This window comes from Amphibalanus amphitrite, unplaced genomic scaffold, assembly GCF_019059575.1.
Source record: "Amphibalanus amphitrite isolate SeventyFive unplaced genomic scaffold, NRLGWU_Aamphi_draft 000033F_arrow, whole genome shotgun sequence".
Classification (NCBI taxonomy): domain Eukaryota; kingdom Metazoa; phylum Arthropoda; class Thecostraca; order Balanomorpha; family Balanidae; genus Amphibalanus; species Amphibalanus amphitrite.
The window spans coordinates 56,821-127,356 of NW_024881529.1; the positions used below are offsets into that span (position 1 = coordinate 56,821).

Sequence of the window (70,536 nt, forward strand, 5' to 3'; positions counted from 1 at the left end):
ATTCTGATCTCGTGAAACTGATTAGTTTTCCTGCTTGGCAGTTGCTAACCGAGAATGAGTGACAAAATGAAATGGAACAAACAATATAAAGAAATTGACTGGTGTTTTAGCCCTCGCCCGTATTCGTGTTTTGCCAGCGTTTAACGTATAGGGGGGGGCCGTTGGAATCCCATCGTCGTTTGGCCCCTGGTGGAGCTAGAGCTTCGAGGAAAAAACGAGCGTGTTGCCCGAGACGCGAGGAAGCCGATGATAACCAACTTTAAGGTCCTAGGTCATTGGTTAACCTTCCAGGCCAGGTCAATTACCCAGAAGTCGGGAAAATAAGGGGTTATTTGAAGTTCGTAAAGCGAGGTTATTATTTTTTGGCTGTTGCTGATCACGAATGTCATGTTTGTTTTGATCACATGTGTCTTTGTACATTTAGGCCAGGTCAGGTCAGGTCAGGTCAACCAGTAGGTGTCCTGCCGGCTATCCATAGGGAGTGTCAAGTGTCAACTACCACTGACGGTGTCGTAACATGTTACGAAGGCACTAAAACTACTTCGTAAATGATCAAATGCATGTTAAATTCGACATCGGCCCGAAAAAACTACCCTAGAAACATGTAAAACTCCAAAGGTGAGCCGAGGTCACCAAAGGTCAATGACCTGACCTGACCTTCAGGTGACCTTGATATACTGCATATACTGCACAATACTGCATGGGACCAACATCATTTACATGTTTGGACGTTACAATCACAAAAAGACTGGAAATGCGCGGATAATGTGAGTCGACTACGCCAAATCGCGATTCCGGCCAAGCATGGTCTCGAGAATCAGGTCACAAGTCAAAAACCATTTGAGTCAGGGTCATGAAATCTTAAGAACATGTGTAAAATTGATAAACTCGAGAGGCACTGAAAGTTTCGTCGCGATCGGCCGCTTTTTGCGCGAGTTATGTGCGAAAAGCCGAGGTGGTCCGTTCGCCCGCCTATAAGTGCGAGGGTTAATTTTGGCTTTTGATGCCGAATTCTGTTTTATGTCGCTTATTTCAACTGACAGAATACAGTCCGAATTAGATTCGCTTCACTTCACTTCATAAATATTTTGTTGACTACCAGTCCACAAAAGCTCAGAAGTATATGTATTCTTTCATTTCAATCCATTATTTCTGTCAGAGGCATATCAACCTTGACCCGCAACTGACAATGTGTTGTAATTACAAGAAAATACACTTGTAATTCCAAAAAATATTGCCAGTTTTGATACCGTTGGCTTGAGGACACGTGACTAGCCATGTTCAGAATGTTCTAAGTAAAACTAAGCATCATAAAGCGAAAAAATGATGCTGCTAAAATCAAGCAATTTTGATAGCGCTCTGTTGGACATGATTGCGTTTTCATGAATGCGAGGTCTGCTGCCAAACTACTATCATTTTTCTAATGGTTTCATTCAGGATGTGTTCTCTCATCCTTTTTTTAAACACTGGCATTTTATCAACTCACCTCTGAGCTTCTTTAGCCGATAAATTTTGAAAAATCCAAAATCATATCAACTCACCCCCTGGGGGGTGGTGAGTTGATATGAACTTTGGCGTTTTAAAAAAGGGGCTTAATATATACATTTTTTATTCATTTTTGCTGATTGCCTTCCCAAGGCATGTGCCATGAAACTGGCACAAAAATAATTCCGTAAATAAATGTCGCTTTTAAAGAAATCTAGAATAACCTCAAAATCCATATCAACTCACCCCGGTTTACGGTAATTAATGTTACGGAAGAAACAAATCGAATGCGATACACATATCACGATAAATTCAAACTTTTAACATGCATCCGATAAGGCACATTCCATGCGATCAGCTTCCTCGTTCCCGTGAAACTCATGTCACGATGTAATACAACCCAGGCAAACACTATCTGAGAGAGCGGGCTGTCGTGTAAGCAATATTTTCCTACACAGTGCGGCTGACATGTGGGCCAGAGGTCGTTCAGGCTTAGTTGCCAAAGCTACTCCTTACGCCCAGCAGCGAAATCCGCCGCTGCAAATAGCTAGCTCCTAGATTCTCACATGAGAACTGCGCAGCTGAGTTGTTCCTACCTAAGTCAGCAAAATTTACTACGTAGGTGAGGAATGTTCGAGATAGAAAATGCCGTTTGTTTCTTTGATCTGCATTTCGATATCTCAGGAGGTTTGGCAACCGAAGTGAACCTTATCTCAGACAGGCAAGCATTTGTGCTAATCTGTTATTATAAATACCGGTGTCGCAATGCCCCATGCACGCGGCGAAGGAATTTGGCCCGCCGGCGGCCGCCGGTGTGAAATCGCGATAAGTCTCACGGCCGCCCCCCGCCGTCGGTTCCATATGACCGGCTGCCAAGGTGGCTCGTGACGGCGCCGGCCGACCACGCCCTGCGGTGAGCGCCGAGCCCGGTCACGACAGGACCATTAGCCGCCGCCGCTGCCGCCGCCAGGACGCCTAGATCAAAGCCGTGGAGTCCCGAGATTCTCCGATGTTTGGACGATCGGGGGCGGGGGAGGAAGGGGCGGGGTCAGGTCGGCAGCCCCCAGAGCTGGGTCAGAATCCGACAGAGCCAGCCCAGAGACTCGGAGCTGACAGGAGTTTGGCGGCAGTCGCAGCGCCGCCGCGGATTCTGCACAAACAAACCCACCCGCCGGCCGGTGCAGCTGATCTCAGAGCCGGAAACCGTGGCGGCGACGGCGCCGACTGACGCGATCTCATACAGGAAGCGGGTTAGTGACTGCGCATCCTGCCAGATCAACATAGCTGGTCACAGGCCATGTAGCAGGCCACAGGCCACATAGCCAGTCACAGGCCACGTAGCCAGTCATAGGCCATATAGCAGGCCACAGGCCACGTACCCAGTCACAATAGACCGCGGACGGCAGACCTATGACGTTCACAAAATTAAGCAAGCACGCTTGCACTCGAAAATGTAACTTTTGTATGGGTCAGTGAACACGAGGCGGGGATACCACCAACCAGCGACGTGGGTTGCAGACTGCAGAGTTCCAAATCCAATGCACCTGGCGCTGTTTCACTCTTACATCAGTTTGCATCGGACGCTCTTAGAAATTAATGCAGTCGTGACTCGTGATGCAAGCTACCGACAAATGAAAGGTTAACCTCTATGCTGATATCTATCTGCTTTCACCAACCGTAACCATGAAACGGTGCGCGATCTCACTGGCCAACTGCCTGCATTGATTTCTTTCACGATAACGCGGGCGGTGTTGCCGCATTTTACAGCACTGGTGGGTGCCAACTGGGCCCACCGCCGCGCTCATAACCCATGGCACCGGTTCAAGGGCGTCGGCTGTTTGGTCGCGGAGGCTGCCGCGCTGCTGAAGCTCTACCGGCCCGTCCCCGTGTCCGCCTGTCACCCACACCCGACAGTCGGCCGGCCGGACGGCGGAACACCCGGTCCGGTCACGTATCGACTGACATCACCGCACTCGCAGCGCTGCTGTGCTGGCCGCTCCGCGTTCCGCGCTCCACAGCTCCGCTGGCGGCGCCCCTGTCGGCGAGCGACCTTCGGTCCGCCCTCGTAACGGCCTGGCGCCGCCCCTGCCACCGGCGGCCCACGCGTCAGTGACTGCGACGCAGCAGCGGCCGCCCGGCGAGCGACACACAACACAGACACACGCGCCGCCAAGTCCAGCGGCCAACCATCTGCGGTGGCAACAGTCCCCGTCCCTGTATCATATCACCACCAGATGCCAGCGCTGGGACACACGCCACCGCAAAGGTAAAAATATTTATTACAAAACTACCTCTACGACCCAGGGGCGAGAGGGAGTGTGAAACGGGTACACGGCGCCGCTCTCGGCGCCGAGCAACAAAGGCGGCTCCTATCAGATCCACGGGCAGATCAGTGTTCATTCGGAACGATGGACGGCACGATCGGTTTGCGACGGCGGCGCTAAGAGGCTCCTCGGATAACGGCTGTCTCCACTAACGACGCAACAAAGCACAACACTCGCTGGTAAAATGCATATCAATAGTAAGTACCGTCATTTGTGAAAAGATGTAAAGTGTAAGTATCACATCGGGAGGGGACGAAATGCGGGTATATAAGTACTTCTCATAGGCAACAAGATCTCATATAATATCCACACGGGCGCTGGAGCCCACGCGGTTGAAATACACTGTCACTGGGTAACGTTCCACTGACAGGAACTCACTCAACACTGACCTAGCCCGCCTCTACAGCGCTCAGACCTATGAACACTTGTACTGTCTTCACGAGACACTGAACATTCACTCGGTCCCGTTCATAAATACGTCACCACAGCAGGGCTGGCCGCCGCACGCCACCGCGCTGTGAAAGCCACGCACCTGGGAAGGCCCGGCCGCGACGGGCGCACTTTCCCCACCATTGGTCCCAAAACACTGGCGATCAGCCGTCTCGTCACCACCACTCGCCGGAGTCGCTTCTCTTCGCGTTCACCCACTTACTGACGTCACGGGGTCACCACTCACATCCCCGACTCGGCGATCCCCTCGTCATCATCATAGGCCATGTTCGTATGCGTCTCACGCATCGACAAATCATCGTTCTCCTTGCCCTCGAGCACCACCTTGAGACAGGTGTGGATGCAGATGTACTGCACCTCCGTCTGCACCATCAGCACTCGCTCCTTGCGCATGTCGTACACCATGCCGAAGATGTCGATGTAGTCGTACTTGCGGATGTGCTGGATGGCCCGGTCCAGGGCGATGAAGGTGCCCGACCGGCCCACACCCGCGCTGCAGTGCGTGATGATGGGCTTCTGGTCGTAGGGCACGCGCTCACGGAATGCGCGCACGAACCGCACCAGAACCTGGAGACAGACGGGCGGGGAGGGGTCAGAGAGGGAGGGATAATCGACACCTTTGGGGAGGGCCAACAGTGGGGACAGTACGGTGGACACAGAGACAGACAAGGTATGACAGCACATGCTCCCATGTTTGATTCGTTATGATGGTAATATGTGGGTTTCCGAGGCGCATGGATTCCGGAAGTCATCGCAGCCCATATTTTATAGCTGATTTATTAGCCACCGACAAGGTCGGAACAATACAGAATACCCACAGCTACAACAACAAAACGCACTGAGGCTAGCTGTTCTATACCCATGCGCAGAAAGAATAAACAAAAGGGCCTGCTGTCAGACCAGCCTGTCGACGCACCGATTCAACAATCGTGCACAGTGCACACGGAAGGTGCTGTCACCCCGGGCAGTAGGATTATGTCATCATAATCATATTCATGACTGCATACTGCACGCCCGCTAGGATACGGAGCGCCGAACAGGGGACTGCAACGGACCCCATCCACCGCCGCGTTACCACACAATACCAGTCGCCCGTTCAGTGTTCAGTGTTCATTGCCAACTAACAGTGGGCGAGGGAGGACCGTGACCGGCCAGCGCAACAATGAACGCGAGCGGCGCACGAAACCCACAGCACGCGCCGCAGTCGGCGGCGGGTCGGCCCGACAGGGCAGGTGCGCGTCACAGGCCTGTGCCACCGGCGGAGCGGGTGGTGACGCGCTCGTCAGCCTCCCTCGCCGCCTCCAGCCGCAGGTGACCGGTACGCGAGCTAACGGGCTGTCTCGATCCGTCACGCGCATGCGCCGGCAGCCGCGGACCGGGCCGGCGGACCGGTTTTTCGCCAGTCGCCGCGGCCGCCATTGCGGCAGCCGCTAATGACGGGGTGGCCGCGGCCGGCGGCCGGAGAGCCGGCGCGGGCGAGCCGGGGGAGAGCCGGCACGGGCGAGCCGCCGGCTGAGGAGGGCGAGTGGTGTGGCCACCTGTAAACAGCGCCCCTGCGGCCGAGGAGCCAGGGGAGAACAGCAGCGAGGGAATGGGAGGTGGAAGGGTGCGCACGAGGGAAGAACGTTGAAATACAGGCGCAAATATAACGGGTGGTTGAGCAGTTTGATTTTAGCACAGTTGCGTATTGCCAAGTCACATACTAAAGCAACTGCCGCAACTCAATCAACGTTCGATAGCGGTGGACGAATGTGTGGCCGCAATGGCTATTCGTAAAACTACTGCATATGGAAGAGAGCTTGTCAAAACAGCGAGAGCTCCATCCAGTGCAACAAATATTAACGAATCTACCACGAATTCGAAACTGGCGTTCACATGCAGCGACAACAAACAAGTTTAACGTATGACAAACTTCGACTGATAAAGATTCGAGGACGCATTCAAATGCCACTATCTTTGTTTTTAATACTGAAGGAAAATCCAGGCGACAGTAAATACAACAGCGGCAGGCCAGCTTCCGTCATTGAATACCTACGCGATAAAACAGATTACCCGGACACGGGTTGAGGCAAAAAAAAAAAAAACAGACCGAATGTTTGTAGTTAATGCCAAAACCGAAGTTTATGTCAATCGATCGTCCTGACGATAAACTCCAGAGACAGAGGAAGTTGGCGGTGGCGCCGAACGGTTGCACGCTGCAACCACATTTCTGACCGGGAGGAAATCCTCCAGTCACGCGCTGCTCGCTGTCTCCGGTAGCGCACCACCGGCATCTGACTCAGACAGAACAGCGGCGTTACGAGAACAAAAACCGGGACCAGTCACCCCCGATCGACCGCGCCGGCTGGCCGCCGCACAAGGAGAGCCGGAGCTGAGCAGAGACACAGAGACCGAGCAGCTCACGTGAGCGGGCGCTGCCAGTAGCCGGATGTGATCGATCGGTTCTGAGCCACGCACCTCGGTGAACCGGTCTGCTGGTTCCGCCGCCCTCGCCCGCCGTTCGGGGTTCGAGTGGCTCTGTATGGGCAGAGGCAGGCTGAACTCGACGGAACGTGCCACCCGGTCGTGGGCAGGTGATAGTGACGGGGAATAGGGATAATTTGATATTTCAATGTGTGAACAGTTTTCATTGATTCAATTCTCGTCGAACAAAGAATAAGAGCGACATTGACACTGGAAGGCCGTCCGGATCGAAACAAAAGGTAGTAGTCGGAGACATGTCGAGCAACGGATTCGGTTTTACTTTTCAGCGGCAAAAAATGGACTCCCATGCGATCGAAGTTGAGGCCTCAAGCCAGTCTACAAACTCTATTCCGAGCCCTTCTGTCCCTCCCCGTACCAAGCAGGATTGATGGGGAACTACCACCGGAGAGGCCCGTATCATCCGCCCACCATCCTGACATGAGCGGAGCCCCTCTCGTGACCGGCCTCGACAGGTTCACTGTGACGTCACAGGGCGAGGGCCTCACCGTGTCGGGGCCGGCCCTCGGTCAGGGTCACGGCGGCACACTGGTCGGCGGTCGGCCACTCTCAGCGGACCCGGCAGGTGGTACACGGACAGAGGTCGACAAAACAAAACGAAAGAACACAGTCATATCTAAGTCCTGTTTACAGCCTGTAGCAGACACTCCTTACCGTAATTATGAACTGGACTAGGAGGATCCGAGCTGTCTACAAAGCTCGGATGTGCCGGTCATTGTACTCAGACTCGAGAGCGGTGTGGCGACATTAGACGAACAATGCTCCTTATCGCCGTCATCATCCAGGACACCGGGCTGATCTCTCGGGGCCACAATGGCCCAATTGGAGCCCCGCAGGAGGGACGGGACGGCGGTCTTTGGGAGTGAGGTCCGACGCCCTCGCCACGGCCGACAGAACCAAGGTCGAGGCGGGCACCTCAGAGTTTTTGTGATGGATCTCGCGAGAGATGCCGGACGCCAAAGTGCGCAGGGCGTGGTCGGTATGCGTGTTTGGCTCAAGTGATAAGCGCGCACAGAATGTCAGGCGAATTAGAGATCATCAGTCACGCATCACACATCGTCTGGTAGCGCAAAATGCGGTTAATTGCGGTTGTTTCACTGTTTCTGATCGCTTCTGACCGTCCAACCCGTTCATTAACTCATAATCAGGTCATGGAAGCGAAATCACGCAATCGCCAGTCGCCTGAGGACAGATATGTTCACGGCGAAGTAGCCGGCCAGGACCAGCCTGTCGCACCCGGGCCTGAAGCTGGCGTCAGAGTCCGGAATCTGACGATGACTCGTCTCTCCACCCTCATCGGCTCGCATCTGTCACCAACATCAGCGGATGATCCGGGGGCATCGGCGGGCCATCCAGCGGCGGCGTCGGCGTCAGCCGGATGGCGGATGCAGCTCCGGCCGCCGAGGTCACGCCTGTCCAGTGTCCACTGTCCAGGCGGGCTGCGCGCCGCTCCGCCGAGGTCACCGGACTCGCCCCCACTCTGGGACACCACACCCTCACCCTCAGCTGTCCCGTGCGGCGCGGCGCGCCCATTCCACGGCCGCGGCGAGCGGGACCGCTCTAGACACCCGTTGGGAGGTGCTGTAGTCTCAGCTATTGACCAGTCACTAAGTAAACAATCACGCTAAGCACACAGCAACAGCCCTGCATTCAGCCTTCACCGAACAAACAGGCGTGAATGTTTCACCCAGGGCTGCGGAGTCGGAGTCGGAGTCGGTCGGAGTCGACAGTTGTGACCGGAGTCGGAGTCGGAGTCGGAGTGGATATTGGAAACCCCAGCCGGAGTCGGAGTCGGAGTCACCGAAAATCTGTCGACTCCGCAGCCCTGCCAGGTGTGCGGAGTCGGAGTCGGGAGTTGGAGTCGATCGGAGTCGACATTTCTGCCCGGAGTCGGAGTCGGAGTCAGAGTTGGTTTTTGAAAGCCGGAGTCGGAGTCGGAGTCGGAGTCGCCGTAAATCCATCGACTCCGCAGCCACCTTACGTGCGACTCCCAAATCCATCCTCTCGCTATTCTGTTCACCTTCGTCGCGGCATGACAAATCGAGCGTAATCACAGCCGACAGCCCTGAACTGGTTTCATTTCCGGAAAGCACTCCACGTCAGACTCTCTCCTGTCGTTTGGCGGTGCCGAGACCGCGGAGTCTCGCGGCTGAGCGCTGGCGGCGCACCCATGGGAGCGGGGCCGAGGTCGGCCCGCCGGCGGCGCCGCGCCGCTCCATTGCAAACGGCGCCCGGCCGCGCGCGCTGCCGCCGCGCCGGTCCACTGACCCGCTGAAACAGGGCGAGCGGACGGAGCGGGCTGGGGCGGATAGCTGAGAGAAATTGTACGACACGGCGCTGCGGCCAGATTCACACAGATTGGCCGCGAGATCCGGCCAGCCCGGGCACTTTTGGGCTAATCTGCAGCAATCTGCACTCGCGGGCCTAGCGACGAGTCCTTCCGCTCAGCTCTTGGAACCGCGGCCGTGCCAGGTCTGTGGCAGCGGGTCATGTGCTCGATGACTCACACCTATGGCCGCCGGCACTCGGCCGCCGGCCGCTGATTTCACAGCCACCCTCGGGCGAAAGGCACGGGCCGCTGTGGTAACGACCGAACGGCTGACAGCTGGCGGCTGGCGCTGAACGGCCGAAGCCAAGCAAACGGTCTACCCCGTCAGCCCGGTCTGTGCAGATGAGGACATCACCGACAGGACACACATCACAGATGAACTAGTGAAGACTTTGACGATTGGTGAATCTCGGCCCAATTACAGTAAACGGCGTGCCATTTTGTAACATGCATGGTAAATGTACGGCTTAAGTGTATTTGAGTCAATACATTCAATTACCTCACTGATATCTATTTGAGATGTAATGAGCATTTCAACGCAAATACGTGCCATACATTTATCTTGCCGGTTAATGGAAACCAAACTACAGCAAAAGCGAACAAATCCAACTCAGCTAGCCCGTGAGATAAGGCAATGGTCACGGACAAACACTGCTGTGAAACGGAGCCCGGGAATGGAAAAGATATGCTAAACACACGCTTCTCACGAGGCCAATCAAGCGTGAACTAGTGGAAGGCCAATGAAAGGTGGTCGGGTGAAATGATACAAATGAGTTGGTCATTTTAGATACACTGAGCAACTTTCACAGTCATGGTCTTATTTGAGGCTTTTTAGTAGAAACGACGGCTTGAGAGCAGAAAACCATCAAGTATTGACCACCAAGAAAGCGATCCTGTCGAGGTATGGCATGGTATGAAATGACTATAGGGGCATTCCACGTCAAATCGAACAAAAATCGGCTGTTTTGCACCTTACCATCAGCGATTTCATTATAAATTTGTGAGCGAGTTCCTGTGTCGCCCTGGACATTACATTGATGTTTTTTGCACATTCTGACCACAGGTCTTCTAAATATAGGGCATCCAATTTTTACAAAATGTTGCATCTTTATATTTTTGAACGACCATAACTTTGGTTGTACTTGTTTGATTTGAATGAAATAAACCTTACTGTTTAGGTATTTTTTAAGCATTTGTTTAGAATTGCACCTACTTAAATATATGACCTTGAAACTTGCTTAACTCTGTTCTTAAGCACAAAAATTGAAATAGCAAAAAACACGCCACCTTCGATTTGGCTCATTTTTATATATTTTATTGCCTACCATATTCTTAACAACCTGTGAAAAAATTAGAGTGGGCCATTCATAAGTTTTGAAGAAAATGGCACATATGCAAACGTATGTTAGCACGCGCAGTGGAGGGGGAAGAGCGAATTTCGCCCCACCCCTCCTGTTTTTCGCCAATATCTCATAATATTATTACGAAATTAATTATGGCTACCTGTCCAGAATTGAATTGCACATCTCATCGTACAAGCAATAAGAAAATCGGTTCACAACTGTTCTAGTAATAGCGGTGTAAAGTGAACATCCTGTCGCCGCGGCGTCGCGGCAACTCGGCAGCCGGCGCTGACCGCTACGCGCCGCCTGAATTGTAGACTGTGCCGGGACGGAACGGAACGGTTCCGTCTTTACATCGCGCTCCTTACCGCTGAATACGTTCGATTCGCGTCAAATTTTGTGAGAAGACTGAAAAATGTACAGGCAATCTTATGGTGAAAGAAGTTTGAAAATCGGTTGGTAAACAGTTGAAATATGAACGTGTAAACACAAAATTGTGATTGTTGCGTTTCCCGCGTCGGCCGATCCCGCCTCAGCCGGCGACATGTTACTCTTAGCAGGCTTCTAACTGCCATATTTATTATTGGATTAACTAGAAATTCCCCATACATACTCAAAAATGTATGTTCTTTCGTATAGTGAAGATAAAAAGACGTAAAGATATCGTTGCGTGATAATGTTTTCGTTGAATTTACTTCATGATGCATTTCCACACGGCTCAAAATTCACCGCAAAATGCCGTTTGCCTGAGACACTTTTACTATGGAACGTGAATGCTTGACTACGATGACTATGCATTTCCATTCTCGCAGAGTTTGGGATATCACTAATCAGCAATCATTCATTTCAGAAAGTGTACACAAGCAAGCATGTCTTGATTCTCACAGAGAGTAGAAGAGTCATTAGTTCTGCTCATCGTCGTGATGCAAGTCTTTTCCGTAAGTTCGTTCTTACTCACTGTGACTTCAGTGCACCATTCTGTCGTCAATGTTTAAGGGATAAGGAACTCTGATGATGCCGCAAGGCGAAATATCAGTATTATTTTAATATTATATCCAATTTTGTGCATTATTTGAACATTAATATGAGCAAAGGCTACTACTTCTCGTATTACATGATAAGGAATCAGGTTCGATGATATAATTCAAGCTGAAATTTATGTCATCTATGCTCTGTAGCCTTCACAATGAATTGGAAGGGCCAGACACTCGGCAGTTTCGCCCCACACAGGGATTTTTTTCACACACCAACACGGACTGTCTTTCAAGGTCACGCGCGGTTGCGTGATGTTGATGCATGAAAACGGCGTTTGCCGCAAAAGTTATGAATGGCCCACTCCAATTTTTTCACAGATGGTTAGGAACATTGTGACGGACATAATATGTAAAAATTACCCAAATCGAAGGTGGCGTGTTTTTTGCTATTTGAATTTTTCTGTTTTAATTCAAGGTCAAATGCATTTCAGGGTCACTTCAATTTAATTTCATAATTAAGAATCAAAGCCTTATCAATTGCCTACAAGACCCTGTTAATATCATTTTGATACCGGAACAGGAACCAGAGTTATAGACATTTAAAAAATTGATGTTTGGCATTTTTGGCTATATTCGATGACCTATATCTCAGCGATACGTTACCAAATTTCGAAAATATTATACGTAACTCAGTTTTGAACCATGCCCAGTCTGCCTACAAATTTTTAGAAAAATCGAAGGGGATGACGGATTTCGGTGTTTGATTTGACGTGGAATGCCCCTATAGCCGATCTAGTGAAACCTCGAATCGAGAGGCAGTGCCTGCAATCATTACAATCTCCAGTGATTTGACGTGCTCACTTATTAGGTATCCTAATTAAGCAGTGAAGCCAGCCCAGCCGTGTGCCACAGATTGACTGAGCTACAGATGTGGTGATGTAGTGATGTAATACATATAGTTAGAGCAACGGAGAAGTGACCTCAGCAGCACTGAGCAGTGCAGGGGGAGACAAAGGGACTGACGCGGAACTGAGAAAGTGAGCACATATGTAATAGTGGAAGTTCGTGGCTCGAGGCTGGCTTGAGGTTCCGCTGTCCTGAGTTTCTCTGAATGCGGGAAACGACACAGCCACATCGGACAAGTACCGAGCCTGGCTCTGAGTCGCCGGACGAACATCTGGCGAGTGACGCGTAGGGGAGAGTGGGGTAAGATGCCCAGGGTGGGAAAGACGCCCCACCCCCTCTAGCGGCGAAACAAAGAATCGGACCTGGAAATTAATGTTCTTAGCGTAAAGCGGAAGCCTGCCTTGTTAACTGCACAAAAAATTGCGAAGCTCAGTTGGGCAATGGCTGGCTGATGATTGCATGTTTTTTATTTGCTGCTTTCAAAAAATATTTTGAGGTCAGAACATTGTAAATATCAAAGAAGGTAAATAATTTTTGCGTCCCTCGCTATAGTCGTGATACATTAGCTTCCGTGTACTGTGTCCCAAACAGTTTGTTTCAGGGTGTAGTTTTATGGCTAACAAATTGTACTGATTTAATGTTACTTCGGTACCTTGGGGTAAGATGCCCCCTGTCCTGATGGGGAAAGACGCCCCCCTAAATCCGTAGGCTGTCCTTCAAACAGCCCGTCAAATCATTTATTACATACTTGTGATGTAGACAAAATCCGATCTGGGACTATTGAGAGTCCAGTACGGTCGGGTGCTCCCCATGCCGGTCTCTCGGCCCACATAGCGACTTTTTGGGCGGCATCTGACTCTGAGAGCCCTCACGACGGCCTCTGTGGGCCCCATTATTGGCTCCAGGGCCCCTCAAGACATCCTTTGAGGGCTCCCACGTTGGCCCCACGGGCCGCGCTGGCATCGGAGGTCCCCACGATGGGCTCGAGGGCCCTCAAACATCATGAAGACCTATAAGAGCCCCACAGTGGTCTCCGAACGCCACCATGACCCATGGAGGCTTGTTTGGCCGCGCTGGACTATGATGGCCCTAACGATGACCTCTGAAGCCCTTACGACTACTTTTGAGGGCCCTTATGATGACGTTTGGTGTCTACTGCAGGCTCGAAGGGACTACTGATTCGTTCAGGCGATTCACGTGCCCATTTATGTCACTTATAGTACAGGGGGCATCTTTCCCAACGTCAGGGGGCGTCTTTCCCACCCTGTGGGGTAAGATGCCCCCTTTCACTTCTTCAGGAAAATGCTTAATAGCAAAAAAAGTTATGATATTTCAGGCACGAAAGTGTGATATTTTTGGAGAAAAATGATGTTGGCTTCCGTTGAAACTCCAAGTTTTTGCTTTCCCACCGTCATTTTCGAATAATATATGACATAGCAAAACCCTGGGCATCTTTCCCCACTCTCCCCTACTTTCAGTCGGACCACAACGACAACAGTAGACAACGCTATGGATTCCGACCGCGCTGGGTTCTAGCGACAAGGGAGAAGGACTTCCGAGTGCGACCCTAAACAGGGGAATGGAAACCTCAGTCAATACTCAACGTGAAGCCAAGCGAAGGCCCGAAACAGAGGTTCAAAGAATTATGAGGTAGGTACTGCTTATTTGATGGACCCACATGATAAGCTCAATCAATTTGTCATGGGCCATGGCACACAGCTGATGATATTGTTGACGTGCTGGAATATTCAGCAGCCCCTTGAGATCGTGACAGATGCCAGAGCTCACCGTCCATATGACACAGCAAATAATATGTGACATGTTACGACCCGGAATTCCGGAAAAGTAAACAATCAGCCTCATCCTAGTTGGAATAAATATTTTTTTGACAAGTGCCGGGCACGTGACAAAGCACCACTAATGCATACCACGCCGAGGCCCCAGCAACAGATCCCCAGGATCAATGGATCCTGGTCCTGGGTGCTGCTGGTCTGCTATTACTGGAACCATACTCATCCACGTCTACTGACATCTCACCTGCCCTCATGTGATTGACGCGAGAACTCTGAAGACAAAGGAATAATCGAGGTCGCATAAAGATTAAATCAGAAGCATGCTATGGCTGCCGGCTGCAAGATGTTACATCTACTTGGAGAAGGTTGCAACATTGGAACATTGCTGTACACACCCAGTCCACTGACCACGAAGGGTTTGTTGCTCAAACTTACACGACAGTCGTACAACATTAGGAAATCGGATACGGCAATTAAGACCTCACTATCACACACACAGATACACAGTCACCATCCAGCCCTGTCCAGTCCCTCTCTCCTCCCCAGACTCCTCTCTCGAGGGACTCACCTGCGCCGGCTCCGGAACGCCGAAATCTGGCCACGTGGTGAAGTGGAAGTGCCGCACGACGCGCGAGCTGTCACCGCGCATCACCTTGAACTCTGACACAGTCCAGTCGGGGAACTGACTCTGGTTGAGCACCACCACCTGGATCTCGCCATAGTACTGCGGCTGCATGTCGTACGGCCAGTAGTGGTCGCACTTTTCACGGCCCTTCTCCACACAACGCGTCAGCATCACGATCGCGCGCGAGTTGGACTCCCACACCATGCGCCAGAAGTCGTCGCGCGTCGAGTGCAGAGGTCCCTGGGTGACGATGAATTCACGCGGAGACGTGTAGCCCGGCACGTAGTTGGCGTTGATGTAGTCGCTACCCTCCTCGTCGTCAGTGGGCTGCAGCTTGACGCGGGAGTGATCGTACGGTAGGATGTTGGTGAAGCGGTTCTTGGGCCGGTTACACGGCAGATCGGCGAAAGTGCACGGCTGGTCACGGCCCACCTGCTTCAGGTCCTCGTACTCCTCCGAGAAGCGGATGTCCGAGTCGGCCGACATGAAGCGGTAGTGCTCCAGGAAGTCCTTCAGCTTCACCGGCCGGCTAGTCTCGATGATCGAGTCGCGCAAAGACATGTCATCGTCCTTGTGTCGCATCTCCTTGGTCATGTAGAACGGCGCCATGTTGCGACGCCGCATGATGACGATGACGACAGCGATGAGCGCCAGCACGAGCAACGGCACGAAGATGGCTACCAGTACGTTCGTGTAGTTCTTCGTGTAATCAGTCTGGATCGGGTGACTGTACGCGGTGTCGGCAAACTTGTCCGGCGCAGTATACGCACGAACCTTGACCACGTAGTTTGTACCCGACTTTAGCGGACCGTTGCAGTAGCATCGCTCTCGTGGACACTTCTGTGCACAGGCCGCGTCCGTGCCGATGGTGAAGTCCTCGACGGAGCGATTGGAGAACGGATTGTAGGGCCGGTTCACCTGGTACGGAGGCCACACCGGGTACGCCTGCACATCCAACCAGTTCGGCAGCTCGAAGCCACTCGAGTCCTTGCTGTAGTCCTCGGCCACAACGATGCTGTAGCCAATGACCGGTCCGTTCTCGTCGCTGAAGTAGTTCTTGCGGAAACGCACACGGATCGTCGTGTCGTTCTTGGACACTTCTGTCGGGAATACGCGTGCGTTCGGCTCCGGCGGCGGCCAGACAGGCATCGTCGTCTCATAGTTGGTCACCGGGCCGTAGCCGGGCTTGGTACGCGCCTGGATCTGGAACGTGTAAGCCTGACCCGGCTGCAAGTCTCTGATGAGACCCTCCGTCTCATGTGGTCCAAAGTCCTGCACGAGCACACGCTTGGCATCTTTCTCACCGTAGCGGATGGTGAAGCCCTGCAGGACGCCATTCTGCGCAGTGTCCGGCAGTCTCCAGCGGAAGCGGATCTGGTTCGGGGTCAGATCGGCCGCTGTGAAGACAGCCACGCGGCCCGGCACGCTCTCATCGGTGACGAAGCTGGCCGACAACGGATCGGAGCGCTGCATCAGCCGCGTCTGGCTGCCAGACAGCGTGCGAATGGTGAACGTGTAGTTCTTGTGCGGAGTCAGGTCCTGGAAGGTGAATGGCGGGTTGACCACCATGTTCTTGACGGACGCTTCGCCTTCGCCCTGATGGTAGACGTCGAATCCATCCCATTCGCCGTTCGGCTCGTCCCAGGTGAGTGTCATCTCGGTGTCGGTGATGCGCGTGGCGTTGATCTCCGTGATGGGCGCCGGGTAGAGGCGGATGTCGCGGCTGTACGGCACACTCGTCACGCCACCAGACACGGTCCACATCGTGACGCGATACACGCGACCCGGCACCAGCTCCTTGAAGATGCAGCTGCGGTTCGGATCATCGGCCATGCGCTCCTCCTTGCGGACGATAGGCTGGCCGGGCTTGTCCGCGTCAGCCAGCACACACCGGTATCGATCGAATGTTGTGCCAGAGGGCGGCGTCGGCGTGTAGGTGATGGTGAGGGTGCTCGGCTCCGAAACACCGCTGACCAGCTGAACCGTCGACTGGAACAGCGGTAGCGTGCGCTCGTTGATGGTGATCTTCTCGCTCTCCTGTTCATGAGCCGTCGAGTAGATCTCGAATAGATACTGCTCTCCGGGCCGCAGACCGGTGACGGGCACGGCCATCTTTCCGGCTTGCAGCGTCTCGCCGACAGTGATCGTCTCCTTCTTCGCGGGGTCATCAATCGGCCACCAGGAGACGATGTAGTTGTCCACGTAGCCGTCGGGCACCTGCCAGATCAGCGTCACGTTGCTGGAGTCGATCAGCACCTGGACGTCGCCAGCGTGTGTCTTGGCTGGCGGCAGCGTCTGCTGCACGGACACGGGCTTCCACGACTCGACCTTGCTGGAGACGGCGGAGACCTGCAGCGTGTACCGGTAGCCGGGCAGCAGGCCGCGCACCATGTAGCTGGTGTTGGTGGTCAGCGGCAGCTCGGTCTTGCGTCCGTCCGCGGTGGTGTAGCGCACGATGTAGCCGTCGTAGATGGAGTCACGCGGAGGGTTCCAGTCGAGGCGCACGCTGCTTGCGGACACCACCGTGACATTCAGGTCACGCACCTCGTTGGGGAACACGGCCTGGTAGTACTTGTGCGGGTTGCTCCACAGGTTGTGACTGATGGCGAAGATGCGGATTTCGTAGACAGCACCCGGGTAGAGGTCACGTAGCTGGACACGCGGCAGCTCCGTCTGCACAGTCTTCTCCACCTCAGTGTCGTTGCGAGTGTAGATGACGGCATAGTGGTCCTGGCGTGACGTAACGTCTGATTTCCAGGAGATATTGAGACCTTCTGGTATGGGTTCAAGGTTCTCAATGATGGGCGTAGCCGGTTTGGTCGCCTGGAAGATGGCCACCTCTACACTGGGAACGGAGTTGCTGACCGCGGCCACGCTGATACTGTAGTTCCTGCCAGGCAAGAGGTTGTCGACACTGAACTTGGTATCGCCCACGACGGTGGTGCTGGAGTCGCCGTTGAACGTCTCCAGCTCCTGGTAGGTTACGCGATAGTGGTCCTGGTAGCTCTCCGGGTCCGGCTGCCACTCGACAAAGATCTCCCCCGTTTCCGGGTTGGTGGTTGAGTTCATGCCGATGACAGGCAGCGGGCTGGTGGTGACGTTACCCTCGGCAGGCCACGAGGCGACGTTCACCGACACCGCCTTCACCATGACCTTGTAGGTCACGCCGGGCTCCAGGCCCTCGGTGAACAGAGCAGAGGTCGGCTGACCCCGCTCGATAATCTGGGGCGCCTTCTTCCGGGTGTCTATGGAAACCGAGTACTTGTCGAATTCAACGAACCCTTTGGGAGGCTGCCACCGGACAACAAATGACCTCGGCTTGAGTGATCGAGGGTCGAAGGTCACATTTCTTGGAGCCAGAGGCACTGTTCTGTACTGGGCAGTGGTAGGCAGAGACACTTGGTCATTGCTGATTGTCTGTACAGAAATGTTGTATGGACGACCAGGTGTAAGTCCATAAAATGCTGCCTGGGCAGGACCAGGGGGCTCTCCATCTTTCTCAACCTCAAACACACTGTCAGGTGCATCTGGAGGATCAATGGACACCTTGTATTTTGAGTAGATGCCAGCTGGATATGGTGGCTGCCACAGGACAAGCATAGTTGTTTCATTCCTGAACCACACGATGAATCTCCCTGGAGTATTTGGGATAGTTGTGATGTTTGCTGATGCAGCTTCTGAGCTCTCTGCATCACCATATCTGGAGTACAACTCTAGGCCATATGATGCACCTGGTGTAAGTTCACGCAAGGTGAAAGGTGACTTGTCCTTGTCAATGATGATGTTGTGCACTGAATTCTGAGGCTCTGAATATGGAATGACCTTCAGCTTGTACCCAGTTGTCCCTCCAGCAGTTGGCGGTAGCCATGACACCTGGACAATCTTGCCAGAGAGCACCGCGGCAGAAAAGTTCTCTGGTGGATTTGGCTTTGTGTCAAGAGTTTCAGACCATGCAGGCCAATCAGTGTAGCTATCATTGGTAAGGTACAGTGATACTTCATACTTTGCACCAGGCAGGACATTAGTCAGGGTGACTCCTCTCCTAATTTGAGCAGGGGTGAAAGTTGCATTTGGTGCTGGATAACCCTCTGCAGGTCTGTAGTCCAGGCGGAACCGTGCAGACTGAACATCAATCTCAAACGGAGTCTGAACCACAAGATCTGTTGATTCAACAAATCCTGTCACTGTGAAGAAGACCAACAACGCAGTGGCTCCCATTTTCCAGCCCATGGTTGTTTGTAGCTTCACTCAGGTCTCGAGGAGCAGTCAAACAGTCACCACGGCCTTACACTTTGTTTCGCCAGTGCTATGACCCACAAATCATGGTCATATTCTTCTTATACCAAAGATCTTCATATCACAGCCATTTCACACACACCACAGGTGCAGCAGCACACCGCCCCGACGTTCACTCGCCGACTGCAGATGTGAAAGTTGTTTTCCTCATAGTGATGTTTAGAAAGCTTTTCTGTCTTATGTTCTAAAAACGGAATTGATGAAGAAATAATAAAAATGCCCATAATTACTTAAAAAATAAAATATTCTATTTAAATGTAAAAATTGGGGTACTTTGTACCTAAAAACAAAAATAAAATAATTTCTTTTCGCGCACTACTCATGCTAGCGAATTATTTCAAGTTCTTCAGATTTGTCGCTAGAATAAAAAATCTCCCTAGATTCACAAAGCACTGCATTGACAATGGACGCAAATTTCATTATTGTCTGGCTGGTCCATGGTTGATGGGCAAGCGAATGACCAGTTATGATTGTATTGGCACCCAGCGACATGTCTCAGATCAGTCGGTGACCTCGATGCCCAGGTCAAATGTCTGGCGCTGAGGGCGCCACGAAGTCGAGCTGTGACATTTTTGGATCACGCAGAGCCCAGAGATGGCCCAGAGGCTCATTTGTAACTTCATAGGTCAGTGACCTGGCCTGAAAATGCAGCTTGTTGCCAGATCTGGCTTGAGTCTAACGTCAGGTGCACCAACCTTCAGCCATCTTAGGCCAGCGTGTTGTGAATGATCAATCGACAAAATAGAAAGGGGTTGGCACCCGCCACCTCTCGGCCGGAGATGAAAAATACTTCTCAGAACGAGCAACAACTAGCTGCAAAGGCTAATCGCACTTGGTGTACAATGTATTTATTTCGCTCGTGATTCAATTCATACATGGATGGTGAGCGGCCAAAGCACAAGCACAATAAATGGCCAGCCACCCAAATGGTCACCCGACGCCCCACCATAGGTTAAATACGCACATTGGCGGGCAAAGTCACCGATAAAGCACAATACTGGTGAATACACAATCAGCGGCAGTCTCACCCGCACCGCAGTCGGTTAGTAAAAACGAACACTGGAAATGGCCGAGGTCAACCTCGGCGGATATTGTGCATATAGAATTCACGCGCATACGTCGCCAGTCTGACGGAATACACAGCACACGCTGTAGTCTCGGCGCAGACACCTCCAGTCTCACGGAAAGCTCTATCATACCCGAATCATTTGCACCGCGCCGCCGCTCCCTACGAGGCGGCCTCATGTGACTCCACAGACTCGGCTGACCGGAGCGACAGCCGCCGGGTGGAGGCGGACAGCTCAGAGACAGCGCTGCTGCTGCTGCCGGCACCGGCGGCGGCGGCAGTGCCCGAGGAGGCCGGCCGAGTCCACGGCTTGACTCGCACCCTGTAGAATCGCGTGCCGCGCGGCACCCGGTACCGGTTGCCCTCCTTGCGCGCCTGACAGAACTCGTGGCTGACGACCTCTGCGACTGCATACTGCCGGCGCTGCTGCTGCTGCTGCGACTGCTGCTGCAGGCCCAGCGCCTCCAAACAGTCGGCGTGCACGAAGAAGAGGAAGGAGGCCTCCTGGTAGACGCGGTAGTGCATGCGGTCGCCGTCCCAGACGATCAGCACCAGGTCTCCGTCGTTGCAGCTCATGATGGACACCTGGCCGCGCTCCAGCAGGCCGCTGGTGCTGCGCGACAGCTGCATGCGCAGCCGCTCATTGTCGCGCTGCAGCCTGCGCACGCTCTGCGCGTCCAGGCCGGGCTCGGAGCCGCCGGCCGGCTCCGCCAGCGCGGCCGTCTCGGCCTGCAGTAGGCGCGTCTCGCCGTCCGCCAGTCGCTCGGCGGCGCGCTGCAGCTCGGCCGAGGGGTGCGCGCGCGCTGCGCTCAGCACGTCCCTGCGCGCGCCGCGCAGCTGCTCCAGCAGCGAGTCGCGCTCGGCCAGCGTCGGCAGCCGGCGGCCCGAGTCGGTGCGCTGCCGAGCGCCGCCCTCTGATGGCGGGGAGCCCACCGGCAGGTTCTCCGAGCTGCCGTCCGACGGGGAGCCCAGGTTGGATGTCATCATACGGAACCTGCCGAGGCGCAGCCGTACAACACCGGTCAGAACGGACACTACGGCATCAGGCAGGGACCATCGTAACAGGAGGGGAAGGAATGGAGGACAGCACAAAGGAGGAATGATGACCAGCAACAGCATACCAGCCGCGGAAATTTTGCGACCAATAACAATATGTTTTACCACATACACACCACTAAACGAATAGAATCAACACCAAAGGCAAAAAGGGCACAACAAGTACGAAATTAAACATGAAGAGCAATCAAATCAGAGAATAACTACATAGTAAAGGCACGCCATATCCTAATACGTTGAAGTGATATACTGAAAATCGCAACATTCTCACGCCCATCAGACAATCATACGTGCGTCTCCAACCCCTTCCTCACCTCCACCGCTGCACTCACCGGGATCGGAGCGCCTGCACCTCGGCCCTGTGCTCGGCCCTCAGTCGCTCGGTGACCGCCTGCACGGCCGCCTGTTTCTCAGCGACCGCCTGCGCTGCCTGCCGCTCGGCCTGGCGCGCCTGCTCCGCCTGCAGGTCGGCCACGTGGCGCGCCGCCCGCTCCTCGATCTCGCGCTTCTGCTTCTCGCTTACCTGTGGGGCGAGGGATGGGGATGATGGCGGCATGGATGAGGTGGGGAACAGCAGAGCGGCACACGCAATGTACGATAACGGCTGGACACGGGACATGCGATTAATCGAATGCTTGCTTACCTGACAGAAATGGAAATGGATAAAGAGAGTTGAAATTTCGAAGGTAAGGTTGGTAAATAAGCAAAGCAGCCAAGATTTCGTGATTTTACGTGTTCAATTTCCTTAAATGCAATGCGAAAACTCGAAAAGCCAAGCATATAATTGTTGCTGTAAGAACCATGCCACCAACATTGCTTTGCTCACGTATCTCTACAATGCATATACATGTATACTGCGATACTGCATTTATCTACCGTATCGTTACACCCAACACACCGCCCGGACCGCGTCCGCCCGGCCACCCACCTCCTTCCACTCGAGTATGAGTTTGGTGCGCTGCTCGTCCGTGTGCCTCTGCAGCTGAGCGTCGTGCGCCTCCTTGGCGGCTCGCCGCTCGGCCTCCTGTTCGGCCCGCAGCCGGTCGGCACACGCTTCCACCGCCTTCCGCTCGCGCTCCTGGAAGCTCGCCTCCAGGATGGCCACGATACGCTCTCGGTCGGACCCGGCATCCAGCTGGGCGCGCAGCCGGCCGGCCGTCACCCGCTGCTCCTCGAGCTCCTGCTCCAGGCGGGAGACGCGCTCCTCGGCGCGCTCCAGCTCGACGGTTTGCTCCAGGGTGAGCTGGCGCACTGTCTGTTCGTGCGCCGCGCCGGCCGCCGCCTGTTCTGCCTCCCGCTCGGATATCTGCGCCGCCAGCTGCTCCTCCAGGGACTGGGGGACGGTGAAGAATTAGACGGTATGTAACGCTATGGAGTTATTAGCACGGATGTCTCATGTACAGCTACCATAGTCCAAATGGCAATGACATGCAGTGCTTCGGTAGACAGTTCGTAACCAAAACATTACATCATAAAATTATAAAACCCGTCTCCTTATTCGATATCAACCGGCGATGAACAAGAGATGACGGAGCCCCTCAGATTCTACACCGACGCAGCCTCCGGTCTCGGAAATCCCACCACTGCTCCCTCCCTCTCCCGTCTCACCTGTACCCTCTGCCTCAGCTCCTCAGCTCTCTGTCTCTCCGCCGCCGTCACCGCCGCCACTGCGCGCGCCAGCCGGTTCCCCGCGTCACCCAGCGCGTCCCCGAACTGCACCACCTCCTCATTCACAGCCTTGGCCACGGCGCGCAGGCCGTCCCTGAGTTCCTGCACGGCGGGCCCGTGGTGCGGCGGCGCGCTGCCAGCCGCTCCGGGCAGCGGCAGCGGCGGCCGCTCCTCCGGCACGTCCAGCAGGTGCGCCAGCTCCGGCACCGCCTCCCGGAGCCGCTGAACATGTTGATCACCCAGTACCGGCAGCCGGGCGTCGTAGTCGGCCGGACAGACGGCAGCGAACGGCGGCGGCACCTGCTCCAGGCCCGGGAATACCGAGCGGAAAAAGTGCGACCGGAATGTGGCGGTGAAGCGGGCGCGCGCGGCGGTCTCTGCCGTGTGCACGGCGGCCGCGTGACCGGCGATGGTGCCGGCCCACTCCAGGAACCGGCCCGTGAACTGGCGCCGGCGCACCACCTGACGGATAGGGAGAGGAGTTAGACTGACGACGGGGCGGAACACAGCGGCACGGGGGAGGAGCGAAAATAGGAACATTTCACTCGAACTAGACGGAACGTTGTTGGTAGCGTTAGTGACCCAAAGTAAACAAAATAAATGTTTTCACTTGGCGTCCCACAGAAGAACGTAATGTGACATGGTCTGAGTCTTTTGAAAACTCACAAAACCCACCATGTCACATTACGTTCTTCTGTGGGAACGTAATGTGAGTCAGTAATGTAACATGGTCTGAGTCTTTTGAAAACTCACAAAACCCACCAGACACCCCTCCACCCACATAGCCTCCCATCACCTCCCCACACCACCCTTCCCCAGAGTCCTCGGCTAGCGGTTCCTTACCTCAGCCACGGCCGTCAGGTACAAGGTGGGCGCCTGGTGCAGCGTCGCCAGGATAGCCAGCTGTTCTCTGAGCTTTTTGAGCCGCTCCGAGTTGAGCAGAAGGGTGCCGGTCAGCTCGTTCATGCGCCGCTGCACGCTGATGACCCAGGCCAGCCGGGCGTGGATGTTGCTCGAGAGCTCCTCCTTCGCCTTGGCGCAGCGACGCCGCGCGTCCACCAGCACCTTGTGTTTTTCCAGCATTACCTGTGAACGGCGGGGAGGGAGGAGGTGACGGCGCGCGGACGGGACGGGACGGCCCACAGCCATGCTGTACTGCTCGTTGACATAAGACGTGTCCGTGCGAACGGGCGACGAGGAACGAGGAGTTACATCCGATACCGATCAACTGTACGTAACTAATACATGAAACTTTAAAGTCGCATTATTCACTAAACCAAAGGTCCTTTGATAATCTCCCAAGTCCCAGCCCCAACAGGAGCTAAGTACGGTGGAAGACACACACCTATCTAAACCACTCCATACCCACCTGCAGCTGCGTGCAGTGCGAGGCGCACAGGTCGGGCAGCACGGACGGGTCGTTGACGCAGCTGGCGCGCGCCTGGTTCTGGATGAACGCCTTGGCCAGCTCCTTCTGTTCGGAGACGGTGGTCTGGGCGCGGTGGCGCAGCTCGTCGAGCCGCATCAGGCGCTCCTCGAGGCCGCGGATCTCTGTCATCTCGGCGTTGACGGCCGGGTCGAGCAGCTGGCGCAGCTCGGTAGTCATCTTCTGCAGCAGGTCCGGGTTCAGCTGCTCCAGACCCGTCTCGGCGCCCTCGCACACCTGTACGCAGAGGACGGACAAGGTCAGAGGCACAACACAGAAAATACTGACGAGAGCAGCTGTGTACCCGTGGGTTGTCCGACGAGCGCACAAGCTCACATGTACGGACCGCGAGAGCACGTCAGATTGACTACAAATACCTCTCAAAGTCCTACCGGTCTTCTCTAAAACTTTCCCCACCCTCTCTTCGCTCCCACAATCCATCCTCTCCTCTCCCCGTCATTCCGTTACGCTTCATTCTCCCCTCCCCCCGGTCCTCTCTCCCTCTCCTCCCGTCTGCCCATCACCCTCCCCTAGGCCCTCACACTGTCCCCCTCCTCTCTCCCCCCGCTCACATCCTCTAGCCGCCCGGTATCGTGAGTGCTGATCCAGTCCAGCAGTGACGTTCCCTCGGGGATCGGACCGCTGCTCAGCGAGCCACCCAGCTCTGCCAGCATAGGGATGCGCGCCAGCAGCTGGAGGTCTGACTCAAACGCCGCCACCAGCTCGTAGTGCGCCGGCCGCTCGGTGAGGTACTTCTCGAACTGGGACGTGAACGACACGCCCGTGTTCTCCAGTTGCTGCCGGGGGGGGGGGGGGGGGCTGTTACAAGGGGCCACAATTAAGAAACTTGGGGAAGGTTCACACAGCTAGACAACATTCAGAATCGCAAGTGTATACCAAGAAGAAGCTATGCCAGAAACCATAGAAGTCGCAAAATACCCGGCATTTCCCCATTTCGACCAGCGATCACTCCCTAGAAAGCCGCCTGTACTGCCCACGCTCGTCAGCCCTCCCAGCCAGTAGCCACCAGTACCTATCCTATACGGGTCACCGTCAGCCGGTCCTACCTGTGAGGTATCATCCGTGTTGGCCACCACAGCCGACCAGCCCTGCTGCTGCATGTGCTGCTCATGGATCAGCTGGTCACACTGCCGCACCTGTGGGTCAGGGAACGGGAACATAGTTAGGAACAGCGACTCACGTCACAGACACGGCTGGTCACGCTGCCGCACCTGCAGTTCAGGGGACAGAGATGAGGAAATCAGCCACAAAAAAGGGAAATGGAGGACACGACCAATGCTAGGCGGATGTATATACCAAATGACCGCGAAATAGAACTCATCCGTCCCTCGCTCCGCCAGGCTGGTCTCACCTGTTCTTTTCCCTGTTCGAAGATCTGCTGGGCCAGCTGTGAGCGTGATACGACGGTGGAGTAGCTGGGAGGCAGCGTCAGAGACCCGGCCACCTGCGGGGTCAAACAGACGGGACAGGACGGTCAAATGGGACGTGACCGGTCAGATGGGACGATAGTGATCAGAACAGGCGGCATTGGTCACATGAGACGATACTGGTCACATGGAACGATACTGGTTAGATAGGACGATACTGGTCAGATGGGACGATACTGGTCAGAACGGATGGCTAAGATCAGATCGACAACACTGTCAGACCGGACAGGACAGCACTGCTCACATGGAACGTGATTGGTCAGTCGGGTCAAAACACATGTACGAAAGCGACCCATGCAGGACACTTATGTAATAGAGTCCGCTGCAGAACCTACGCACACTCAACCTCTGTAGCCTGGCCACGCCTGGCAGCTGCTTCGGTCGTAGAGAGGTCGGCCGGGCTAGGCCTGCTTCGCAATAAGCACTGAGCATGGCTCTCGTGGCTCTCGTGAGCATGGCGCGAGGAGGCTGCCAATCCCAGAAAGACACGAATAGTGACAAAAATAATCACAAAAATAAGAGCTAAGTGCACGAAGCAGCGTATTAAGTTAAGTACGTCTGTGATGCTAAAATGTGCTCAGACGTGAACGAACATGATTTACGTATACTGGGCACATTTCGCTAGCAACCGGGACCAGCGATAATAATTTCCACTCAAACATCTGTATTTCGGTTCGGTTCTTCGGAATTCGCATGCCTCTTCTCGCATCACATTACTCTCATCGCGTGCTTCTTCTTATCGCACACACTACTCTTATCGCATGCTTTTTATCGTATTAAATATAAAGGAAAGACATGCCAGCTTCATTTAACTCCTATCACTGATACAGAGCGCTAAGCGCTTTAACAAAATGGTAGCATCTGCATGGTAGCGTCTGCATCGGAAAAAGGCAGGAGTGTAGTAGAATACATGATTAATCAGAAAATGATTTTTTTAAGATAAGCCAAAATACCACGTTCGAAATGGCGGAACAAACTAACATCAGCTCCTTCGAGTACGCTTCCATTCTTTTTGTGTGGCTATGAACGATAGGTCATCAGGAGAGCCACATCATCAGAAATTCAGGTTAATTGTTCTCTTTTAACACCCTAGCATCGTACCGTTTACAAACGGAATTCGTACGCAGAAAAGTGAGAACCATATCGTGAAGTCGCTTCTCGCATGGCTGATAAATCACTGAAGCAAGTGACGCACCACACAACTGAGTGATGATCCCCTATAGGAGCATCCAACCAAGCACCATAGCAGGTACGACTGCCAAAAGAGGCATCACAGCTGAGGACAGCACCACGGGACACCCACCACCCTTATATGACAGAACCACTGACGACACTCTGGCGGAGACTTGACTGACGCCGCGTCATGTCCCCATCATCTGAGCCTCAGACAAACTGACAGGAGTGATCTGACTGTCTTTGTAGTGAGAAACTTAAGATTCTGCTTTATAATATACTGGCAGTGCTATAGTAAAAAAGGAAGGGAGACTGAGTGAGTGAGTGAGTGAGTGAGTGAGTGAGTGAGTGGGTGGGTGAGTGAGTGAGTGAGTGAGTGAGTGAGTGAGTGAGTGAGTGAAAGAGAGAGAGTGAGTGAGTGAGTGAGTGAGTGAGTGAGTGAGTGAGTGAGTGTGAGAGAGAGAGAGAGAGAGAGAGAGAGAGAGAGAGAGAGAGAGAGAGAGAGAGAGAGAGAGAGAGAGAGAGAGAGAGAGAGAGAGAGAGAGAGAGAGAGAGAGAGAGGGATATATAAAAGAGGATAGGAGAAAAGAGAGGTGAAAGGTGCAGAAGATATCATACGATAGAATAGAAGAGGAGAGAAGATGAAAGGAGAGAAGTGGGGAGAGGGGAAAATAGAGGATGAGAGAAAGATGTGAGGAGGGAAGGAGGAAAGGAGAGAAGAGCAGAGGAAAAGGGGCAGAGGAGAGTGGGAAGGACATGAGAGGATAGGATAACAGAAAAGAAGACGAGAAGAGAAGGAGAAGAAGAGCAGATGAGAGATACAGGAGAATACAAAGAGGAAGAAAGAATTACATAAATATTACCTATATATTTCATTCATTAGAACCCTGACAAGCATAAGTCTTTCAAGATTGTCAGTAATTTTCTTCTAATTGGAAAGTGTGGTCCAAGGCACTAAATGCAAAAGAAGTACCTACTGTAATACTGTGTCCAAAGAATTTCAACACCTTCATGCCATTCACCACCCATTGGCCATCCCCTCTCACCTGGTCCTCAATCTCATCGCTGGTCTGCATCGTGTCAGTGGGAGGCATCAGTTGTGGCGGCTCGCCCTGCTTGGAGAACAGGAAGATGGGGCTGGTGTCTGTGCCCGCAGAGTAGCTGCCGACACGTGCTTCGCTGTCCAGCCACTCTCCTCCACTAATCAGCAGCACCTGTTTGAAAGGGAATAGGACAGGTAAGTTCCCCAGCCATCCCTCAATGATAATGGAGTGAAATACTAAAAGGCCACCAAGAAAAGACTCAAATGGATAAAAACAGCACCATGAGCCTGTGCCTAGGTTGGAACCTATGTTCAAGGTCATGAGCAGAGCAAAATAGGTACCATGCTTATAGACAAGCAAGCTTCCCATGCCTGACATAAGCACTTTGTAACCTCATCACCCAAAATCTACCTGTTTATCTGGAGGGATCCTGCTGCTTTCAGCAATTTTGCTCTTGAGCACAGCCACAGTTTGCATGGCCAGCTGCATATCAAATGTCAGCGTATGACCTGTGTTTACCAGGAAAACATACAACATCACGTCTGATGAGAAAGTGTCTTCTGGAAAAATTGCCCTCCTGGTGACACCTGAAAAATGAAAAGATGATGCTTTGGTAATCAAAGTGCCGTGGACATTCACATTGGAATACAGGACAGATATTTTCAGCATCAATGATTCTGATTCAGCTCAAGGCTGTATATTAGGTTCAGCCTTCAGGGTAACCAAAAGTTAAGCTGCACTTCACTCCATCCTCGAAGTTAAACCACTTGCGATTTCCAAGTCAAAGTAAAGAAATCCTGACCATGCAACCACAAAGAAAATGCCCACAAAAATGCTCCTGTGCTTCTCCGTTGCTTCTCCGTGTCGATTTGCCTCGAAAACAAAAACAAAGGCTGAACAGCTGATGGCTGATATCCTTTATATTAAAACGCAGTTCACACTTGCCCGTAAGGTCTGCCGGTGACGGGCCCGACACCGTCAAAACGGCCGAAACCGACGGAGTGACGGCCGTCAGGTCGACGGGCATGTGTGAACCGGCAGCGTTTGACGGCCGGCAACAGCTGACTGCGCCGGCGCCGGACCTGACGGCCGTCGCTTTGGAAAGTTCAGCAATGTTCAACTTTTGACGGTGACGGGCCCGTCGGTTTGAATGTCTGCGTGTTGGAGGAAGAGGAAAAGGAACCTTCTCATGCAGCATGAAGCTTATATGCATTTTTAAGATCATTTGTACCATTTTCCATCCATTTGTTGAGATGAAAGTGTTTATTACGGCACGATATCTTGAGATTCGATCCCTGATTTAAATCAGCGAACCGATGTGTCTTTCATTTAAATTAAATTGCAGCATTATTTGACATAAAAATGTAATTTTATTTCTGTAATTCAAAGAATATTTTTAACCTCTCGGCCTCTACCGTCTCCCCATCCCCTTCCCCCATCTGCGTCAATCTCGAAAATGGTGCGCCATTTCTGTCACAACATATGGCAGCCAACGGGAGCTACCAAATCTCAACTTTCGTTTGACGGGCTGCAGGCCGTCAGGTCGACGGTGACGGGCCCGACACCGACAGACTGACGGTCATGTGTGAACTGCGTTTTAAAGTCGAGTCAAGAGAGAAAACAACCACCTATAAATATCAAACCTGAAAACATCGATTTTCAGTCAACAAATCCACCAGCACAAAACACTATGTATTGTGGTTTTGTAATTTTCATTTTCTCAAAAATGCATTTAGGTTTTCTGGGTACGATACATAAAATACGCAGTACAGAAATTTGATTTCCTGTTTAATAGACGAGTAGCTTCCATAATAGTGCTTTTCTATATCCCAATCGACGAATCATAAGTCGGCATTAGCTGTTATTGCTATCGTAAGCAGCATTAACAGCAAAAGTATACAGAGGTGAAATTTTGCAATACAATTTTTCAATACAATGGAGCAAAAAGATAGCTAACATGTGTTAATAAAAAATTGGAAGGCCAAGCCGCTAAGGAGGTAGGCATACCTAGTTGCACGGAGACACAAGTAAAATCGTTTTTAAATGATTCTAAATAGTCTGCAGACTATTGATATCTAATATGAATCAATTAACCTGAATACGTTGCCAAGTTCAAGTTAATAGACATATTCGTCCAAGGAGACTGCGAATTCGGGGTTAGTATCCGTGCGAGAGGGGCCTATCATCCAGACGGAAGATTAAGTTGGATATTGACTTGGTTGCTTTAAGGTTTGCCGGTCCCGTAGCTCAGTTGGTAGAGCGTTGGACTCCGCGTGGTGAGAGCACGCGTTCCCGGTTACAACAGTCCGGGTTCGAAGTGCGACGGGCGCTTGACATTTATGGGCCTCCTGACAGGTATGGTTGCGGTTGGTGGCAGGCCGTAGCCTGGCGAAGTCAGTGAGGGGACCGGCCGTGCGCGGCTATGTGCGCACGTTAAACTTTGGACTCTAAATTCTGCCATAAAACTGGGATTGCGCGATCGGAGGGTAGAGGGCAGGCAGTGCTGGAAATGAGGCCGCTTTCTGGTCCCGGCGTTTTATTCTCCGGGTGGGTTAGTGTTGCGGCGTTCTACGTGTCGTTAACCCATGCCTTTTCCCCTGGCAGGGTCCCCCGCATGTGAATGCTGCATGTGACCCGAACTGCTAACGCGTCTGGAGAAAGTTGGACATTGTGTTGCTCGGCGTACCTACCTGGAAAGAGTACGTTCCTATTTTTCTAGTCATGTGCGCTGATTAAGTTTGTGTATAATCTAATCGCCCTTGGTTAATGGAAAACTGATTTAATCCTGGCATTATGCGTACGTATTTGTATTTGTTTCAGACATCATGTTGAGTTGACTAAGATTTATTCATATTGCTTGCACTTGGTGTGAACAAGTATGTGTGCATTTATGCAGTCAGAGTGGCGCAATCTCGCTCAGGCAACATTTTACATTGTTTTCTGTCTGGTGTGATTGACAGGTTTTTTACGGTCAGTTGGTCGTTACCAACTTCTCTGCTGCCACACACGCACTGCTGACAATAGATGTAGAAAGAAACGACCCAGTTGTTTATTCCCAATGTGTCAGTAGTGACGAGACATTGCTAGTGGTGGCGGAGGCCACATCAGTAAAAAACTCTTCCTCTTGCCAGTAGCTTAGACCATTAACTAACCCATTAACAAACGTTGACTTCCAGTCTCCAGACCCATGTGCGTTGTCATATCATCCTTCTTGACATCAGTAGTTCGAAACTGTCTCTGTCATCCACTAACTCCCACTGATTGAAAGCAAGGTCACCAAAATGGCAGAAGGTGGCGAACCTGCTGATGGAGTTGACCGTCTCACATCCCGTAGTGGGAGGCACGTCACACTCACCGAAGAAGGGAGGCAGTTCCAGATCGACACGAAGGAAAAGAAGTACCAGAGATGTGTGAAGGAGTTGAAGAGAACCGGTGTCGATATCATCAAGAGTCTGAAGAGCTCTGACGAAGGCGAAGAAGATGAGACGCTCAAGGAAGCGTACATCCAATGGAAGAGAGCCTACATCAGTCTCGTTCAAACAAACAGTGAGCTGCTAGTACTCCTTTCAGAAGGCGAACGACAAGAGCGTACAATGAGGCACCAAGATGTCATGAATGACATGAACACGATGAAGGAAGAGATGGAAGGGAGATTGGAGCCAACCCACAAGACACAAGACGCACAACCATCGATCTCTCTCAAATCTTCAGGAAGTTCCGTTCGGGCGAAGATAAGTCTAATGCACCTTGAAGATGCCCAGAAGCGAGCAGAGCTGGAGGCCAGGACTGCTGCAGCAAAGAAGCGACTGGCGATCGAGCGTCAGCGACAGGAGCTGGAGTGGAAAATGCGAGAGCTGGAATTGGAGACCGAACATGACATACTTACAGCAAAGAAGGAAGCTCTGCTTAAGTTCGAAAGGGAAGAAGGAATGAGCGAGTCGGAGCACCCTATTACGAAGGGCGAGACAAGAAGAGAGACCCCTAGTGAGGAAGAAGCGTCTCATGCTGCAAGAACCAAGGAAGAACCAGAGGTACAAAAGGAGGTCAGCGAATCAACCGCCACTGAAGTGCTAGCGAGTCTGGTGAACGTCCTCAAAGACCAGGGCAAGCAAGGCCGCCTGCCCATGATCGAACCTGGTGTGTTTACCGGAAGTGTTGACAAGTTCCCGATCTGGCTGAGAGCGTTCGAAACGTACGTGGAGCATCGGACCTCAAGTACAGTGGAACGCTTACACTTCCTCAGCAGGTACACCGATGGTGAAGCCCACAGTGCTATCGCCGGGTTCCTACATCTACGGACAGCTGATGCCTATATCAAGGCCAAAGAGAAGCTCGTCTCACGGTACGGCAACGACTTCCTCGTGGCTAGCAGCTACTTGAATCGACTGAGGGAATGGCCCATAGTAAGATCGGGGGACAGCAAAGGACTCCAGCGACTCGCAGACTTATTGGAGCACTGTTTGATGGCCTCCGCTGCCCTCCCAGGCATGCGAGCTCTGGACGACCCGCACACCATTCACCTGGTGCTCAAGAAGCTCCCTGCCTACGTCACTGACAGATGGAAGCGGCTTGTGGACACCCGTGTCTACGGCGCTACCCCGAGCTACCCGACTTTTACAGACTTCGTGGAGCTGGTGGCCACGGAAGCACGCATCGCCTGCGGACCTGTGAGTGTGCAAATGGAAGAGAGTCTGCACACAAGAGACCCGAAGCAGGCGAGAGGAAAGGTGCATACTTTCACGTCAAGCACCGACAACCCCTGTGGAGCGTGCGGCCATAAAACCGAGGAGCGTTCAGTTTCTAAAGAAACCACGACAAGAAGCAGACGTCCTTGCATCATCTGCGGTGAAGATCACACTGTACATGCCTGCAAGAAGTTCATGGCCATGAGCCTCGAAGACCGCAAGGTGCAGGTGTTGAAGAAGAGACTCTGCAGAGGATGTTTGAAACCAGGCCATATGTGGCGCGATTGCCGGAGAAGAGACAAGTGCGATAAGTGCTCCAAGGCGCACCCAACGCTCCTCCATGACGAAGCGCTCGCCAAAACCGCTAACGCTCGCGGTCACAGTGAGACTGAGAACAGCAAGCCCACAAGAGGCGAAATGCAAGCAAAGGCGTCTTCACTGCGATCCACGGTCCAGAACGTCGAAGACTGCAGTACCTCTCACTGTCACACAATGATTGTTCCAGTAAAGCTGTACCGCCAGGATCAGCCCGAGCGTAAGGTCGTCACGTATGCACTGCTCGACCCGCAGTCGGATGCGAGTTTTGTGACTGACGCTCTCTGTGACGCCCTTCATCCAGAAGCCACCGAAGTCGAGCTGGAGCTGAGCACCATGAATGGTCGCAAGATACTGAAGTGCATGTCGACGTCAGGACTCGTCGTCGAAAGCCTGGAGAACGGTGAGAAGGTAGACCTTCCCACTCTGTATTCACGCCAGGAGATCCCAGCAGATCACACACTGATACCCAGACCTGAAACATGCCTCAAGTGGACGCACCTTCACCAAGTGGCAGACAAGATTCCCGTGCCACAATCTGACGCGGACATCGGACTCCTTCTGGGCGTCAACTGTCCGCGCATCATCAAGCCCAGGGAAGTCATCCCAGGAGAAGAAGACGATCCTTGGGCTGTGCGTACTCTTCTGGGCTGGGGTATAGTAGGACTCATCAGCAAGAGCGAACCGAAGGGATGCTTCTACGTCGGCTCGGGTGATGAGCGCAAGAAGTTGTGTCACTTTGCCTACCGGACCAGAGTCAAGGATGTCAGCTTGCGAGAGGTTCAACAGGTCTTCGACAGTGGCTTCTTTGATCAGAGACAAGAAAAGGCGATGTCCCAAGAAGACATACAGTTTGTCAAGGTCATGACAGAGGGCATGCACAAAGAAGAAGGAGGCCACTTCGAAGCTCCCCTTCCGCTGAAAGAAGGCCAGTCAATGCCAAACAACAGAGATCTCGCAGAAGCCAGACTAGCCCAACTGAAAAGAAGACTCCTTCGAGACGACAAGCTGAGAACTGACTACGCGGCCTTCATGAGTGATCTCTTCCTGAAAGGATACGCTGAACCGGTTCCGGACGAGGAGAGAGACCGTGACGGCATGGTCAACTACGTACCACACCACGGTGTGTACCATGAGAAGAAAGGAAAACTGAGGGTCGTGTTCGACTGCAGCGCACTCTGCAAGGATGACTGCCTGAACGCTCGTCTTCTCCAGGGACCAGATGTAAACAACAGCCTCATTGGCATTCTCGTGCGTTTCAGGGAAGCCCCTGTGGCGTTCAGTGGAGATATCGAAGGCATGTTCAACCAAGTGCGCGTCAACCCTGAACACAGAGACCTGCTCCGGTTCCTCTGGTGGAGCGACGGAGATCTCGACGAGCAGCCGCGAGAGTACCGAATGTGCACTCACCTTTTCGGGGCTACGAGCTCTCCAGCAGTTGCACTCTTTGCTCTTAAGAAGACAGCTCAGATGTACGGAGAGGAGTACTCACCCGAAGCTGCGTCCTTTGTGGAGAGGAACTTCTACATCGACGATGGAGTGGCTTCGACCAAAACATCGGAGGACGCGGTCCGACTGATACGGGACGCGGTGAGTCTGTGTTCGAAGGGAGGATTCAACCTCCACAAGTTCATCTCCAACGACAGAGACGTTTTGAAAGCACTGCCGGTGTACAGTTTGTCGAAGAGCTGTCAGCTGGCACTGGACGGAGAGACGCCTCTCCCTCTTGAACGCGTGTTGGGCCTGAAGTGGGAGACCGAGGAAGACTCGCTGTGTATCGACGTCAGTTTTCCCAGCAAGCCAGCGACGAGAAGGGGTATTCTGTCATCAGTGAGCGCGATTTATGATCCCCTTGGATTTATCAGCCCATGCACTCTCGTGGCGAAGAACATTCTCAAACGCCTGTGCGTGGACAAGTACAGCTGGGACGACACAATTCCCGAGGACATGGAGGAAGAGTGGCGTTGTTGGAAGGAAGACGTTGAGCTGCTGTCCATGCTCAAGGTTCCCCGCTGCTTCGTCTCAGAGGAGCTCAGTGAAGTGAAGAAGTACGAAGTGCATCACTTCTCGGACGCGAGCTACGATGGATGCGGCCAGTGCTCGTACCTCAGGACCGTCTTCAAGGACGACAGGATCGCCAGCTCGCTGATAATGGCGAAGTCCAGAGTCACACCCGTGAGAGCGGTCACCATCCCGAGACTTGAGCTGGTTGGTGCCGTTATTTCTGTACAAGTAAGCTGCTTTCTCAGAAGCGAGCTGTCAATCCGGGACTATGAGGAATACTTCTGGTCTGACAGCCGCGCAGTTCTCGGCTACATTCGCAACGACGCGAAGCGATTTCACGTGTTTGTAGCCAACAGGATCCAATACATCCGACAGCACACAGAGCCTCGGCAGTGGCATTACATCGAGTCAAAGAACAACCCAGCGGATTTAGCCTCCCGAGGAGTCGGCGCGAGAGAACTGTTCACCAGCAACCTGTGGTGGCATGGTCCAGAACTGCTTACAGCAGATGTCAACATCCCCGATACAGAGCAGGAGTTCATCGTCCCAAACGACGATTCAGAAGTGAAACGTTCTTCATACCGGACCACGGTCTTGAAGTCCTGTGAAGACGACGAGGGAAGGATCTCCCAGGAGGCGAAACGAGGAGACACTGAAGGTGACGCCAAAGGAAAATGTGAGGGGGATGCAACCAAACCAAATAGCGAGCTCGACGAAGAACAGAGAGTTGTATCCGGTGAAGATGACGACGTGCCCCCGATATCCAGTGGAGACCACTCGCTCGCGAAGCGCCTCGGCTACTTCTCCAGTTGGCACCGAGCAAAGAAGTCGGTAGCCTTGTGTCGGCGTTATATGACCATCTTGGCCAGCAAACCAAGTCAGAATCGAGGCACGACGGACGTCAGATCGTACGTGCCGGTCGAACGAATGACCGTAGACGACCTGATGCGAGCAGAACAAGCGATTTTGAAATCTGTTCAGAAAGAAGCGTTCACAGAAGAGCTGAGCCTGCTGACGTCACAGCAACAAGAAGGAAACTACGAAGAATGTGGACGCGAAGAAAATGCCAAAGAGAAGGCAGCCAAGAACAGAATCACGGGCAGAGACAAGTTTATAAAACGCAAAAGCCCGATCTACAGACTGGATCCGTTCCTCCGAGAGGACGGACTGATTTGTGTCGGAGGGCGCATGAAGAACAGCACGCTGTCAAAGGAGGTTGCCCACCCGGTGATCCTCCCAAGAAAGAGTCACGTGACCGAGCTGATCGTGAAGGCGTGCCACGAAAACACGTGCCACGGTGGGCGTGGTACGACACTCAACGAGCTCCGTGCGGCCGGATATTGGGTCATTGGTGGTCGCCGCGCGGTAAGCAGCTACATTCTAGGCTGCGTCACGTGCAAGAAACTTCGCGGAAGTCCACGGATGCAGAAGATGGCGGATCTGCCACTTGAGAGGACTGAGCCGGTGGAGCCTTTCAGCCATTGCGCGGTCGATTGTTTCGGACCTTTCTATGTCAAGGAGCGGAGGAGCCAAGTGAAGCGCTGGGGTATCCTCTTCAGCTGCCTGGCATCCCGTGCCATCCACCTTGAGACCGTCTGTTCCCTCTCAGCAGATTCCTTCCTGAACGCGTTTCGGCGCCTCGTCTGTCGAAGGGGTCCCGTTCGGAAGCTGTTCTGCGACAACGGGACGAACTTCGTCGGAGGCAAGAACATGTTGGAGGAGGCGCTGAAGGAGGACGACCACATCCGAATCAGAGGAGAGCTGCTCAAGAAAGATTGTGACTGGTTCGAGTTCAAATTCAACGTGCCACAGGCAAGCGCCATGGGAGGAGTTTGGGAGCGCATGATCAGGAGCGTGAGGTCAGTTCTAACTCCCCTCATCGTGGCCCATGGCCACACGATGGACGACGAGCTACTCCGGACGTTGCTGGTGGAGTGCGAGGCGATCGTCAACAGTCGTCCGATCTCGTACTTCAGCGGAGCGTCGGACGATACGCTCCTGCCCCTCAGCCCCAATCAAATACTAACACTGAAAAGTAGAGTAGCAGTACCTTATCCCGGTAGTTTCTCCCAATCCGATCTCTACGTGCGTCAGCGCTGGAGGCGTGTCCAATTTCTGGCGGACCAATTCTGGCGGCGCTGGAGACGGGAGTTCCTGCCGACCCTGCAGGAGCGGCAGAAATGGGTTCATCGGTACCCAAATCTGCAGCCTGGAGACATCGTCGCCGTCATCGACGACGACGAGCCGCGCTCGCGGTGGCCGCTCGGCCGCATCACCAGTGTGTATCCGAGCGGAGACGGCCTGGTCCGCAAGGTGTGCGTGCGGATCGGTTCTACGAACTACGATCGACCAGTGAATCGTGTGATTCTACTGATTGGCGACCGGGATGATTCCCAGTCGGGGAGCAAGAACTCCCAGTAACTGACAAGTGCCGAATGTGTAAGTTCGGCCATGTGTGAGAAAGGCGACGGCACCGATCGAGCGGTGACCTTAGTGGTACTCGTAGCAGCGTACGGCGACCGTAATAGAACTAGTGCGGTCGATGCTCCGACATCTAGCGGTGTGACGGAGACGAGACGAGCGTGTGAAACGCCAGTGTGCCGCAGAGTGCGGACGTCGGACGATATTTGCTGTTACATTAGATCATAAGGCCAAATAAGCTTGGCATCTCGGGAAGTCCCCTATTGATTAATTTTGGTTTCTAGATTGTAAGAGTGAGATAGCACGAAATTTGTGTTACACAAATTTGGGGAGCCATGTTGCGGCGTTCTACGTGTCGTTAACCCATGCCTTTTCCCCTGGCAGGGTCCCCCGCATGTGAATGCTGCATGTGACCCGAACTGCTAACGCGTCTGGAGAAAGTTGGACATTGTGTTGCTCGGCGTACCTACCTGGAAAGAGTACGTTCCTATTTTTCTAGTCATGTGCGCTGATTAAGTTTGTGTATAATCTAATCGCCCTTGGTTAATGGAAAACTGATTTAATCCTGGCATTATGCGTACGTATTTGTATTTGTTTCAGACATCATGTTGAGTTGACTAAGATTTATTCATATTGCTTGCACTTGGTGTGAACAAGTATGTGTGCATTTATGCAGTCAGAGTGGCGCAATCTCGCTCAGGCAACATTTTACATTGTTTTCTGTCTGGTGTGATTGACAGGTTTTTTACGGTCAGTTGGTCGTTACCAACTTCTCTGCTGCCACACACGCACTGCTGACAATAGATGTAGAAAGAAACGACCCAGTTGTTTATTCCCAATGTGTCAGTAGTGACGAGACATTGCTAGTGGTGGCGGAGGCCACATCAGTTAGCCCGTCTAGCGCTTAGCCTTTCGGGACCCTCTCTGAGCCGCGGTTGTTTTCGCCGCCAGCCCCAGTCGAGATGCAAAATTAATAGTCACACGAAGTTTAACTGGGGCCTCTGAATATACGAATTCAAAATTAATCGATTCTACAAAACCTTTTTCTTTCATCTATATGCATACATTTAACAGTAACTCCAGACCAGGCTGGTTTGGCCGGTCCTAAATAAGCTTCGTGTGACTATTAACTTTGCATCTCGACTAGGGCGCGCGGCGAAAACAACCGCGACCCTGAGTGGGTCCCGAAAGGCTAAACGCTGGAAGGGATTAACCCGCCTGGAGAATAAAACGCCGGGACCAGAAAGCGGCCTCATTTCCAGCACTGGGGTCACCGCAACAAGCTTCGCTTAGCGGTGGCTCTGTCCTTGTGAATCCTTCCCATCATAAGGTTCGGACTAAATTTATAATAATAATAAAAAAATATTTAAAAAAAAGGTTGTGGTATGCAAAACATTTCACTGCGGAGCAAGAATACACGTCACGCATCTAAAAAACTCAAAACAAAAAAATTCCTCATCCTGCATAAGGGAATGATTTTGGAACAAGAAATGGAATATCTCAATCTTTCCCTATGGTGATCATTCAGCTTTAAAAGCTGATTTGTGCTAGTATCAGCTCAAGCTACAAAACTGCTATTCCATTTCAAAACCCCAAGTTAAAAGTGATATATTTCCCATAAAGAGCTAAATTATATTATTATGTTGATGAAAGAAGTGTGAAGTTGTACTAAAACAACCAATTTGTAGAACATACTAACTAAAGGTGGGCGGGCAATTTGCACCCAAATTTTGTAGTCCCAGTGATTGAGCTTCTTTTAACTGTTCATGGATGTCTTTATCAAAATGCTGGAGTTGCAAACCAGCTCCCCCCCCCCCAAAAGAAAAAAATACAGGGTGCAAAATATGTTTTGTGTCTTGATTCTAATTCTATGGTGCTGTGATGACTGATGATGTTAGATACCTTACTGCACTGGAAATTAGGTGCATGATCCAAATGTTGTGCATGAGTGTGGCTGATAGGCAGAAATGGTCAATGTTGTCTGTTGTTACTTAAACATAACTTATGAATGGTTGACTTTATTTATAAATAAATTGGGTTTTGTGATTTAATGAATTTTCACAAATATGAATAACTTTTTTGTGATCCTCATGGAATGCTTTGTAAATTGATTGTTGTTATTGGTAAGATTCAGGTTGATGCCCAGAAGATACAAAAGTTTTATCAGTGTAGGCAGTGTGAACTGTGAGCATTGATGTGCAGTGTGCAATAAACTGAACTCTAAAAACAGTCAACAGTTTCAGACATGGCTGAGCAGCCACACCAGCCAAAGGTGATGACAGATGCAGAAAGAGACAAGCTGACCAAGACTTTGGATGAGGAATTAGATCAGTTTATTGAAGGTCTCCAAAAGAGTCAATATAAAGATGGCTGGAAGGAAGAAACATGGGAAAAGGTACTGCAAGCTTGATTTCTTTTTTTTTTAGAGTTGTTTTCTTGTTTAGTCCTGTAATTGTGCATTCAATGCCAATAGTAAGTTTTAGTGATGATAACTTGCAATGATGAATGATATTGTCTCATTTTATTTCATTACAACTGACCAGTCATGCTGACATTTTAGGAAATGCAGGAGCATCCTTTCTTCAGGAGCAAGCCATTTGAAGATGGAGAGGAGCTGCCTCCCCTGATTCAAGGTCTTCAGGCGCTCAAATATGATCCCAGCCTCCACACTGAGGAAGGTAGGTCCCTGGTGGTGTTGATTCCAGGTCAACCGTCCTTCCCATTTTTTTTTTTTTGTTAAACAATGGGCATTTATTTTTGGAAACTGCAGTGTGAAGTTAAAACATAGGTTATATGCTTGTAACCATACAGGTAACCTAACCTAAGCTTGTGTCAGTAATAATGTTACTATGCAGTCCACTAAATAAAAGTAAACATTGCCCCAACTGGTTGTGAGAGCCCAGTTCGAGTCGCTTCATCGGTCGCTATTTGTTTGTGACGTGGATGGCTCGGCGCCCGCTGGCAGACGCCGCCCGGGCGAGGTGACGTCATCAAGCGGGCTGCATTAGATCGAGAGGGCGGCACCTGTTCTTTTGCCTGAGGCTCACTCTCTCCTGTTTCTGCCTTCTGGGGTTTTGTGGAGATTGTTTGGGGTTCAGTGGACATCATTAGAGGTTCAGTGACGGCAGTTGAAGTCTAAATTCTGACTGTTGAAGGTTCAATATCGCCGATGCTGGACTATTGCCGCTATGACAAGTGGTTTCAACGCACTTTGAGTCCAACGCCTACCGTAACATTTGCTGGTTCCACTATTTGTGGTAAATCTTGCGATCATTTGCAGGAATACCGTGCGATCACGATTTGTGATTGTTTATATACCTACCGAGCAGAAATAGTTGTAAAATAGTAGACACATGAGAGAGCGCACTTTTTATGATTTTCGTCGCTAAATTAACCTTTTTAGCGGCACGTTTCGGGATAAACATTTACAATTGTTAAGCCACTTCTGAATTCCTAGGTAAATATTGGAATGCGACTCGGATACGGAATTGTTTACCATCAACCAGCCACGTGCGAACAACGGCGTAGCCCATGATCCTCGGTAATTGGCCTCACAGTGCTCCAGGGGGCTCCTCAGGGGCGCAGAGAAGCGGCACAAGACCCCGGGATTACAGGTCACGGGACGGGTGGTGGCTATGGTCACTGCACAAGTGCACAAGGATCACGAAGTCACCGTGGAATATGTCACGTAGTTACAGCTTCATTGCATCAGCGCATCTCACGTTACCGGTGCTCCAAAGTTACGATCACGGTGATTATGCTCCATAGGTATCGGTACCTATTATCGAAAATGTCGTGAAAATGCCGTCACAGGGTAAAAGGTCCTCCGTATCAGGATCTAGGCACACGAGATTCAAGGGTCAGTAATATAGGAGCCACGGTGTCACCGTATCAGATCTCTGGGTCATTGTAATTCTGTCCAAGGTCACCGATAGTCTCAGGGTCACCGTAACCCAAAGGTCACAGTTTTACGTTATCGGGTATACGGTACACGATAATGTATTAACTGTATCAGGATCACAGGTCTCGGATACCAGGGCCATAGGTCACGGTATCAGGGTCACAGGGTCACGGTATCAGGGTCACGGTGTCACTCTATCAAGGTCACAGGTCACGGTGTCACTGTCTCCGTGTCTCGGGTCACGCCACGCCGGTGATCACTCACGGTGGCTGTCCGGCGCTGTCTGCTCCTGCGGACGGCGGACGGCGGACTTGCGTCCGAACAAAGCCGACACGACAAACATCTCGGCGGCGCGGTATCTCGGCGCACCGCGTATCGCGCTGTCTCACACAGTACCGCCGCGGCCCGTGCCGAGTCGCCGCACTGTCTGCCGCCGCGCACGTTAGCGCGGAGTGCGGCGCCAACTCGGGCCGGCCACTGACGTAACGTGCTCGTCTGTTGAGCGGCCGCTGCGGCCGTTTCTGTGTTGTGCTGGGGAGGGCCGGAGCAGGGGGGAAGGGGAGGGTCAGCTGTCAGCCGGCGGGGCTCAGCTGGACGGGCCGGCGCTCCCGGGGGCCGTTTTGGCCGCTGCTGAGGCGGCAGGGCTGAGTAACTGGGATGTGAGTTGTGACGCTCGTCGGTTTGGCCGCAGCCGACCGTCCACGCTGGCTCGGTGGACGTCATCGGCTGACGTGCTGCCACACGTGGCGAAACGCCCGACCGGATGACGCATCGGGGGGAGGGGTACCTGGAGGGTCCCCACCTGGACTGGTGGGAACCGCTGGGTCTTGTGGAATGGAAATCACCGACTGGTGGGTGTCCGAACCGGACTAGTTGGATCGACAACTAAAGGTTTATTTGGCCTAGGGAAAATAGCGATTCAGCCGCGATCAAACGTTCCGTGATCGTTTGCATGCAAACATAAAAAACATGTTATACCCTATAGTGGCCATTAGTGTGTAGTCTAATGGCCTTAGTGTAATGGTGGTGTGCAACATTCCACATTTTTGTATAAAGCTTTTCTTCATCAATCGCGCATCAGGATTTTGCATAAGGGAACATGATACGTATAGTTTATGTCCCTAGTCATTCACCGGGATGTGAAACGTTCCGAATAAGATCGCCTTTGTATTGGCCTTTAGCTAATCGCCAACATCAAGTGCGCCTTACTTTTGTATTTCTCAGTTCCTTGCGGGCTGCGGTCGGGAGGGTATTTTTGTAGGTATTTTAACGGATATACGCGGGTATACCCATTTTATCACGTTACGCCTTTGGTTTCAATTCGTCGCCTTGACACTACTCCGTGACCTGACTTCCCGCAGAGCTGGCTTCCACATACAAGGAGGACGGCAACCTGTGCTTCAAGGTGAAGAAGTACAAGCACGCGGTGCTCAACTATACCGAGGGCCTGCGCAAGCGGCATCCAAACATCGAGCTGATCACGCAGCTTCTTACCAACCGGGCAGCAGCCAACTTCCACTTGGGAAACTTCAGGTCGGTCGGCCGGTCGGCCCGCTCACTCGTGGGCTTAACCGTTTGCTTTAACTGCTCACGAGCATACCTAACCATACGGCTCGGGTCTCCAAGATCACTTAGCCTGCTATCTCATCTGCCAGACTTTGAAAATATGCCCTCGTCTCGACCAGAGAATAATAATCTCGTTTTTCTTCCTCTCGAAATGCCATATTTAGATAAGATTATTCGCTAAGGCTGTTGGAAGTAAACTGGCTAAAACAACAGCTAAATGATAGTTCCTCATTCCGTGTATTCTGCCCTCCTCCATTGCGAGTGATACCGTCTCTCTGCCGTTGTCATCTCGTTTGACCCCACCTCTCCCCTTTAAGGTCATCACTGCGGGACTGCGAGCGCGCGGTGCGGCTGACCCCGGGTCACATGAAGGCCATTCTGCGGGCGGTACAGTGCTGCACCAAACTGGGCCGCTCGGCCGAGGCTCTGTCCTGGTGTGACCGAGGTCTGGCCGTGGACAGCACACATGCGGAACTGGTGCGGCTGCACCACGCCGCCACCGCCCAGCAGGTGAGATTGCAGCCACAGGGGACTGTTGACTGACCAAGAAGAAATAGAGGGGAGGTGACTGCCCACTGCCCAGCAAAGTTGAGGTGATTGTCCAGCGTGCCCGGGGTGGGTGACTGTTGACTTCCCACTGCCCAGTTCATATAAGGGGCAGTTTATATGAATCGTTTAGCCGATTAGCTAGGACGACAGGGCCTATCATCAGATACGAAAAGCGGCGCTGTAGGAAAGTAGTGTGACGGCTGCTACCAGTGACCGGCGGGCGCCATCGGAGAAGAGGAGCGGATCTCATGCGAAGCTGGAGCTAGTGCACGTCGATCGTGCCGTTTTCGTTCGATCAGTTGTGAATCTGTGCTTCTTGGTCAGGTGGGGATCGGTCATATCAGTAAGTTAGCGACAGCCACGGCCACCCAAACTGACATATCTCATGACATCAGCTGCTCATAACTCCGGGCTCATGTTTCCGACCTCGGACCCCCCCCCCCCCCCCTCCCCGGGACCGCTACCTGGGATACCCCTGGGATTACCGGCAAAGGGTTAATTAATGATACCACCGCCCGCACAGCCGGTCACTGGGGGAGGGGGCGGGGAGTGTTCTCTTAAAGCGACTGAGATACCGGCGCCTGAGGCGGCGTGGGAGGGGAGGGAGGGAAGGGGAGGGCGGGAGAAGGGGGAGGGTGGCGCCCCCGTCCTTTGTCGCACATAGGGTCGCAGTCCCGCCATATTGAACGGTCGCGACCAGTTTAACCCGTGCCCCACTGGGGGGGGGGGGCTATTTATAGCCCCCCTCCCGTTTTTCTGCAATAACTTCCAAACCGCTTGACGTATCGACGCCAAACTTTCAGTACCTTTGGCTGCATCAATTTGACACATTGTGTCAAAATTTGAACTTCGTAGCTACCATAGGTCGGCCGAAAATGACGTCGGAGTGACGTCATGTTCGGCCGATTTCGACGCAAAACATCGAACCACTGCAATCGCTCCCAAGGGCTCAGTTTTTAAGCTAGATCCAATTTCTTTGCATGAGAGGACTCAGAATAGACTGCGCTATCAAACTGCTATCTCGGATTTTCGAAATATTGAAAATTTCGAAAATTTTATATAATAAAATTCACAATTTACATTTTTACATTTTTTGACTTTTCGAAAAAAACAGGAATATATGTGATAGAACGCGTTATTATGACTAACTCTAGCAAGTTTCAGCTAAATATCTTCAAAAATGGCCAAGTTATACGCATTATTGCAAAAAATTCACAATTATTAATTTTTCAAATCAATTTTTCACCACGTATTTGACATCGTACGCCAATATAAATAGCACCATCGTGTTCCTGAGCTCAAACTGCATCCAATAGACACCTTTTCTGTTGAAAAATTATAACTTCAAAATTTGACCTTTTTTGACCTGAAAGTGACCTGACCTAAGCTAAATTCGACTCAAAATGACCTCGAATGACACAGACGACATCAAATTCGAAATCTTTGGCCTAAATGGACCATAAAACATGTGTCACGTGACCGACGCATGATATAATATTTTCGTGACTTGTGATGACCTGACCTTGGCCTGAAAATCAAAGTACAAGTTTGGTACCCTCAGGGTATCTAGAGCATCTGTTCACGAGTGTGTGAACCAAAAATGAGCCTGATCTGACTTGTAGGACGGCGGCCAGAGCCCAAAACGTGAACAAGCCAAAATGCTAATAATTTTTACTTTGACCTGACCTGTGACGTCATCGGTGACCTTGAGGTCAATGAAATTAGGTTTCGTTCGACAGTTTTTCCGGGGCTATCAGACGCCGTTTGAATTTTGACGATCGGCCCAGTAGTTTCGGAGTTAGGAGGGGGGCTATGAATACCCCCCCCCCCCCCAGCAGGGCGTGTTATACGCAGACCCCAGCACAGTGATGCAAATGAGGTTCACGACTCACGAGTGGCCATAAATACCCAAAAGTCAAGTTTACCAAATCGAGTTAATTGCGATATGGCCGAGTAGACAAATGTTTGGGGCATCTGAAATCACATGGTTTTCATGTTTTTGTCAAAACCGGCCTCGTGTATAATCGTCAGAAGTCGTGACAATTTCTAGGTCGTAAAATGACGGTCAGACACTCGCAAGTTCAAACGCCGCTGGTTTGCGTTCATTTCGTACAAATTGAAAAAATATGCATGGGAATGATCCCCAAAGCCTTCTGCTTCTAATGCCGGGTCACAAAAAGCCGTATCTCATTCGCTTTGGCGGTAATCTGACTATTTATCATCATGTTGCAATCGCAGTTTTGTACTAAGAAAAAAATGCTTTCGATTCACCTACAGCACTTAACACAGTGTGTGCCCGTTAGTCCACCATACCATAGCCTTCCCTAATAATTTCTGAGTCGCATCGTGAAAGAATTAAGGTGCTAGCACAGGGCTGACCGGCGCTACAGAGGTTTTTGTCCGGGCGGTCGGGCGCCGCAGTGGGCGCGCAGTGGGCGGGTGGGTGCCGTCGCGCGGCGTCCGGGCGCGGCGGCGCGGCGGCGCGGCCGCCCGGGCCGCCCGCTGCGCCGCGGCACCCGACCGTGCCGGACGAAAACTTATGTAGCGCCGGTCAGCCCTGTGCTAGCGCCTTAATTCTTTCACTATGCGACTCAGAAGTGATTAGGGAATGCTATGATATGGTGCACTAACGGGCACACACTGGGTGAAGTGCTGTAGGTGAATTGAAAGCAAATATTTTTGGTAAAAAACTGCGTTTGCAACATTATTACAAATGGTTAGCTCACCGCTAAACCAAAATAGATACGGCTTTTTATGACGTGGCATTAGAAGCAGCAGGTTTCGGGGATCATTTTCATGTATAATTTTTGCAGTTTGTGTGACATGAACGCACGCTAGCGGCACTTGAATTTCAAGTACCTGACAGTCATTTTACGACATCGAAAATGTCTCGACTTCTGACAATCATTCACGAGGCCGGTTTTGACAAAAACATTAAAATCATACTTTTACAGACACCCCAAACATTTGCCTGACTGACCATATTACGATTTATTCGATTAAGTGAACTTGAATTTTGGGCCTTTTTCGTATTTATGGCCACTCGTGAACCCCATTTGCATCACTGTGCCCAGTGGGGCGCGGGTAAAAAGGTACTTCAAGTGCCGCAGATGCATAAGTTTAAATGCTTTTCTCACATAAACTCTGTATTTAAAATGGCACTTGTATGCGTTCATTTACACATAGCTTATTAGAAAATGACGAATCATGCTATTTTTATGTAAGCCCAGCAAAGCATACCAGGGATGGCGCAGTCCATTAAGAAATATATGGTGAGTTGCGACAAATCGTCAGTCACACTAGTGCTAGTCTCAAATGTGCCCCAAACGTCCAAATCTGACGGTGAGAGTGATGCGTCGGCATGCGCCTCCCGGTTTCCCGTTCGTCCCACCATACGTCAGCCCGGGACCGGAGTTATAAGCGCCGCACCGTCGTCTCGACTCACCTTTTGTCTGGAACGAACCGTCGCTGTCGCTCCTCGGTCGGTCGTCAATCATCGGTCGGAACTGCGTGGAAAGCGCTCCCCACCGGGAGACGTCAGAGTGCGATGGGAATGTCGTATCTGCACCCCTGAGCGGCCACAGCGGTCGCGAGGCACTATATAGCGGCCGTACCAGGGGCCGTCTCTTGTCCCGGCTGGGCGGCTGGAACCGGCTCTCGGCCATAGTGTGGGGTCGGTTGGGGTGCGGAGAAGACGGCAGGCAGAAGCACACGCCACACTGTCGGCCGCACTGAGAGGCTGTGTCACTCGTGTCACTCGCGAAGTCAGCGGGCGCAGTGGCTAGGTCCGGCGTCGGTCAGGGCAGTCCCCTGTGTGAAGTATGTGTGCCCCCTACCCGGGGCAGTCGGTACCCCCTGTGTCCCTTCGCCCGCCCGCCCGGCCGGCCGGCCCGTCTCGGTACCGCCGCCAAAGGGGAGGGATGGAGAGGGGTGGGGGTAAATCCAACCCGACAACTGGCAAGGATAATGCATTTATAGTTGCCTTTGTTCGACTTCGATGTAGCTAATAAGACGACCTCGCTTGATGCAGAATGGGATGCCAAATGCGCGCTGTGAAATTTATAATATTGACCCATGAAATTTTGAAGTTTTAGAACCTTTTTGGCTTATTTGAATCACGCCTGGAGGACTGGTTTGTCACGCCATTTCGGGTAACGTGCGTCTCTCTGTCCCCTCTCCCAGTGCCACCCGCTTCACCAGTCCCAGCTATCCCATGTGGCGGTTGCTTTGTTCCACTCCCACCCGTCTGTCTTATCCGCGTCTGACTTCTTTCCCGGCCGACGGCATTGCAGCGCGTGGAGGAGCGTAACCGTCGTCAGGCCGCGCTGAAGGAGCGGAAGCAGAAGGCCGCCGATGATCGACTGCTGGCCGCCCTGGCTGAGAGGGGCGTCTCCGTGCTGTCTGAGGAGGGAAAACCAGGTACGCGGTATGAGACATCAGTGACTCGGTGACACGGACGGATAGCGTCATCTCCGAATCCGTGAATGATGGGAGGGGCTCAATGCTGCCTTCCTAACGGTCGGACAAACTATTGATCATATCTTGGGATCAGATGTGATGTCATTCCAGTTTGTGTGACGGGAAGTCTTCGGTCTTCCTATATCCGGTTTTACACATTCACTTCGTCGACTGCATATATGTATTCCAATGGCGAACATCGATGTTGGCTAGCGGTCGATCAGGCATGTAAACCGTGTCACTGCTAGTTTGTTCTGACTGAACAAAAATTTACCGTTGTTTCTGTACTGTCTGAATCCCTCAGTGTCTGTATCCCCCTGTATTTGACTGAACAGAACATTGCCAGTATCACTGCATGACTGTTAGGATCCATCAGTGTTCGTGTATCTTTCCCCGCACCCTCTGACGTCCCCCATCTACCCCGCCCCGTCAGTGAGCGGCGCGGCGGTGCGGCCCGAGCTGCTGGTCCCCCAGGTGCCCGGTCTGGAGACGGGCGTCCAGCTCACCGACTCGGGAGACCTCAGCTGGCCACTCATGTTCCTCTACCCGGAGCACTCGCAGAGTGACCTGGTGCGCGCGGCGCTCGACACCGACCCGTGAGTATTGGCCGGGGAACTGGTTGTTGTTGTTGTTGTTGTTTCCCCGCGGGCCGGCCGTAGCCCGCAGGCTCTCGGTAGCGGAGGAAGCCGCGGGCCAGCGCCGCCACGGCCCCGCCGTCCCGCAGCCGAGTCGCATCGGGATGTATGGTCCCGAACAGGCGTAGTCGCTTGCCCGCCAGGCAGGGGCAGTGCAGCAGCACGTGCTCCGGCGTGTCGGCCTCCTCTCGGCAGACCAGACACAGTGCCGCCGGGCACTTCAGGTCCTCGCACTGCTGGCAGGTCGGTGTTGGGCGACGGCCGATCCTGTGCAGGTAGCTCGTCGAGAGCCCCCAGTGGCCTGCTCGAAGCTGGTGCACATTCACCGCGTCTTCCCTCGTCTCGTTGAGGACAGGTGTCGGGAACCTGTCTCTCATAATCCGCCTGAAGAAGCTGTCGGGCCAGCGATCTCGCCAGGCCTTGGAGGCGGCGCGGCCGACTGCTTTAGTGAGGCTGCGGACGTCCACAGGCGCGACTGCCTGTGGTAAGCTGGAGGCCTCCTTGGCCAGCTCGTCCGCCCGTTCGTTGCCTGGGAGGCCACAGTGGGCCGGGACCCACTGCAGCCAAGTCGGTCTGTCCGGGGCCGCCAGGAGCAGGCGCCATATCTCGGCTCCCAGCGTCGTCCGCTGTTCTCCGGCGCCCGTCGCGAGCGTGGCGAGCGCAGCCTGGGAGTCGGTGCAGAGCACCAGCGGGGTCGCAGACGTTGCGTCCTCCAGCTGCTGCACCTCCTCCAGAGCGGCACGCATCGCCACCAGCTCGGCGCGGGTGCTACTGCAGACGGCGCCGGCCGGCGTCCGGGTCGTCCTCTCTTCTCCAGAGGGCAGGGTGATCAGGGCACCACTGCCCCCGGACGCGACACCGCCCTCTGCCGAGCCGTCGCTCCAGATCCAGGTCGCCTGGTCTGGCAGGGTCGCGAGGTGTTCTTCGGCCGCCGCCCGGCGGACCTCGTCGCGTGCCTCCCTGCTAATAGCCGCGCCGACGTCCAGCCGGATCGCCACCCCCGAACAGTCCGACCATGGAGGGAGGGTGATGTGTAGTCGCTCCTCCACGGGTGTCTCCTGAAGACCAAGCCGGATGAGGGCCTCCCGTCCCACATCACGCCAGCCGGTGGTGGTCCGCAGTCGTCGGGGGGGCTGTCCTCGCTGCTACCTCACGGAGAGGGTCATCGGTCCTCTGCGACGCCGCAGTGGCGGTCAGCCTGACGGCCAACGCCTCCCTGCGCGCCCGGACCGGGACCATGCCGGCCTCCGCCATCAGCGGGTCTCTCGGCGTGCTGATCGGGCAGCCGGTCACGACGCGCGCTGTGGCACGCATCTCCCTCTCAAGCAGCTCCACGTGCGACTCCGACGCCGCCGGGAGCCATGCCGCCGCCGCGTACTCGAGTGCACCACGGACGTAACCGTTGGCGACGGTTCGCAGCTGCGGCTCTTGCAGGCCCCACGAGCGCGCCGTCAGCTTCCTCAGCTGGGCCACACGCGGCTTCACCTTGCGGCGGAGACGAGAGCAGTGTTCCCCGAAGTGGAGCAGTCAGTCAAAGGTCACGCCGAGCAGATGGAGGTGTCGGGTGCCCTTGACTGCCGTGCCGTCCACCCTCAGCACGATGTCGCGGGCATCTTCGTGCCGTTGGGACAGTACCAGGACCTGCGTCTTGCTGCCCGCCAGCCGCATCTTCCACTTCCGCGCCCAGGCCGCCATCACGTCTGCAGCTCTCTGAGCGCGTACCATCGCTTGCGCAATGGTCGCTCCGGAGCTGAGGGTGGCGGTGTCGTCGGCGTACATGTAGATCGATGTGCCGTCAACCTTCCGGAGCTCCTCCACCAATTCCGCCGACCACGGGGTGAACAGGGTCGGGGCGAGCACGGAGCCCTGGGGGAGGCCCGCTCGGAAGGGACGGCTGCTGCTGCGGACGCCATTGACCTCCGCGCATGCACGTCGGTCTCGCAGGAAGTGGAAGATCCACGTTGCGTAACACCGTGGGAGTCGGTGCAGCATCTTCAGACGCAGCATCTGGTGGTCGATCACATCGTAGGCTCTGGAGAAGTCGGGGAACTGGTCGAGACAGTGAACAGTTTCTCGGTGCCGTGGATGGGCTGTCTGTGCGAGTGTGGCGTCTCTCGACGGCGAAGTACGGTACTAAACGTTCCTGTGCCTGCCAAGTATATTCGCCGATGTGATTTCGTTGCGCATGGAGATGTAACGGTCAAAAAGTAAGCGATGACTGGAAAGGAATGGAACGTTCGTAGTGGGTATCGCCTAAATCCTATTAACAAGGTCAGAAGTCTACACGGTTTCTGAAATCGCCAGACTTATCCGTCTTCATTATCTGTTATATTATTCGTAATAAAGCAGATGCCATGTAGCATTGCATCATTTTCAACCTGCTTATCTATCATGGCTCTGCTGCTTTATGTTGATTCTCCTGTAACCCTCCCCCTCCGCAGGATATCGGGTCACCTGGAGGCCATGTTTGGCGCCGACGGCGGCGGCTCCCCGGAGTGGGACACGGACGGCGCGTACCGGCCCGACCGGCTCGAGGTCTACTACGAGTACGAGGACGGCCTGGAGACCCGCGTGGTGCGGGTCCGCACAGACAGCCGCATACGGGACGTACTGGCGGATAAACGGTGAGACGGGGACGGGAAAGAGGGCGGACGGGCAGAGCTCTGAGAGGGAGGGGATGGGAGAAACGATGGATGGTATGCATTATACAGAGTACATTATGTAGAGTACTGTCCTAAGGAGGTAGGCTGCATGTTGAGGGTTTGTATGACCGTGACCAAGAGGGGTTTATCAAACAAATCCCAAAGTGCGACACGCTGGGCTCCATTGATATTTATGTGATTGCGAAATGCTAGGCTCCGTGACTGCACCAGGTGCTCTGCTGTTGACACTACCATTTCTCGTCTCCCCTCCTGTCTGGCAGGTACGTGGTGAAGGGCGGCGTCCCCGGCTTCATCGTGCTGCCCCGGGACTCGCCGTTCCGAACTGTGTTCCTCGGCCGCTATCAGGTGGACGAGCGGTGACGGCGCGCGTAGCGACATCTATATCAGGGAACTACGGACTGACGCAGCAGGTGGCGACATCTATATTCCATCGCTACTCCGAGACCGACCCGCAGCGATCCGCTATCGTGGCGCGGCGGCGAGAGCGGTTGTGGAATTCGATTGGGTATACATTATCCGCTGTACTGCCTCGTGTCCGTTAAGGGTCACTTCAAGCCGCTATTCTAAGGTGTTGATGTGTACGAGGAGTGTGGTATGCGGATATATTTGCAGCTGGATCCGCCGCTGCCCCTGCACGCCAGTCCAGCAAACCGTCCGCTTACGTCTGCGATTTGAAGTGTCTCTGTCATGGAGTGCGGGTTTAAATGCATTGAATTACTACTCTTCCACCGGTGCGTTTCTGGTTTCTTCTTCACGATCGAGTTGACGCGTACAGCCGATGTAGGGAACGACGCATAAAACTGTGCTGTGGCAGAATTTCGAGCCATATTCTGTCCCAATCGACAAATGATGGGAGATTATCTGTATAGGGTGTGGCGAACACGATTAACTATCATTGACATGCATTCAAGTGACCACTGTATGCAGATACCGCATGAATCACCAGCACCCCACATTTGACTTCAAATATCGTGGAGTATGGCGAAGCGATACCAGACGTGTTTCAAAGGTTTCTGCCAGAAACCCTTCCCGGCATTTCTACAGTCGATCCCACCAGGATCCCATCTCAGACAGCCCTCGTAAGCAAACTCGATCGGGTGATGAGAGGATGACGCGTGTATTATCTCATCTTTCCACAAGGTTCAATGTAGTTTCACGATCAAAAACACCTGGAACAAAAGAAAACAACTGTCAATTACGCTGAACGCCGCTCAGACATGGTGAAAGCAAACAAATCTGAACCCTCTGCTTTTGCTTTTTCGCCGTTATGGTGCAACGACAGCAGAGCGGAAGGCATAGAATCCAGTCTTCGATGAAAATAATAGCTGGATATGGACCAATGACGACGTCGAGACAGCCCATTAAAGGGACACTCCCACCTTCAAAAAAGTTTATGAATTGGCATGAAAGTGATGTCGCTCGGTTCAGAAAGAGCGAAAACGAATATCTACCAAATTTCACCGAAAAATATTCACCGGTTTTCAAGATACTGGACTTTTACTTTTGCTTACTTTTTGGGATCTCCGCTGTTCCTAGCGACTTTATTTGGAAGCAATAGTTTGGCAGCTGAAAGTGCGGCACTTGTTGCGCGCAAAGCAGCATATACCACCGCGTGCTACAAAACGTTTTAGTCAAACATTTAAAAATCGTTAGATATCTGCGCTGACGTCACACATTCAGAGGGGTATTCCTATGCATTAGCCACTCTGAATCAAAATGCTGCAATTTTGAAATTCAATATTTCCGATTTAAGGCATTTCTCGATGTTGTGAGTGCCGAAACCGGTAATTGTGAGCCAGGGACCCCATTTTGGCTATATCAACTCAAATCTAATGTTAAGGTGGGAGGGTCCCTTTAAAACCAATGTGAGTCAAACGATTTTGAAAACATTAACGACGCCTGAGTACCTACGCGCACATGCTTTCCTCAAAATATACCAAACAAATACAGAACAGTCAACTATAATTAATACCCCCCCCCCCCCCGTCGCGCTTGCACTCACCCCTCATCTGAGCCTCCTGGTGTCTCTCTCTCTCTCTCTCTCTCTCTCTCTCTCTCTCTCTCTCTCTCTCTCTCTCTCTCTCTCTCTCTCTCTCTCTCTCTCTCTCTCTCTCTCTCTCTCTCTCTCTCTCTCTCTCTCTCTCTCCTCTCTCTCTCTCTCTCTCTCTCTCTCTCTCTCTCTCTCTCTCTCTCTCTCTCTCTCTCTCTCTCTCTCTCTCTCTCTCTCTCTCTCTCTCTCTCTCTCTCTCTCTCTCTCTCTCTCTCTCTCTCTCTCTCTCTCTCTCTCTCTCTCTCTCTCTCTCTCTCTCTCTCTCCTCTCTCTCTCTCTCTCTCTCTCTCTCTCTCTCTCTCTCTCTCTCTCTCTCTCTCTCTCTCTCTCTCTCTCTCTCTCTCTCTCTCTCTCTCTCTCTCTCTCTCTCTCTCTCTCTCTCTCTCTCTCTCTCTCTCTCTCTCTCTCTCTCTCTCTCTCTCTCTCTCCCCCTGACACACCTTCACCATCCAGTCCCACCGCGCCTCTGCACTCACCCCTCATCTGAGCCTCCTGGCCTCTCGCTCCGACTCGAGTAGGGTGATGATGTCGCCCTCACGCACCGGTCCCTTGACGTTGCGGATGATGGCGCGGTTCGTCTCGTCCATGAACTCGACGCGCACCTGGGTGCACTGGCCCTGTGAGCCGGTGCGACCCAGCACCTTGGTCACCTGGCGACACAAGGGGAGCGGGAGGTCAGTCACAGCCCAGCACAGCGTTTACTGATAATCCTATGAAGTAAGTGACGATAGCGCTAGTGACATTCGCCTAGCAGCTATCTGCTGTGGTACTGTGACGAGGCCGTCATACTGGGGCTCCTGTCTGATGTCGATATTATCCCTTTTTGGCTACTAGGATTGGTGGACCGAAGAAACTATTCTGTTACGTACTACCGAATCAGACTCAATCTCCTGACTCGGCAGCAGACTGTGGAGCCACGAGAGCTCACATGGGTCCCAGCAGATTGCGGAAATGCGGCCACTAGGTATATCCTGCAGAAGTTTCATGCCCTCCGTTCCGGGCCTAGTTCAGAAGCTTCATCAGCCGCTGGGACAAGATGGTCTGAGGTCCCCGCATGGCACTTGTATTTCCTTTGTCAGCAGCCCCTGCAGCAGTGCCGGGCTCTCAAGGGCACATTAAGCCATGTGAGTGGAAGCGAGGCCCCATCGCTACCGTACGAGCACCGTCCGATCCTGCAATTTGCTGTAACATAATAATCTAGCACCGAAATGCTGAAACAGACACTTTGCTTCCTGAAAACAACCAACTGCAAGCAAGCAATTGTAAGTCAAATATTTTTAGGTTAAGTGGTTGTGTATCTGGCTTCAGGCCATTGCCTGTAATCTCTCCTAAAACATTTCCTTTGGCACTGCACTGCTTTGCCACAAGCAGTTTGTGACTTTCCATATTGTAGAGCATATTGAGCTGGAGCACACTTGTTTGTGCCATGAATAATTATCAGATATGAAATCATGAGGTCAAAGGATATCATGTGATTTACTTCTTACTTGATGATCTGTCACACTGAAAGTACCTAAATTGGTGATCGGTTGAAAAGGTTGAGGCTAAAACAACATTGACCAATCATATCATGAAGTTAAGTTTAGTGATAGTGGGCTGTTTTAGGCAGGCTATTCGGTGCCCACATCATAGATACTTGGATATAAGGATCAGAGAGAAAGTAGGAAAGCGTCACTGGTACCAGATTCACAACCTATCAAGCCAGCTCTTGAATGCATTTGTTGTTTCTGCCTCTACCACTGCTGATGGGAGGCTGTTCCAAAGAGGGACCACTCTGTTCGAAAAGAATTTTGCTCTTACTTTGGTCTTCACCCTTTTCACTTTCAGTTTCAAACAGTCCTCGAGTCAAGTTCAAAGGCAACTGCATAGGTAGTAGGTACTGATTGACTGAGCTTGACCTTAGCCTCTGCAACCGGTAACGGGTGGCTGCATTCTCATTATTCTTCTACAAGTGGCGTATTCCCCTACAATACGCTCTTCCGGACAAAAAAGGAACATCTTTGATGGATGACAGTGAAAACAGGGCACCTGGGGGGATTTGATCAAGGCTCTTGGCCCGGTTAAGTATTTATATACATCAGGTCCGATCGCCAAAGTAATTATAACAAACATACCACACGATGTATTTTGACCTCTTGATTTCATATCTGATAGTTATTCATGGCGCATCCAAGTTTCTGTAAAATATTTACCGTTTCGGGAAACCAACGTTACACCCATTCAGTGTCCCTAAATTTGTAGATGTGGGTGGGAAAGGACATCGAAATGCAAATCATTTTCCACTCTCACCTCCAGTTTTCAAGCCCAATTTTCCACTCCCAATCCCACCGAGAAGGAGCAATTGCGGGAATGGTTGTTTTACATCTGTCACAATTGTAGATAGATTAATGTTTTTGATCATTTTCCCACTCTTTTTGGGCCTTACCTGACCGACAATTTTCACTCTCATCCTTTTTTTTGGTCAGCAATTTTCCCCTCTGACACCCAAGCAAAAATATGATTTTGGTACACTGCACCCATTCGCCGCCAGCATGACATGTATTGACATAAACCAAATGCAATTGTCCGCTGAGCCCTACACGGACAGTCCTCCGTTCACACCACCACCTCACAATGCCTTACACCCGATACAGATCCTGAGCAGTGAGCACCAACGCGGACTGACCCTGACCCGCGACCGAGCTCGCGGGTCGGGTCACCCCTAGCGGCGAATGGGGTAACAACGGTCACCACCGGCCACTTCCGCACTCCACCAGCCGTTTGCACGGTTTGCGCCAGGTGGAAACGATCGAATGAATAAACTCCAAGGTTGAGTGAAAACATTACGCTATTCGATTTTGTTATGAAAGTGATGTCATAAAAATACTCGTGGCCGAGCAGTGCAGTGCCGAAGGCGATGCCTTAGGAGAGATTACAGGCAATGCTTAATCAAATATTTAAGGTTAACTGATTTCAGCCTGAAGCCTGGTGCACAACCACTTAACCTAAAATATTTGATTTAGCATTGCCTGCAATCTATTCCTGCTAGCATCTTTTTTCCTTTTCCTCAATAGGCAAACATCAGTAGGTTAGGTTAGGTTAGGTTGAGTTAGGCTATGATTTTTACCTTTTTTTGGTGTTCTGTTTTTTGACATCACTTTCATTGATTATCATACTTGATTCCCTCCCCACCCTTTAACCCCTGTTCCCACATTTCCCTGAAAATGGCTGCAAAAAACTTCGGTATTAGTATATATTAGGTCCGAGTGGACAATTGTGACGCTGTTGATACAAATATGTGACAGCAAAAAATTAGGTTTTAGGTTAGGTTGTAGGTTTGAAGGTTTTAGGTTAGGTTAGGTTGTAGGTTTTAGGTTTTAGGTTGGTAGGCTTGTAGGTTTTAGGTTGTAGGTTTGTAGGTAAATAGGTAAGGTAAGGTCAGGTTTTATTATGTTTTCCTTTTATTTCCAGGACATATAAGTATCATTTTTGGATTCAGGATGTCAAATAATGTAAGAATATGAAAACTTTATCTTTTAACAGTCACTCGGACTTAATGTATACTTTTACCAAAACTTCATATGGCAGCACTGAAACGGTGGCGTTTTTCTCTCATTGCATTCATTCGCGCCGTCGGTGCGTGCACGTGGGTATGTATCGTGTTATGAACAGGTGCAACCTATTACTTTTGTGTTTCTTTATTTTTCAGCCACACGTAAGTATGATGTCTGGATTCAGGATGTCAAAAAATATAAGAAGATATAAAATTCATGCTTGAACAGTCAATCAGACATGACCACTAGGGTATTACAGCTCCTAATCTGTGCTAGTCTCATCTTAAGCTACAAAACTGCTATTACAGTTCAAAGCTCCATGTTATAAGTGGTATATTTCCTAAAAACACCTAGCTTCCAAGCAGATTACCAACCAAGGCTATATATAAACCTTACAAACTGTCTCGGCTGCTACAAATCTGGCGCAAAAGATACTTCTGTATTTATTTGTTATGCTCAGAAAATGAGGAAATTAAAGCAAACAGACAAACTCTAAAAAGAATGAACAACTTTATAAGCCAAAGACAACATTCCATGAAATACTCACGCGTGCAAGCTGAACTGGCTTATCCATCACTGCAAATCGTGCTCGGCTTTACCGGAAAAGACCGCAATAGAGCGAAGTAAACAAAATGCCGTTTTGGATTCGATGAGAACTTACAGCACTAGATCGAGGCAGCGAAATGATTACACGACAACTACACGTTTAGTTAGTTTTAATAGAAACAGAAAAATAGCGTAAAACACCACGTTTTGCCAAATCAAGAATAACTAGAGATTGAAAAAAAAGACAAAGGTAAGTTGACCTTGCTTGGGATGCTTTAAACTACGCATAATGAGTTGTGACTTGGCGGTCACAACTCACAATTTGGGATTTTGTAATGTTGTTGCAATTCTGAAATTCAGTTCATCTACATACATATATGATATATGAAGCACGAAACATTTCGACAGGCATGATGTTTTGTTTCCATTGCATCGCGCCTGTTGGCTATTCCTAACTCTGGCTTGCCATGTGTTGTAGAGCACTTCATGGGCCGGATAAATCCGTTATCCACGGATAAATCCGCGGACCGGATAGGATTGGATTCTAAATTTGTTAAAAAAAGAACGGATATGGGCGGGCCGGATTTGGGAATTGAAGGTTGAACCCGGATCAAAACGGATCAAAATTTTAACATTCAACATTGAAGTTCTTAGAAAACTTCTTAGAGAAATTGTGTATTACTATTGAAGTTTACCAAGGTATTACTATTACTAGGTATTACTATACCTAGTTTACCAATGTGGTGATTTTCATGTGGTTTTAGGTTTATAAGCATGGTTTTTGGAACCATGATGGTCTGTGAGATGTATGGCTGTCTGGTCCCTTAGATTGAATTTGTTAGTCCAGTTTTGGGTGAAACCAGTTATTGGTGAAACGGATTATTACGGATATTTTTTGAAAGTTTGGCTGCAATACGGGCCATGGGTGGGCCGGATTCTGATATTCAAAGAAAGGCGGATAATGGGCGGATCTGGATATGACTTGCCGGATATGGGCCGGGCCGGATCCTAAAAAGCCTATCCGTGAAGTGCTCTAATGTGTTGCAACAATCAGTGGCGGATCCAGGGGGGGGGGGGCAAAATGGGCATTCAAAATGGGCAAAATGGGCCAAACGGCATGATTTTAACCCTCGCCGGACCTATTGGTTTTCTACATACGCGCCGGCCGAGGGGGGGGGGGGGGGGGGGGTACGACCCCCCTCGCCGTTTTGCCCCTGATGGAGCTAGCGCGTCGCGGAAAAAACGAGCGTGTGCGCCGTTACGAAACGCAGAGATTGCTACCCGATTTTAAGGTCCTAGGTCAACCGGTGACCTCTGAGGTCAGGTCAAGTGCCCCAAGGTACGGCTCAGTTTTTGGTGAATAACTTCGCAAAAAAATGAACGCAGAGCGCCGATTTTGGAAGCATCGTGTTCGCCTCGCTCAGGCGCGTCGAATGATATACTTTTTGTCCGGGTCAGGTCAACTTGGGGTGTTGACCTCAGGTCAAGGTCAGGTCAGCACCCCCAGGTCACGAAGTCGGTCGAAAGAGGTCATATCGCATATCATTCGATTCGGCAGGCCTTCCTGAGTCCATTGGTGGCTTTCCCGGCTCGCTAGCTCAATTCGATCAAGAGTTATTGACGAAAAACTAATATGACCTTGATGACGTCATAAATGACGTCACGAAAGGTCACCATTGCAAAAGTGCAAATCTTACCTTGCAAGGAGTGCATCAAATCACGATTCTGTGTGCTTGAGGTAGTTGGAGATCGTTCCCGGCGCCAGAATAGCAGTTTTCATTTTTCCCCATTGACTTATAATGGTGAGGTCACGAAAATGACCTGACCTCATATGACCTTTAGGAAAAATCCAAGATCTACAAGTTGTGGGAATCATAATGGATACTAGATCCTGCAAGTTTCATTTCCCTGTGACATCTCCTCTGGCAGTGAGGGCGTTGCGAAGTTGCGACATCTGAAGACCGTGCAGAGGTTCACTTATGACGTCATAGGTCAGTGACCTGACCTGACCCAAAAATGCGGTTGGTGTCAAAAGATCCGGCTTGGATCAAAGGTCAGGTGTGCCAAGTTTCAGCTCTCTATCCCCCGCGTGTTCGGAGCTATCGCGAAAAAACCCTATGGGGGGGGGGCGGCACCCGCCCCCCCTCGGCCGGCGAGGGTTAACATTACGCCTATGGACGAGGCATGGAAAGAATCGATAAATTGTTATGGTTTGCCCCCCCCCCCCCAAAGAAAAACTCTGAGCTGGATCCGCCTCTGGCAACAATGCCCAACGGCCAACATTCTGCGCTGCAAAATGTTGTACTCGAGTACATCAGTAATGCCTGATCATATTGAGGTAGCGACTAGCGAGTCGGTAAGAGCCACTAAAAGACTTTAAAAGGCTTGCCAAATCAAATGATGCCAGATATGTAATATGACCTTCTTTGGCCAGCTTCGAGACCTGAGTTGCTCTGACCTGACCTTGACCTGAGGTCAACCCTGCGTCGTCGTCGACATCACTCCAAACAAGAAGCATTTCATTCTATGAGCCTGAGCATGCCGACCAAGATTCGACCCAAAATCGCGGCTTGGCTTTTTTGTTGGGTTATTCCCGAAAACAGAGCTCCTATCTCGCGACATTAGACACTTTGACCTGACGTCTTGTGACGGCGCACACTTACATTCTTTCCGCGAGGCTCTATGCTGAATTAGTCGCCAAATGGCTAGTGTGTGTGTGTGTGTGGGGGGGGGGGGGGAGGTCACCAGATCACCATCCTTTGGGCGGAGCGTATGTAGAACACCGAATGGTCCGACGAGGGATAATGTCGTCCAAGTGGTGCAAAACGCCGTTACGCTGCGGGTCAGAGGCCTTACCAAACACAGGTGTCAGGTCGGCCACTGCCGGAGGTCGTCGAGCGCAATAGCACGCACGTGGCTTAACCCTCGCCGGCACAGGGGGGAGGGAGGTGATGCAACCCCCCTAAGGGTTTTCGCGAATAACTCGCGTAAAAAGCGGCCCATCGCGACGAAACTTTCAGTACCCTCGCATTGATCAATTTTACACCTACCCTGAAAATTTCATGACCCTGACCCAAATGACCTTTGACCTGTGACCTCTTTTCCGAGACCATGTTTCGCCGGAATCGCGATTCGGCGTATGTCGGCTCGCATTACGGGCCTATGTCGGCTCGCATTAGCCGCGCGTTTGCAAGCTTTTCGTGGTTTCAAACATTCAAACATGTGATTTGACGTTGCTCCCATACATTAGGGTGGGTGTCAAGGTCACCTGAAGGTCAGGTCAGGTCACTGACCTTTGGTGACCTCGGGTGACCTCGGTTCGCTTTTTCGAGTTTTACATGTTTCTAGGCTAGTTTTTGGAGCTGAATTCGAATTTAGTAACCATTTGAACATTTACGAAGTAGTTTTGGTGCCTTCGTAACATGTTACGAACTCAACGAAGCTGTCAGAGGCGATTGACACGTATTACGAATACCCGTCACAACCCCTACCGGTTGACCTGACCTGACCTGACACGACCTGGTCTAAATGCTTAAAGACATCATCTCTGATCAAAACTAACACGATATTCGTGATCAGCACCCCGGAAAACCACATAGCAGCCACACTTTACGACTTTCTAACAGGTCCGGATTTTCCCGGTTTTCGGGTCATTGACCTGACCTGGAAGGTCACCCGATGACCTAGGACCTTAAAATTGGGTATCATCGGCTTCCTCTCGTGACGGGCAACACGCTAGTTTTTTTCCGCGAAGCTCTAGTTCGATCAGGGGACAAACGCGAGGGGGGGTCGTACCAACCCCCCCCCCCCCCGTGCCGTCGAAGGACGCAAAATGGCCTGCGCCGGCGAGGGTTAATCCAAACATACGGGTGACTGTTGCCTGGTTTTCGAAATTCGAAACGATTCCGATGAATTATATGGGTGAATGACACCAGATGGCAGACATAGCCGCCATTTCAAATATGCCCGCATGCCTAAGCCAGCAGCTAAAATTCCTTGCCAGACTCCAGAGACCATTCTCGAGAGTTCTGCTTTGCTCAGCGTTTTGAAAAAAAAAGAAAAAAAGAGGAAAGAAGAGGAAAAAAAGCGCATTCCGGGAGGCAGCGATTGCGCCACTTCAGTTGCCGAACCTTGCGCCATGCAGGTGCGAGACAGACTCATGATAAGTATCGTGACCTCTGAGTTGACTCTTAACACGCCGAGGTGTTTTCGGTAAAGTTATTTTGGAAGTTAATTTGTAAGTTATTTCGGAAGTTATTTTGTAAAAAAAAGTCATCGGACAAAGATTATTTGAACTCGAGTTGATCCACGCCATCTGACGCGTAATCAGGATGCACATTGCACATCCTAATTCCTATGGAGTTCAGTGCCTAATCCATGCACTGTCAACCACCGTCTGTGAGTGGCTATAAAGACACAGCCACAGCTGTACGGTGGCAAGCGGTCATCGGGAACGGGCAAGTACCGAGTAGAGCCACCTTTCTCTACAGTTTTTGGGTCGAATAATGTTGTACCTATCCTATGTACGCATGAAGGTAGTGATTTTATGCCTGAACCATGACCCAACATAATACCATCTCCAACGATGACATACCAGTAGGTAGGGTAACTGTGGGGAAAACGCACCCCTGGGTTAAACGCCTCCCCTAAAAAAATCGTATTTCTTATCGACGGATAGGTGTTTTATCCTGTCTTTCAGAACAGTCAGCTGCTTGTTTACGTAGGTCTCTATTTCCGGTTCTGCGTCTTGAGGAGCAGCGTGGGTAGGTGCTGATGTTGGTTTTGGGTGTTGTTTTTGTTGTTTTTACAGAAGATTCCTAAGATTTTGATGCCCTCTTTATATCACAAAATTTGCTATTGTGCACATCACTAAAAACTGCGTTTTGTTGCCATTCTGTTGAATGTATTATGCTACGGCGTTAGTGGCGCGTTTTTTGTCAATATTTTGTTGACCGGAAATGGAGTGGATGGGGAAAGACGCCTACTCGATGCATGGGGCAAGACGCCCCCAGTTTTCTGAAAGGGGGGCGTTTTGCACGGTGGTGAGAGTGCAGGGTAGCGCCCTGTAGGTGGGTGCCGAAAAGGCCTCTCCCCGTCCTTTTTTGCTGATATATCCTAAACGACTGCAGATATCGTCACCAAACTTTCAGGACTCCTCCGGGCATCCATTTTACACATTGCAACAAAATTTTATTCCAAAGGCTATGATAGGTTGATCACAAATGACTTCAGAATGACGTCAAGTTCTGCCATGTTCATCATTTTCTGTTGCTGGATGGGGTGGGGGCGCTTTGCACATGGGTGTGGGCGTATTACCCAGGGTGTGGGGCAAAACGCCCTTTTGTAAGGGTATGCGAAAACCTTTTTGGGGAGTTAAATACCACACGTAGGTGTCTTTTCTTGGTCTCAAAGCGTAGTAAAAAGAATGAGCTACATGATGGTGCCCAAAGGTTTGAGAAATCTGTGTTGGGTTGAGTGTCAGAAGGTTTCGCGCTTAATGGGGGCGTTTTTGACCTATTCACCCTACCTACTTTTATGAAGAAAACTTTGTCAAGACATACAAAAACATATGAAGTCAACATAAAAATTGCCGTTAAAAATATTTGACATCTCTTGACACAACATATGCGTAAGCGTTGACCACTGTCTTAGTTTCGATAGGTAAAGACGATATTTATTTCCGATATAGCATACCGTTGTCACATGATATAGTACCGTATTACCGACAAAGTAATCTTTGTCACCTATAATTCGATTTTCGATGTGGAATTAAAAGCGCAGTAGGCAACTGTATGTACAGGTCTCGCGGGTTTTAGCGGTAGGTCGCTCGGCGAGCGGGAGGGCAACCAGTTCCGCCTCTGTATCGGTGACCATTTGCTCCGCCCAGTTACTCGCGAGTGCGTACTACTGCATATAGTAAAGTGGGGAGGGAAGGGTCAGAGTGGGCTCAGTGGCGGCGGAAGCAGGGGGGCAAGGGGGGCAGCTGCACCCTAAAGCTATGGAAAGGGGCGCCTCAAAAATCTGTAGAGGAGGCAGGAAGTTAAGAGGTGCGGCAGCCATAAAGCTGAACAGTGCGACACCGCAACTGATAAAGGCACTTGTGACACGAAGAGGGTGGCAATGACGTGGGAAAAGTATCTTTTGATATGCTGAAGAGTGGAGGGCATCCTTATCTGAAACAAAGGCAGATGCTGCCGACCCTGTCGAATATAATCTTGCCAGGCGATAAAGGCTAGGAGGGCGCAGCCACTCGAGAAGCGCGCCATGCGGAAGAGGGGCGCCTGCATGCGAAAGAGGGGCGCCTGTGTGTGGGACGAAAAAGAAACATTTATGGAGACGTCTTTGAAGGCGATAGCCTCCGAACGCCAACACGAACATATGAGGGCTTATAGCGTTGCAGGCTCCATGCGACAAAAAGGGGCGCCTGATGGCCGATATGCGAGAGGAAATTAGTTTGTGTAACATTTATCGGGGGCGGTTTGCCGTTTACAACATATGAATGTTAAGGGAGGTCCGAGATTGGGGCCTGTAAAATTGCACTGTCCGTATGGGCGGTTACACCCATAGTGCTAGGGCGTATTTTGCGTTTTTTTTTTTTTTACTGGGGAGATGATTATGACCAGGAATAGCACTCTGCAAACTTCTATGGGCGCCTGTATAGGGGCGAAACTGATTTTCCAGTGCAGGGACGGCCATCGGCATTGTGGGGCGGCATTCATTCCACTGGGGCGTCTGCCAGTGTTGAAGGGCGGGATTCATTTCAATGGGGCGCCCGTTGGTGTTGATGGGCGACATGTATCACCTGGGGCGCCTATCGGAGATTGGGGCGGCATTAATTTCACTGAGGCGCCTATCGGCGTTGACGGGTGGTATTTATTCATCCGGGGCGCTTATCGGTGGTATAGGCCGGCATTCGCTTCACTGAGGTGCCTATCGGTGTTTTAAGGCGGCAGTAAATCCACTGGTGTCTGGGGCGCCTACCGGCGTCGAAAGGCGACATTCATAATTCATTTCACTGGGAGGCATATTGGTGTTGATGTGCAACATTCATTCTCCTGGGGCGCCCGGCAATGAGGGGGCGGCATTTATTCCGTTCCCCTAGGATGGGCCCCTATCGGTGTGGAGGCGTCGCCGTCGTATTACTTTGAAATGGGGGCACCTCTGGATGGTAGTAGATGCATTCATTTCGCTGGGACACCTACCAGCGTTGATTGCCTGTATTCATTCATTTCGGGCTCCTATCGGTGTTGAAAGGCGGCATTTATTTCACTGGGGCGTCACAAACCTGCTACTCCCACCATAAACCTCAGCCTATTCACTTCACGTTAGCAATAACTAGAAGTCTCTTAGGGGGGATCCATAGGGGGAGGCTTAGTCTCGGCATAGTCTCGGGTATCATTGCGTCGCGTCGGAGCGATTAGAAACCGGGTTCTAACGATCGAAATTTCGCAGCTCTAACCAACTTGCCGGGAGGACGGATGCAACTTAACCCTATTCCTGGCGGGCTCCGCCGGGACAAGAAACTGGCGGGGGGGGGGGCCGATTCGGCCCCCCCCCTGAGATCTCGAGAACGAAGCAAGATAGCGACAAACGGTAAACGGCATCGGATACGCACGGTCAAGATCTACAATTTTTAAAAAGGTCATTTTCAGGTCAGGTCAAAGATGACGTCACAGGGGTGGAAAAAGTCAAAATGGCGGCGCTAGATATGGAGAGAGTGTTTCCCGAATAACTTTCGAATTAGTCAAGATAAGAACAAACTAAGGGCATCATCGTGATCCTCTCGTCAATCCGCATCGAATGATATATATGTTGACCTCGCAAGGTCAAGGTCAAAGGTTGACCTCAGGTCACGTGACCTCGAGGTCATCATGTATATCATTCGATGCGTCTTGACGAGCTGAACACAATGAGACCATCCACGCGTCTGTATCTTGTTCCTGTACGGAGTTATTGGCCAAAAACCTTTGGTGACCTTTGATGACGTCACATGACCTCACAGCTGCCCAACAGCAAAACAGACCTCAAGGTAGTGAAGGTTGATCGTATATGAAGTCATGTATGGTATATGGGGCCATTCCGACCCGTTTTAGTGGTAAAAACAGGGAGTTGATTTTTCCCCCATTGACTTATAATGGGGAGGTCGCGAAACTGACCTGACCCTTGGTCACCGATATCAAAATTCCGAGATATACAAATTGCACATACTGGTACCCTAACTAAAGCCTGAAGAGAAGAAATTGATCGGTCAAAAACTCTAGCTCTGGCGTGATTGCAAACTTTTCTGAGGTAGGGTCACCAAACCGCCTCTGGTGACCTGACCTGAGGTCAGATCAACTCAAAATTTTCAGACATGTTGCGTAGAAGCCTTTTAGGAAAAGTCAGAAAATTTGAGCTTCCTAGCTCAACGCGTTTGGGAGAAATAACCAAAAAACCTCAGGGGGGGGGGGCTCCTGAGGCCCCCCCCCCGCCAGGAATAGGGTTAAACGCAATTTAAATGAGTGTTTTTTTTAACAATTCTCTGTCACCGAGTTAGTGTTATGGATTCGGCGCCTTATTCACTAGTCCACACGAAGGTATTGGAACCGTGGAACTCTTTTCGATATGCCTTATTCGGAGAATCTTATGATATGGTGATGAGGTTGTTTCTAAACGAACATTATGAAGGTTACATTTACGCTATGGAATGTACCTAACTATTTCTCGTTACATAAAAACTGTAAATTCTGAACGTGTTAACAGGTACAACACATTGTCAAACGTCTCTTCACTGTTTGTGTTACTACAACCGTGTATATGGTAAGGGGCGCCCAGCGGGAAGGGGCGCTTCAATATCGTTTGCACCCCTAACCTAGAATACCTTCCGCCGCCACTGGCTGAGTGGCAGCCTGCGTAGAGGCTAGAACCGGTTTCTATCGTCTGGGCTGGCGACACGGCATGCAGTCAGGGAACGGGGAAAGGTCAGAGGTCACTCACAATGTGCAGTACTGCGGCCCGTCCTCTCTGCGTGCTGACCAGCGCACGACCTCGGCCGTTGGCCAATCGGCATTGAATGGTCAAGGCCACCCGTAGCCAGCGGGCGGAGTGAGCCGGCAGCGTGCCGATCCATAGGTAGTCGTTCAAAGTTTTAGCCGCTTACCATTGAGGCCGGGAGACGACTGGTCTGTAATGTTATTTCTTGGGAACAGTTCTGTCATTTAACTCGCGCCTCGTTAGGGTCTACCAAGCATCGGTCCCATTGGGGGGGGGGGAGTATTTTGCCCCCCCCCCCAAGATCTCGAGAAGCACGCAGCATATAGCGACAAGCAGCAAACGGTGTTGGATGGCCCCAACGAGGAATTACCTTTTGGCTCAAATTCATTGACTTCGCTCAAACCGATGACGTCACAGGACAGGTCAAATGTCGAATTTTCACCGTTAACACGCATTTCAAGAAATGTGTTGTAAAATCGAGAAAAATGCATGTCATTCATCGATAAGGAATCGATTAGTGATGTCAATTACGGAAAATCGGAATACCGATACCAAACCAAATACCAACCAAAACCACGGGAAAATACCGAAACCAAACCAACTTAAGAAAATGAGGGAAATACCAACTTTTCACCGATTTCTTAGCCTCTTATACAATACATTAGTGAGGGTTTATGATACCAACAAAACACCAAACACATAACGATTGAAATACCAAATACCAAGTTGGTATCGGTTTGGTATCGGTATACCAAAAAGTTGGTATCCGATTGACATCTCTAGAATCGATGGATGACAATTGTTGATGAGGAATTGTTCGTCAAACACATATTTTGCTATTTCGGGTCACTGATACCAGATCAGGTCGCAGAGGTCAGGTCACTGAGGGTCACAATATGAAAATAACTATTATGTGATGCGTGTTTTCTGGTTCATTTTACATGACAAATGCAATTATGTGGGTCAGGCAACCTTTGGGGCTAGTTATGGTTATGTTCTGGTGAAGGTCAGGTAAAGGTCAGGTCAAATTTGGTCAAATTTCTGATTTGATATTTTTGCATAAAATGGGTATCGGTTCGATGCAGCTCGTCACGGGAAGGCTAATGGTGGTCTTTGTTTGGCGCTGCGTGGTCTAGAATTGCTAAAAATTTAGTTAAAATTAACGTCATCAATTTTTAACTTTTTTTCGCTAAAACTTGGCCAAAAAAGGAGGTGTCGATCTACAATTTGTTATGAAGATCGAAGAAAGCAGGGACTATTATACTGATTCCGTTTTTTTATAAAAACTTTTGGGTTTTTTGCTATTTTATAACAGACCAATTTTTTATTTGGGGGGTCAAAAATGAAAAGTTTGAAAATCCCAGATTGCAGTTTTGTAGCGCCGTCTTTCCTCTACACGACCAGATAAAGAGCTTTGAAATTATTGCTTGTTAACTGTAGGTTTTATGATCGCTTCAAGATTTCATGTTTTTTGCTCATTTTTGCTCGAACATGACCTCAGTTTGACCTCAATAACTCCTGACCTAAGGTAGCCTTAGACTTGATATTTTGTGTGAATGTGTCAAATTAATCCCCGGCAAGCTTCTGAAAATTTAGCGGGGCTGCGCGCCGCCGTTTTCTTGCTATTCAGGAAAATACACAGGGGGGCTATATTGCCTTCCCCCCAACAGAGGCGGATCCAGCTCAGAGTTTTGGGGGGGGGGGCAAACCATAACAATTTATCGATTCTTTCCATGCATCGTCCATAGGCGTAATGTTAAAATTATGCCGTTGGGGGGGGGGGCAAATGCCCATTTTGCCCCCCCCCCCCTGGATCCGCCACTGCCCCCAACGGGGTGAGGGTTGACCGTGACCTGCTGATGCTGGAGGTCGTTTCACAACACAGTTTTTTCTGCTGCACTATATTTCCGAGAGAGAGAGAGAGAGAGAGAGAGAGAGAGAGAGAGAGAGAGAGAGAGAGAGAGAGAGAGAGAGAGAGAGAGAGAGAGAGAGAGAGAGAGAGAGAGAGAGAGAGAGAGAGAGAGAGAGAGAGAGAGAGAGAGAGAGAGAGAGAGAGAGAGAGAGAGAGAGAGAGAGAGAGAGAGAGAGAGAGAGAGAGAGAGAGAGAGAGAGAGAGAGAGAGAGAGAGAGAGAGAGAGAGAGAGAGAGAGAGAGAGAGAGAGAGAGAGAGAGAGAGAGAGAGAGAGAGAGAGAGAGAGAGAGAGAGAGAGAGAGAGAGAGAGAGAGAGAGAGAGAGAGAGAGAGAGAGAGAGAGAGAGAGAGAGAGAGAGAGAGAGAGAGAGAGAGAGAGAGAGAGAGAGAGAGAGAGAGAGAGAGAGAGAGAGAGAGAGAGAGAGAGAGAGAGAGAGAGAGAGAGAGAGAGAGAGAGAGAGAGAGAGAGAGAGAGAGAGAGAGAGAGAGAGAGAGAGAGAGAGAGAGAGAGAGAGAGAGAGAGAGAGAGAGAGAGAGAGAGAGAGAGAGGAGAGAGAGAGAGAGAGAGAGAGAGAGAGAGAGAGAGAGAGAGAGAGAGAGAGAGAGAGAGAGAGAGAGAGAGAGAGAGAGAGAGAGAGAGAGAGAGAGAGAGAGAGAGAGAGAGAGAGAGAGAGAGAGAGAGAGAGAGAGAGAGAGAGAGAGAGAGAGAGAGAGAGAGAGAGAGAGGAGAGAGAGAGAGAGAGAGAGAGAGAGAGAGAGAGAGAGAGAGAGAGAGAGAGAGAGAGAGAGAGAGAGAGAGAGAGAGAGAGAGAGAGAGAGAGAGAGAGAGATAGTTGTTCTACGGGATGCCCTTGCAAGTAAATTTGCATATCAAAAATCAAATGTACCCAAAATGCCAAAAATGCTAAAGGCCTACGTTTAATTAATATCAGCAACCTTAGTAGGTATATGCTGAATGCATTGCTTAGGTACGCATACTTGATGTGTATGTAGTATGTACGCATTTCAGTATATGCTTATCGAGTGAGTTCTCGGCATGTTGGTTTGTATGGTAAATAACTCCTGGATAGGTATACATATATGTTACACTGTTACAGGCAAGGTGAAAACCCGGGCATTTTGCAAAATACCTGAGTAGTTTCCATATATTCCACCGTTTTTGTTGACTACAGGCGTTTACCATAAACGTTCCACTGTGCCTGATCCCCAACACATTCCACGGTCAATACAGGGTGTCCCGAAATTGTTGCGGGATGTTGTACACTCACCTACTAAGTGATGTTCGCCCCCCGACGGCCCAGCGTTTGACTGGAGCGGTAGACTGCGCCGCCTCACACCCAGGTTCAGCGGTACAGTATATCCCTCTGGCCTCACGCTCGGCACAGACGCGTTGGGCTGGGTCAGGGACGCGCCGCGCTGCGCTGGCCGCCTTACCACTCATGATTGATGATACGAAGCGAGCCAAGCGAGCGAAGTCTTACGTAGAATAACGGACATTTTTGAGTATGAGCGGCCGGCCGGCCGTTGTCACGCTTTTGCGATGCTTATATCTCAGCAACCACTTGACCGATTTACATGCGGTAATTTTTGTAGGGTAGTTTCATTCCTTCAACCAAGCATTGGACTATTTCCGATGCATGTGGGTGACCCCTTATGCACGTGGCACGTGCAAAACGAAGAGGTGTCAGTTTTGTAACAATTGCAATATCTCGGTAACTACTGGGCCGATTGCGCTGAAAGTTGGCATGCAGGTAGGCACCCACTAGGCAATGCATTTGCATGTGCCACAGTTGGGGTGCTGCTGCACGTGCGCACGTGCAGGGGTCGATTCCAGATCTCGAGAACGGCTGGACCGATTGCGCTCAAATTTGGTACGCAGTTAGGGACCGGTTAGCAGGGTGCCGTGCAAAAGTCAGTTGGGGCCCATTTTGCACGTCCGCACGTGCAGGGTGCCGCTTCCAGATCTCGAGAACGGCTGGGCCGATTGTGCTCAAATTTGGCACATCGCTAGAGACCGGTTAGTAGGGTGCTGTGCACAAGTCAGTTGAAGATACCCCTCGCGATTTCGCACGTGCAAGGCCCACCCTCTCGCTCGCTCCGTTAGTCGCCCCAAAAGGCGTTATGCTGGTTTCATTTTTATAGGTGGAATGCGTTGGCGGTTAAACCAGCACGGCTCGTCAGAAAGTCATTTCATCCACCAAAGAAACGAAATATACCGTTCGAAAGCTGACGGTGAGCTGATTCCAAAACAGTATTTTATATGGAAATCGTTCGATGGCCTTTTTAAGAAATTGCGTTTTTGTAAAATCGTAAAAATCTTTTATTCAACGAGCTGTCCAGGACAATCTTTAAATCATAGTCATGTTTTTTCGTTTACCAGTGAAAGCTGAATGCCAAAAGAGCAATATGTAGCGAAAAAGTATTCTGAAATATTAAGATG

At 51.5% G+C, this 70,536-nt stretch overlaps 3 protein-coding genes across 11 annotated transcripts; 1 reads left to right on the forward strand and 2 right to left on the reverse strand.

Annotated features, from left to right (window-relative positions):
* Positions 1-3,745: 3,745 nt before the first annotated feature.
* LOC122368789 (tyrosine-protein phosphatase 10D-like) lies at positions 3,746-19,139 on the reverse strand. Its single transcript, XM_043343037.1, has 2 exons — positions 14,654-19,139; positions 3,746-4,826 (listed from the first exon to the last, which is right to left on the reverse strand). The coding sequence occupies exons 1-2, from the start codon at positions 18,938-18,940 to the stop codon at positions 4,482-4,484; spliced, it is 4,632 nt and encodes a 1,543-aa protein (XP_043198972.1). The 5' UTR covers positions 18,941-19,139; the 3' UTR covers positions 3,746-4,481.
* A 693-nt stretch (positions 19,140-19,832) lies between these two features.
* Positions 19,833-41,696, reverse strand: LOC122368798 (RB1-inducible coiled-coil protein 1-like). Of its 3 annotated transcripts, none has more exons than XM_043343063.1 (12): positions 41,477-41,696; positions 28,298-28,473; positions 27,890-28,057; positions 25,595-25,687; positions 25,290-25,379; positions 24,795-25,019; positions 24,166-24,459; positions 23,640-23,882; positions 22,737-23,258; positions 22,057-22,461; positions 21,461-21,651; positions 19,833-21,066 (listed from the first exon to the last, which is right to left on the reverse strand). In XM_043343063.1, exons 1-12 carry the CDS (start codon positions 41,553-41,555, stop codon positions 20,235-20,237), a joined length of 3,318 nt encoding a protein of 1,105 aa, XP_043198998.1. In that variant the 5' UTR covers positions 41,556-41,696; the 3' UTR covers positions 19,833-20,234. The 3 variants fall into 3 exon arrangements, with proteins under 3 accessions (XP_043198998.1, XP_043198990.1, XP_043198983.1); XM_043343055.1 differs by lacking the exon at positions 41,477-41,696 and adding an exon at positions 28,715-28,768; XM_043343048.1 differs by lacking the exon at positions 41,477-41,696 and adding an exon at positions 28,689-28,742.
* On the forward strand, positions 29,432-51,811 carry LOC122368815 (tetratricopeptide repeat protein 4-like). 7 transcript variants are annotated; one of them, XM_043343075.1, is made up of 9 exons: positions 29,432-29,464; positions 39,549-39,706; positions 39,872-39,989; positions 42,574-42,745; positions 43,096-43,288; positions 47,620-47,746; positions 48,219-48,381; positions 50,862-51,044; positions 51,344-51,811. In XM_043343075.1, exons 2-9 carry the CDS (start codon positions 39,557-39,559, stop codon positions 51,441-51,443), a joined length of 1,206 nt encoding a protein of 401 aa, XP_043199010.1. In that variant the 5' UTR covers positions 29,432-29,464; positions 39,549-39,556; the 3' UTR covers positions 51,444-51,811. The 7 variants fall into 7 exon arrangements, with proteins under 7 accessions (XP_043199010.1, XP_043199043.1, XP_043199018.1 ...); XM_043343108.1 differs by lacking the exon at positions 29,432-29,464 and adding an exon at positions 29,479-29,578; XM_043343083.1 differs by lacking the exon at positions 29,432-29,464 and adding an exon at positions 29,695-29,883.
* Positions 51,812-70,536: the final 18,725 nt, after the last annotated feature.

Coding starts and splice junctions, on each gene's coding strand:
- LOC122368789 (XM_043343037.1), bottom strand. CDS start 18,940: ATGGGCTGGAAAATGGGAGCCACTGCGTTGTTGGTCTTCTTCACAGTG. Junction 4,827..14,653: donor GCGTTCCGGAGCCGGCGCAG/GTGAGTCCCTCG, acceptor GTCTGTCTCCAG/GTTCTGGTGCGGTTCGTGCG.
- LOC122368815 (XM_043343075.1), top strand. CDS start 39,557: ATGGCTGAGCAGCCACACCAGCCAAAGGTGATGACAGATGCAGAAAGA. Junction 42,746..43,095: donor TTCCACTTGGGAAACTTCAG/GTCGGTCGGCCG, acceptor CTCCCCTTTAAG/GTCATCACTGCGGGACTGCG. Junction 48,382..50,861: donor GCGGCGCTCGACACCGACCC/GTGAGTATTGGC, acceptor CCCCCTCCGCAG/GATATCGGGTCACCTGGAGG.
- LOC122368798 (XM_043343063.1), bottom strand. CDS start 41,555: ATGTTTGTCGTGTCGGCTTTGTTCGGACGCAAGTCCGCCGTCCGCCGT. Junction 28,474..41,476: donor GACAGCGCCGGACAGCCACC/GTGAGTGATCAC, acceptor TTCATTTTTCAG/GTGTCACCAGGAGGGCAATT. Junction 23,883..24,165: donor CGCACTGCACGCAGCTGCAG/GTGGGTATGGAG, acceptor CGCCGTTCACAG/GTAATGCTGGAAAAACACAA.